The sequence below is a fragment of the Salmo salar genome, chromosome 11 (genome assembly GCF_965601325.2).
Source record: "Salmo salar chromosome 11, fSalSal1, whole genome shotgun sequence".
In the NCBI taxonomy this organism is placed as follows: domain Eukaryota; kingdom Metazoa; phylum Chordata; class Actinopteri; order Salmoniformes; family Salmonidae; genus Salmo; species Salmo salar.
Window position 1 is genome coordinate 89,417,825 of NC_138301.1, and position 72,089 is coordinate 89,489,913.

Here is a 72,089-nt window from a genome sequence, read left to right on the forward strand (position 1 = left end):
TTGACATTTTAAATTATTTTATAAGTTTCTTTGAAATATTTGATGTTGGATGCTACACCCTAGTTGTAACACAAGCTGCCTGACACAATGAGTACATAAGTAAAGCAGAGAAACACTAAATGCTAACTCCCCTGGTCTCTCTCTGTTTGCAGCGGTCAGCAGTTTGCCCAGCAGATCCAGCATCAGAACCCAGAGTTGATCGAACAGCTGAGGCACCACATCCGCAGCCGCTCCTTCAGTGGCAGCGCTGAGGAGCACTCGTGATCCACACAGGTCTGTGTACTACAACACAGAGGTTAGGGCTCGCTCTTAGAGTGCATCTCCATAGTCTAAAGAGGCTTCCTCCCCTTCATGTGCTCTAATGGAATGGTGAGAATTAGCATGGAGATTGTGGTGGATTTGATGCCACCTGTCCAGTTATATCATAGCAGAGACCTCATTGTACATGTGCGCTTTTGTTTTACCGGCAATAGATGGATCAGGATCTGCGTATTCATTACTTAAACTGTTATTACAATGTTGTTACACTAGGTGAAAAGGACATTTGAATGCATGTAAATGTTTCTTACCTTCAGCGTACGTTTCAATAAAGGAAGGGCAACCATATGACGTGATTACAATCTCTACACCCATTCCTTAAACTCACATCACCGGCAGAGCTGGAATGAAGGGACAGATAGAGATGAGGACGATGGCACTTCACTGGGACTGGGTCTTCAGAGAGGAGAGGAAACATTTTACACACCCAATCAGGAGACAGAGTATCTAACACATTCTATGTAGACTGAACAAAAATATGAACACAACATGTAAAGTGTTGGTCCCATGATTTCATGAGGTAAAATAAAAGATCCCTGAAATGTTCCATACGCACAAAAAAGCTTATTTCTCTCAAATGTTGTGTCCAAATTTGTTTACGTCCCTATTAGTGAGCATTTCTCCTTTGCCAAGATGATCCATCCACCTGACAGGTGTGGCATATCAAGAAGCTGATTAAACAGCATGATCATTACACAGGTGCAACTTGTGCTGGGGACCATAAAAGGCCACTCTAAAACGTGCAGTTTTGTCACACAACACAATGCCACATATGTCTCAAGTTTTGAGGGAGCGTGCAATTGGCATGCTGACTGCAGGAATGTCCACCAGAGCTGTTGCCAGTGAAGTTAATGTTAATTTTTCTACCATAAGCCACCTCCAATGTCGTATTAGAGAATTTGGCAGTACGTCCAATCGGCCTAACAACCGCAGACCATGTGTATGGCAACGTGTGGGTGAGCGGTTTGCTGATGTCAACATTGTGAACAGAGGCCTCCATGGTGGCGGTGGGGTTATGGTATTGGCAGACATAAGCTACGGAAAACGAACACAATTGCATTTTTAAGATGCCAATTTGAATGCACAAAAATAATGTGACGAGATCCTGAGGCCCATTGTGAAGCCCATTTTTTTTAAGGTACATGTGACCAACAGATGCATATCTGTATTCCCAGTCATGTGAAATCCATAGATTAGGGCCTAATGAATTTATTTCAATTGACCGATTTCCTCATATGAACTGTAACTCAGTAAAATCAATTAAATTGTCGTATATATTTTTGTTCAGTATAGATGATACCCAATCAGGAAACAGAGTTTCAAACACATTCAAGACACCCAATTAGTTTCAAATACATTTCCACCAATCATCATGCACAGTTCTAGATAAATAAAGTTTATTTGTAGCGTACACAGATTAGCAGATGTTAAAGCAGGTGCAGCGAAATGCTTGGTTTTTAGCTCCAGCAGCGCAGTAAATGTCTAACAGTATAATACTAATACACAAAAAAAGAAGAGAGAGAAACAAGAAATTAAGAAATATCAGAAAAGTATTATTCCAAATGGATTTGTGTTTTACTATTTTTGTATATTGTGCTGTAGTAACAATGTCCTAACCATTGCCCTGTTCCTATACTGAATTACAGATCCTTTGGTCCTCTGAATGATTTCACTGATCCAACAGAATTGTACATAGGAGAATGCAGGGGTGTATTCGGTGAGGGGAAAACAGATAGAAATTAAATGAATAGAGCTGATACAATTCCCTATTCTACATGACAGGCAATTGTACCTGGTCTACACAATACAGTTCTATGTTAACGTTCTGTAACATTGCACCTGCAAGTACTGGCCCCAGGATTTTATTTATTATTATTGCTTGTAGTAATTGCCTCGATGAGGGAAAGGGAGAAAAGAATGAAGGAAGGAGTGAGAGGGAGGAAGGAATTAAGGAAGGGGAGAAATGGAGGAAGGAGTTAAGGAATGAGAGTAAAGGGATGAAGGAATTAAGGAAGGAGTGAAAGGGAGAAAATAATTAAGAAAGGTGCGAAAAGGGATTAGAGAAAGGAGAAAGGAATTAAGGAAGATGTGAAAGGGAGGAAGGAATTAAGGATGTAGTGAAAAGGAGGAAAGGATTATTAAGGAAGGACTGAAAGGGATAAAGGATGCATGTGTGAAGTATTTGAACAGGGAGCACGTATCCTTTTTTTCATGATTACATGACAGTTACACACGACAGAAAGGTTACATTGTTTTCTATTCTACCATGTTCAAACCGTTATTTTTGTACCAAATATTTTGCTATAGTTGCTGTTGGGTCAAACAAAGCCCCTAAGCCTTGACCATGTGGAATTCTAGCATTGCTTTCGATTGCAATTATCTGACTGCTAATTTGAAGATAAATGAAAGTGTCCTTGAAAGTATGTATAGTGTCTGCAGCCCAACACCCCTGTATTTACAACCATAGCAAACACACGTCAATGCCATTTCCCTTTTGATTCAGTTTCATTTGACATAGCTGAAGCAATGTTGATAAGCTAGTATAAGACTCATTCAGTCTTGTTGATTTTGCATGCTATTCCATCTGATATGTGTGAGACAAGCTAATGAATATGCTTGTAAAACAGAGCAGCATAATGTTTTGTCCAAAAATATGTCTCAATAAAATGTATTGCAATTGATAGTTGTTAAGTCTTGTTGTGAAATCATATAATGAAATCGCTTCAGAGGCAGATTTGTACAGTATCTTGAGTGTGTAAAGCTGCCAAGAGTGTATAAAGCTGTCAAGGCAAAGGGTGGCTACTTTAAAGAATATAAAATATATTTTGATTTGTTTAAAACTTTTTTGGTTACTATAGTCGTTGCCAAAAGTTTTGAGAATGACACAAATATTCATTTCCACAAAGTTTGCTGCTTCAGTGTCTTTAGATATTTTTGTCAGATGTTACTATGGAATACTGAAGTATAATTACAAGCATTTCATAAGTGTCAAAGGCTTTTATTGACAATTACATGAAGTTGATGCAAAGAGTCAATATTTGCAGTGTTGACCCTTCTTTTTCAAGACCTCTGCAATCTGCCCTGGCATGCTGTCAATTAACTTCTGGGCCACATCCTGACTGATGGCAGCCCATTCTTGCATAATCAATGCTTGGAGTTTGTCAGAATTTGTGGGGTCCACCCGCCTCTTGAGGATTGACCACAAGTTCTCAATTGGATTAAGGTCTGGGGAGTTTCCTGGCCATGGACCCAAAATATTGATGTTTTGTTCCCCGAGCCACTTAGTTATCACTTTTGCCTTATGGCAAGGTGCTCCATCATGCTGGAAAAGGCATTGTTCGTCACCAAACTGTTCAAGGATTGTTGGGAGAAATTGCTCTCGTAGGATGTGTTGGTACCATTCTTTATTCATGGCTGTGTTCTTAGGCAAAATTGTGAGTGAGCCCACTCCCTTGGCTGAGAAGCAACCCCACACATGAATGGTCTCAGGATGCTTTACTGTTGGCATGACACAGGAATGATGGTAGCGCTCACCTTGTCTTCTCCGGACAAGCTTTTTTCCGGATGCCCCAAACAATCGGAAAGGGGATTCATCAGAGAAAATTACTTTACCCCAGTCCTCAGCAGTCCAATTCCTGTACCTTTTGCAGAATATCAGTCTGTCCCTGATGTTTTTCCTGGAGAGAACTGGCTTCTTTGCTGCCCTTCTTGACACCAAGCCATCCTGCAAAAGCCTTCGCCTCACTGTGCGTGCAGATGCACTCACACCTGCCTGCTGTCATTCCTGAGCAAGCGCTGTACTGGTGGTGCCCCGATCCCGCAGCTGAATCAACTTTAGGAGACGGTCCTGGAGCTTGCTGGACTTTTTTTGGGCGCCCTGAAGCCTTCTTTACAACAATTGAACTGCTCTCCTTGAAGTTCTTGATGATCTAATAAATGGTTGATTTAGGTGCAATCTTACTGGCAATATCCTTGCCTGTGAAGCCCTTTTTGTGCAAAGCTATGATGACGGCACGTGTTTCCTTACAGGTAACCATGATTGACAGAGGAAGAACAATGATTCCCAGAACAATGATCCCCACTCTCCTTTTGAAGCTTCCAGTCTGTTATTCGAACTCAGTCAGCATGACAAAGTGATCTCCAGCTTTGTCCTTGTCAACACTCACACCTGTGTTAATGAGAGAGTCACTGACATGATGTCAGCTGGTCCTTTTGTGGCTTGGCTGAAATGCAGTGGAAATGTTTTTTGGGGATTCAGTTCATTTCCATGGCAAAGAGGGACTTTGCAATTAATTGCAATTCATCTGATCACTCTTCATAACACTGGAGTATATGCAAATTCCCATCATATAAACTGAGGCAGCAGACTTTGTGAAAATTAATATTTGTGTCATTCTCAACTTTTGGCCACGACTGTACATGATTCCATATGTGTTATTTCCTAGTTTTGATGTGTTCACTATTATTCTACAATGTAGGAAATAGTAAAAATTATGAAAAACCCTTGAATGAGTAGTTCTGGGAAAGGGCACCAAAACATTTCTGCACCATTGAAGGTCTCCAAGAACACGGAACACATCTTCTTAAATGGAAGAAATTTGGTACCACCAAGACTCTTCCTAGAGCTGGCTGCCTTGCCAAACTGAGCCATCGGGGGAAGAAGGGCCTTGGTCAGGGAGGTGACCAAGAACCCAATGGTCACTCTGACAGAGCTCTAGAGTTCCTCTATGGAGATGGGAGAACCTTCCAGAAGGACAACCATCTCTGCAGCACTCCACCAATCAGGCCTTTATGGTCGAGTGGCCAGACAGAAGCTACTCCTCTGTAAAAGGCACATAACAACCCGCCTGAAGTTTGCCAGAAGGCACCTAAAGGATTCTCAGACCATGAGAAACAAGATTCTCTGGTCTGATGAAACCAAGATTCAACTCTTCGGCCTGAATGCCAAACATCACGTCTGGAGGAAACCTGGCACCATCCCTACGGTGAAGCATGGTGGTGGCAGCATCAAGCTGTGGGGGTGTTTTTCAGTGGAAGGTACTGGGAGACTAGTAAGGATCGAGGGAAAGATGAACGGAGCAAAGTACAGAGAGATCCTCGATGAAAACCTGCTCCAGAGCACGCAGGACCTCAGACTGGGGCAAAGGTTCGACCCGAAGCACACAGCCAATACAACGCAGGAGTGGCTTCGGGACAAGTCTCTGAATGTCCTTGAGTGGCCCAGCCAGAGCCTGGACTTGAACCTGATTGAACATCTCTGGAGAGAACAGAAAATAGCTGTGCAGCAATGCTCCCCATCCAACCTGACAGAGCTTGAGAGGATCTGCAGAGAAGAATGGGAGAAACTCCCCAAATACAGCTGTACGAAGCTTGTCGCATCATACCCAAGAAGACTCAAGGCTGTAATCACTGCCAAAAGTGCTTAAAAAAAAGTGCTGAGTAAAAGGTCTGAATACTTATGTAAATGTGATATTTGTTTTACATTTTTTAATAAATTAGCAAAAATGTCTAAATATATTTTTTTGCTTTGTCATTATGTGGTATTGTGTGTAGATTGATGAGGGAAAAAAATAAAATTTTTGAATACGGATGTAACCTAATAAAAAGCCAAGGGGTCTGAATACTTGCCGAAGGCACTGTATATAGTGCACAATACATGTTTTTCTAATGAAAGCACAACAAACCATGGATTAAATTAACGCTTTTATTCACATTTAAATGCACATTCATTTAAAATCCAGATTTTTTTGTTGCAAAGAAAACATTAAAAATATAACATCTGTTAAAACATGATAACCTTGGGGTGTGTACTGTAAGGTGATAGTATAGGTGCAGAGTTTGGAAGTTGGTCCATTTGAGATTTATAGTGCTGGGGTCTGGAAGTGTCTTAGCTCTCCCGGCTCATGTATGGACAGACCACACACACCTGTGCAATGTCATCGTATTCATACGTCCTCTTCAGAAATGTGTCGGTTAGTCTCAGGCCGGATATACTCTGAAATACAAGCAAATGGTAATTAGTTATGGTTATTATCAGCAATACATTTTTAACTATTAACAGTCAAAGTGAGACGTAACATAATAATAAGCCTTGGCTATAACAAGACATCATAAAGGGTCATACATGCTTTGTGGGTAACACTAAAAGCATCCAGGTATAATGCATTGTAAAACTTGTCATGAGCATATATGACCCCATTTAGGCCAATTGAATGTTTAACGGATTTATTGTCAAGGCGAGTGAGTAAATAAAACATTGAAAAGTGGACCTTCTTGCTAAAATACTATAGCAAACTTAGTTCAACAGCTAGCGACCTAATCAACAGATTTTAGCCTCTTGGGGAGGATAAAAGGAGGCAAACTTCAGCCATAATCCGTGAGGAAGTTGTGTCTCTCTTTTTACTGGAGGCTTGAGGACATTCTTTTTGCTATAATCTTTGCTATAATATTGCAACTTTTTATTTTCCAGATTCCATTTTTATTTTGGGGGAAAAGTGAAGTGGGGCATTCATTAAACATGTAATTAAAATGGTATGGCCTTATAATATCTTTTAATCATCTCACAATGACCACACACTAAATAAGAGACAGTTTGAGGCAGTTGAAAATGTTATGGATCGAGGGACATAACATATTATAAGCCTTGTTAAAAGACAAAACCAACACTGTATTACATGCTTGTGACAAGTATTAAAGCTTGATACCTCTCTGCTTTAACCTAAGTGTTACCAAGTATTATAACGTGAATAACTTTCGAAATACCTGCAGTCCCTGGACAGAGGAGAGGAGTTTGAGGGGCAAAGCGAGTGAGGCACTGGGGCTGACTTTGCCTAGCTGTCTCCCTGATACACCACACCAATGGATGGAGCAGGTGTTACACATCTCCAGCACCAGGTCCATGGTCCTCTCACTGCAACAACACACACATATCCAGCCTGGTTACACATCGGTATGTTCTTTAACCAAGCCATCTGACTAATCGGTTGTCATTCCTTCTTGTACATGAATGAAATGGCATGACGATGACAGACAGGGGAGTTGACTAAAGCATATAAAGATCAGTACATGCGTATAGCAGAGTTGAGGTCAATTCCATTTCAATTCATTTAAATTGAATTCAGTCAACTGAATTGAAACGCTACATACCCCAACCCTGGTGTACAATAATATTTGAAGAGTCTGTATGACTATACCTGCAGTTGGTGATTTTACAGGTTATGTCGAAAGGTTCCTCTAGGTTGACAGTGTCTGGGATCATCTCCAGTGATAGCCTGACGTCTCCATAACCTGGAGCCTGGCGGCGACAAGAGGGGAAATAAAATACCTTGATGAAGGTCGACAGACCGAAATGTTGGTACATACATTTTTCGGATTTAACTCATACAATTTTGGACCGATTTTCTTCATGTTAGGCTTACAAGAAGGGCATCATCTGGGACCATGGTTTAGGCCACTTTAGATTGCACTGTGTTTTGTATTTTGTTAATTTTTCGCTTTTTGTGTTTTTGGGTGGTCGTTTGGTTGGTACGCAATTTGTGATGCATTTGTAAACCAATTTGGAAACCGTGTAGAATGACTGCATTACTCAACTGAGAATAAATTCAAATCAAATCAAATTTTATTGGTCACATACACATATTTAGCAGATGTTATTGCGGGTGTAGCGACATGCTTGCGTTCCTAGCTCCAACAGAGCAGTAGTATATAACAATTTACCACACACAAATCTAAATTAAAATAATGAAATTAAGAAATATATAAAATATTAGGACGAGCAATGTCAGAGTGGCATTGACTAAAAGATAGTAGGATAGAATACAGTATATACATATGAAATTAGTAAAACAGTATGTAAACATTATTAAAGTGACCAGTGATTCCATGTTTAGGTGTGGCAGGTAGCCCAGTGGTTAGAGCGTTGGGCCAGTAACCGAAAGGTTGCTGGATCGAATCCCCGAGCTGACAAGGTAAAAATCTGTCGTTCTGCCCCTGAACAAGGCAGTTAACCCACTGTTTTCCGGTAGGCCATCATTGTAAATAAGAATTTGTTCTTAACTGACTTGCCTAGTTAAATAAAAGTTAAATGTGTATATAGGGCAGCAGCCTCTAACGTGCAGCGTTGAGTAACCAGGTGGTAGCCGGCTAGTGATGGCTATTTAACAGTCTGAAGGCCTTGAGATAGAAGCTGTTTTTCAGTCTCTCAGTCCCGGCGTTGATGCACCTGTACTGACCTCACCTTCTGGATGGTAGAGGGGTGAACAGGCTGTGGGTCGGGTGGTTGATCTCCTTGATGATCTTTTTGGCCTTACTGTGACATTGGGTGCTGTCGGGCAGGCAATGTGCCCCCGGTGATGCGTTGGGCAGACCGCACCACCCTCTGGAAAGCCCTGAGGGTGCAGTTGCCATACCAGGTGGTAATATAGCCCGACAGGATGCTCTCAATTGTGCAGCTGTAAAAGTTTGTGAGGGTCTTAGAAGCCAAGCCAAATTTCATCTGCCTCCTGAGGTTGAAAAGGCGCTGTTGCGCCTTCTTCACCACACGGTCTGTGTACGCCGAGGAACTTGAAGCTTTTCGCCTTCTCCACTGTGGTCTCGTTGATGTGAATAGGGGCGTGCTCCCTCTCCTGTTTCCTGTAGTCCACGATCAGCTCCTTTGATTTGTTGACGTTGAGGGAGAGGTTATTTTCCTGGCACCACTCCGCCAGGGCCCTCACCTCCTCCCTGTAGCGGTCTCATCATTTTTGGTAATCAGGCCTACTAATGTTGTGTCGTCTGCAAACCTAATGATTGAGTTGGAGGCCTGCGTTGCCACGTAGTCATGGGTGAACAGGGAGTACAGGAGGAGCCTGAGCACACACCCTTGTGGGGCAGGATCAGCAACTGGGCGCGGCCCGTCAGAAAGTCCAGGACCCAGTTGCACAGGGCGGGGTTCAGGCCTAGGGCCCCAAGCTTAATGAGCTTGGAGGGTACTATGGTGTTGAAGGCTGAGCTTTCGTCAATGCTGCGAATACAATCATCATCTTGAGCTATGCTATTTTCATTGTAATTCTCCAATGAGTAACATTTGGCAACAGCCCAGGTATGACTGACAAGAACAATGACAGCATCAACACCCAACATCATCACCACCACCACTCAACAAATGACCACAAAGACAAACACAGCATTGAGACTGAGAATGTCCTGTTATGCAACAACCATACTGTATACTGTGACTAGGAATCATATACTGTAACTGATAATGTACTGGTACCATTCTCTGTAGCTGGCTTGTCTGCAGCCTTCCTCTTTCTCCTAAGTTGGTCTTCCACACAATGTCCAGTTTGCCGATCACCGTCACGCCCTTGATGACGCCTGCCTTCTCTGCAAACTCTGGCTTGGGCTTCAGACAGTAGAGGTACTGGCGCGTGTCCATGGGCTGCAAGTAAGACATCTTCCCAAATGTAGACGTTCTGGAACACAGCAAGGGTGGAGAAGTCTGAGCTGACACTGAAAACCTATTACCTTTGACATATAGTGGGGCGTCTTCAGCTACACTGACAAAACCTGGCCAAGTGAATGCTGTATTTTGTAAGCAGCATAGTTTCGAAATCAGAAGTCATACAGCTTCCACTTTCTAAATGTTTTAACAAAAAAAGCTGTAAAATAACACTAAAAGTATTGACACTAGAAACTCTTGTTGGTTCCCTTTTTCTTCTTTATTTTACTGCCTTTTTACTGTACAATCCAAACAAAGCTAAAGTGTGTGTGTGTGTGTGTGTGTGTGTGTGTGTGTGTGTGTGTGTGTGTGTGTGTGAGTGAGTGAGAGATGTGCGTCTCCCTTACCCTTCGTCCTCAGTCTCCACAGTGTTGAGCTCGGCGACGTTGTACATCATGGAGGACTCCAGGGACACTTTCTCCATGAACATGGACGACGTGGTGATGTTCTGGATCTGGGCCTCCAGGAACACCTCGTCTGTCTGGGGTCAGGGGTCGGCGCTAACGTTAGACGCTAATACTAACTAGAGGAACACCTCAAAGGATCTAACTGGGCAGCACTTCGACTTCAATCCCCTTTCAATGTATTTATATTGGCCACTCAAGGGGATATTGTAGATTTAATTTAGGCCTAGTGTGTGTCACATTTTTCTGCATACATGTCATTTATACAGGTAGAATCTAGAAAACACCAAAGTACCTGTATAATTTAGGCATATACTGTATGAATGTGTCTGAAATGTTACACATTAGAACCCCAGTAAGACAGGGTTTTTGTTTCTTTGTCAGTCCTATGAAAAAAATCAACCAGTGGGGCCCAAATGGAGTACAGAAGTCTGCTCAGTTTACCTTTGAGGAGTGGATTAGTACTGAACTGAACAGAGGAGTGCTCCGAGATTAGTTCATGCCTTTAATCCAAAGGCTAGTGATTAAGTAGGGACCACAGACAGAAACATTCTGCCAGACTGGGGTTATTGTTACAGAGCAGAGCACCTCTACTTCCCATCTCCCATGCCGAGCCTGACCAGTCATCCAGCCAACCCAAACCCTCAGATCTGACACATCTCAAATAGCACCTTATACCCCATGTAGTGCAGCTATTTTTGGCCATAGCTTTACGTGAACAATGTTTCACTTGATCAGATCTATTTGGACTCTTGAAAGAGTTTCTTTCAGTTAAAGAGTGAAATAAACATATACATTTACAAATCAGATTCATAAATCACCAACTCCACAAACATCATTAAAATGTACAGCCCTTTACATCAGAGATATCATTCAAATCTACATTCTGAATCCAATCCTTCAAAAGAACTGTAGAAATGGAAACCCCACTACAATCATTCAGACCTAGGCTTTGTCTGAAATAGCACCATATTCCCTATAGTGCACTACTTTTGACCAGAGCCCTAAGTAGTGAACTATATAGGGAATAGGGTGATATTTCACAGCCCTACACCAATTTTGTCTAGGGCTGAGAAAGTCCTGTGAGAGATGAGTTAGCAAGAGGGAAAAAGCATCGAAGAGGAAAAGTTAGAGCAACGGCAAAACAGTGGAAAAAGCATTTCATGGACCTTTATTAACGCAGCACGATACCTGTGATTTCCTTGCGAAAAGTAATAGCTCTCTAGTCTGGCTGAAACCAAACTTGAAATCTTCCTGACTTCACAGTCTGGAAAGGCTCTTTTGATGTCGGCATGATGCGTTGATATTGAAGGGGCCTGTGCATTTTCTCCATGTCTTTCTCACTCAAACACCCACATGGACAGCCCCACACAGCTCCCGATCGCTGCCCCCTTCCAATACAACTGTTGGATTTTGAAATCCAAACAACTTAAGGTCTCAACTCAATTTTTTTTTTGAGAGAGAGAACCAATCAAAGCTCAAGCCAATTTCTGCGCAAATATTGTACCATCAACGGGCTCTTGTCCAGAGCAGTGTGTCACAGGTCTCCCTCACATCAGCCAGGCTAATGTACCATTGAGATTTCCTACAGACTTTTATTCCCCACAATATCGTTATGGAGTTTTCAGAAATGTTTCCTCAACACATTGAAAGCTAGCGTGTTAACGTCCATGCATGCCTTTTAATTATTTTGCCTTTTCTCTTGCTCATTGGCTACAGAAAAAGACAGACAGACAGACATTGCTGCAACAAAAATGATTAAGAAAGCGAGGGTTAAGAGCAATGAAAACAGAAAAAAAACTATTACCACGGAACTGAGGTCACTCTAATGGAGAAAATAAAAACACAAGAGACAAACAAATGAAGGTTACATGTCAAATGAAAGTGACAATACATCTGATGCTCTAGAGAATGAAACTACTATGAGAGAATATAAGCACATTTTACTATATGCGTCACCAATGGAAAATGCCTGACCATGGAATGAAACATGACATACAGCAAACTATTTTAATGTCAAATTAAAAACCAATTGCTGAATTGATAGTGGAAATTTATGGAAAAGAAGATGTCACTATGTATGAGTGAAGATAGCTAAAGCATGTTGACAAAGGTGGAAGATGGAAAGTTGAATAAGCTGGTAGGATGACTGTATTTGTCATTGTTTTGGTACAGGTAATAAAACAGTGAGGTAAGTGCAGCTGGGAGAAAGAGAAACAAACATACCTCTGCATTGTAGAACTTGGTTTTGACGTCGAGCGGCTTCAGAACCTGATTGAGAATACATTGCAAGCTAAATTATGCAAATATCTCAAATGATTTCTCAAACGATTCCTCCACTCAACAGCCATAAAAATACTCAGCCATCTTCCTTCACAACATTAGAAAACATAGCCATTTATCTCTGGTAACAGAAAATACTTAAATCCAGGAGCCAACAAATTTGATTCAAAACAGTCGGTATATCTTATACAAAAAAGTATTACTGGAGAAGTTGGATTTAGTTTCATTGTGTGACTCAGAGTACATCCCGTCTGAAACTGAGGATAGTAGGTAGTGAGATTGTTCGGTAGTCGAAAGCCAAATCTTGTGTGCTATTGCCTTTTTAGTTATTTAGCAGACGTGGACCAGTGACATTGTTCAGGGTTGAGGTCCGCTCTTCCAATATAACTCAGTGAGGGGGAATGGGAGAGTTCAAATAAAGGTTGCTTTGAAACTCACCTGAAATTTGAAGAACTTCCTGAAGTACAGCTTCTCTCCGGCCTGTGTGGTATAACTGACTGCACAAACCAAGCTGGAGTAGAGACACAAATTCTTTGCATATTAGCACTCAAATGAACTCCTATGCATCTTTGCAGATGTGTTAATGTAGATTTTCCCCATAGCTGTGTCTCGAGTGACACCCTTTTCCCAGAATTATATAGAGCACTGATCAAAAGTTGGGTAGTATATGGCGAATAGGGTGTCATTCCAGATTGACTCCATGTCAGAAAAGAAAACGTACATGTGAGTCCCAATCTCTTTGACTTCATGGTGGATGACATCATCAATGCAGGAATCAGGCTTCAGCTCTGTGACTGCGTTGTTGGACGCTGATAGGTTTAACCTCTGAGAGCTGGTCTGCAGGTCTGCCTGTAAGACATGCCAAAAAAAAAAAAAAAAAGACTGATTTCACTTAAAGGAGTGTGAATAGGACAAGTGGATTCATCAGAGATGAAAGATGTTTCCATTGGATTGATGTAAATCTGTATTGTACCTTTACTAGTATGTCCTTGACCACCTGGCTGCTGTCATTGTGCACACTAATGTAACTCGAGAAGGTCTCGCCAAGGAATATATTTCTGTGCAGAGGAAAGTTATTACACAAGTGTCACACACAAAGACAACAGACTAACATGCCCACTGAAAATGATTAATATATGGTATACATTTCCATATACAGTGCATTCGGAAAGTATTCAGACCCCTTGACTTTTTTCAAATTGTATTATGTTACAGCCTTATTCTAAAATTGATTAAATACATTTGTTTCCTCATCAATCTACACACAATACCCCATAATGACCAAGTGAAAACAGTACATTTTTATTTTTGCAAATGTATTAAAAATATTAAAAAGTATTAAAAATAAATCCTTATTTACATACGTTTTCAGACCCTTTGCTATGAAACTCGAAATTGAGCTCAGGTAAATCCTGTTTCCATTGATCATCCTTGAGATGTTTCTACAACTTGATTACAGCATTGAAGGTCCCCAAGAACACAGTGGCCTCCATCATTCTTAAATGGAAGAAGTTTGGAACCACTAAGACTCTTCGTAGAGCTGGCCGCCCTGCCAAACTAAGCAATTGGGGGAGAAGGGCCTTGGTCAGGGGGTTGACCAAGAACCCGATGGTCACTGACACTGAAGGACAAGCATCTCTGCAGCACTCCACCAATCAGGCATGTCTGGTACAGTGGCTAGATGGAAGCCACTCCTCAGTAAAAAGGCACATGATAGCCCGCTTGGAGTTTGCTAAAAGGCACCTAAAGGACTCAGACCATGAGAAACAAAATTCTCTGGTCTGATGAAACCAAGATTCAACTCTTTGACCTGAATGCCAAGCGTCACGTCTGGAGGAAACCTGGCAACATCCCTACAGTAAAGCATGGTGGTGGCAGCATCCTGCTATGGGGATGTTTAACAGAGGCAGGGACTGGGCGACTAATCAGGTTCGAGGGAAAGATGAACAGAGCGATCCTTGATGAAAACCTGCTCCAGAGTGCTCAGGACCTCAGACTGGGGTGAAGGTTCACCTTCCAACAGGACAACGACCCTAAGCACACAGCCAAGTAAACGCAGGAGTGGCTTTGGGACAAGTCTCTGAATGTCCTTAAGTGGCACAGCCAGAGCCGGGACTTGAACCCGATTGAACATCTCTGGAGAGAAAACGTAAGGCTGTAATCGTTGCCAAAGGTGCTTCAACAAAGTACTGAGTAAAGGGTCTGAATACTTAGGTAAATGTGATATTTCAATTAAAGTTTTTATAAATTAGCAACAAAAAAAAAAAAAAACGTTTTTGCTTTGTCATTATGGGGTATTGTGTGTAGATTGATGCAATTTTTGGGGGGAAATAAAGGCTGTAACGTCTTTTTTTTGTAAAAAGTCAAGGGGTCTAAATACTTTCAAAATGCACTGTATACTTCCACTACCAAAAATGGAGCGCACCACTGTGCTAATGAGAGTCTCAGCATTCAATCGATTGGTTTGTAGGCCAAACCGTTTGGACGCTACCGTTTGGACGCTTTTTGTGAGAAGACCAATTTTTGGGATGTCGCATGATCTGACAAATACCGCTCTGGCTCTGCTACCATTCACCACAGATGCAAAAGGGCGATGTCGGCGGAAAAAGTCAAGGGGTCACGAACTGCAATGCTGTTGGGTTTTTCACACTCAACAGTTTCCCCGTGTGTTTCAAGAATGGTCTACCACCCAAAGGACATCCAGCCAACTTGGCACAACTGTGAGCATTGGAGTCAACATGGGCCAGCATCTCTGTGGAACGCTTCCGACACCTTGTAGAGTCCATTTCCCCAACAAATTGCTGTTCTGAGGGCAATATTAGGAAGGTGTTTAAAAAATGTTGTACATTCAGTGTAAACAATGATAAAAGCTAGTTGTGTGTGCTTCTCTAGATGTTTCACCCTGTTCTATATACGTAAAAGGGTTCAAAGGGCTATTGTTGTAGTGTTTATTACCCAAAGTTCTGAGGTAGTGTGAGCAACTCTCCCAGCATTAAAGCTTCTGCTCCTCTAATAGTGGATGGGTCCTCCTTCATGAGCCGACCGAACAAATCTCCTGCAGAATGCACGCACACACAAGTCAGGTCTCATCATATTTCCCATCATGTTAGTTTTGTAAATGAAATATTGATGATCAACGTCAATATTCTAAATCTATGAGTAAAAGGCTGCCTTCAGAGGAGTAGTGTGGAAGATACGAGAGCTGGGTGGCATAAAAACATTCACAATTTATTTTCTGTCTCTGAAATATAGTGTTCTAGTCGTTCATCTTGATTTACGGCTATGCCTTCATTTCATTTCTCCATCCTGGTATAAATAGCGTCCCTACCCAGAAGTGTCACTGTGATTTATGGGTTCCGTGGCGTTGGGTTACCAGCCCAGTGCTCACATTGCAGTAGGCAGGCCTCCAAAATGAAAAACACTAAATTATCTTCGGGGGACGATGCATATTAATCAACATCAATATCACAACATCCATGTAAATGTGCTGGGGTTAGCCAAAAGCTAATGTGCACCCGTAGTCCCTGGGCAGGTAAGTGCCTTTACACAGCACACTATACCAATACTCACTAAAACAATACAAAATACAAATACATTACATCCAATAATATATCATTCTAACAACAACAACAACACTATCATCAACTGTCGTCTTACATATGAGGAACCACAGATAACTCGTGTACAGGTTTGGATAGATTTGAGCCATGTTTCAATTTAAATTGAAAACTACAATAATCAGTGCAGCTTCTCAAGTCCATGGGCATTGCATTGACCGATTTTACTGAGTCAAAATAGGACAACGCAATCCCCTATGCCGGCATAGGGGTGGAGGGACAAGACCATGCAGGATCTTAAACACAAGGCTGAGGAAGGAAAGGTCTTATAAACCTGAAGTTGGATAATCCAAACTTGACCGTGTTAACCACCTTCACGTTTCTTAAAATTGTCAAGTTGGAGTCCAAAATGACACCAAGATACATGAAGTTAGACACAACTTTCAGATTCTCCCCATGAACAAGAACAGCTCATTGGGAAAAATCAATGGATTACTTAGAGAAGTACATAAACAATCTTGTCGATATTTAAATGCAGGCAATAATTAGTAATCCATTTAGAAACATGTACCATAGCTTCAGTTAACAACTAGTTGTCTATTTTTTGAGTGTACATACAGAAATGTATCGTCTGCATGTTAACTTGTGGGCAAGCAAGTGGAAGATCATTTATATAGATGGTAAAGAGAAGGGGGCCTAATATTGACCCTTGTGGGACCCCAATGTTATAGTAAATTGAGTCCGACTGAGTGTCCCCCAAAGGCAGCCATTGACTTCTGTTTGTCAGATAGGAATACATCCAACTAATAACTATCCATTAAGGGAGGATAGTTGGATAGGAGGACCTCATGATTCACAGTATCAAAGGTCTTTAAAATCCAAAAAGACTGTGCCGACCTCACCACCTATGTTCAGTTTAGATTTAATGCAACCCAGAAAAGAGCAATTGTCTGTTTCGGTAGAATGGTAAGTTCTGTATCCAAATTGCATTTGATGTATGGAGTTGCCCTGAATGAGGTGATCAGTCAGATGATCAGCCACCCAACTTTCAGCTACTTTTGATAGCACTGGAAGAATGCTTGTAGGTCGGTCATTTTCCACCAGTGTTAGGTCACCAGATTTTAAAAACCGGTATCACTGCAGCAGACTTCCAAGCACCGGCGAAGAACCCATATTTGATGGACATCTAGTACAATAGGGGAATAAAGTGTCTAGACCAAATACATATTTTGTTCTAGAGCTCCTAAAGAAGCTAATAATACTGTCCACTGCTGACGCTGAGACTTCAGGAATTCTGAATATTGGTTTATTACTATCTATGAGAGTGAGAACTGTGGTCTTGGTTGAAAATCTTTGAGCCAGTTCTCTGACAGAGTCAACAAAAAAATTGTTAAAGATGGTGGATATGAAATCGGAGTCTTGAATTAGAATCCCATTAACCTTTAATTCAGGATAATTCAGCTCCTCCCCTGTTAGTTTGCCTTTTCCATCATTGATCACTCTTAAAAATAACTCCACTTTTGCTTTTTTTTATTTTTTTTTTAATTCCTTACCGCCTTATTTCTCAGTGCTGTAAATATACGTCCGTCATCATTCAGACCAGACTTCAGTGCTTTTTGCAAGGAAAGATCCTGTTCTGTCATCTGCCTCCAGAGGTTTTCCGTCTTGGCTTACATTGAAATTTCCTAGTATCCACTTTGTCAGTAGCTGACAAGAGTTGCAAAGAAAAAGCCATATCTCAGACTGGCCAATAAAAATAAAAGATTAAGATTGTGTTCTTTTGCCAGACACTGGAAAGTGGAACTCTACCTAGAAGGCCAGCATTCCGGAGTCGCCGCTTCACTGTTGACATTGAGACTGGTGTTTTGCGGGTACTATTTAATGAAGCTGCCAGTCGAGGACTTGTGAGGCGTCCGTTTCTCAAACTAGACACTGTAACGCACTTGTCCTCTTGCTCAGTTGTGCACCGGGGCCTTCCACTCCTCTTTCTATTCTGGTTAGAGCCAGTTTGCGCTGTTCTGTGAAGGGAGTAGTACACAGCATTGTACAAGATCTTCAGTTTCTTGGCAATTTCTCACATGGAATAGCCTTCATTTCTCAGAACAAGAATAGACTGATGAGTTTCAGAAGAAGGTTATTTGTTTCTGGCCATTTTGAGCCTGTTATCAAACCGACAAATGCTGATGCTCCAGATACTCAACTAGTCTAAAGGACAGTTGTATTGCTTCTTTAAAATCAGTACAACCGTTTTCAGCTGTGCTAACATAATTGCAAAAGGGTTTTCTAATGATCAATTAGCCTTTTAAAATGATAAGCTTGGATTAGCTAACAAAATGTGCCATTGGAACACAGGAGTGATGGTTGCTGATAATGGGCCTCTGTATGCCTATATAGATATTCCATTTAAAAAAAATCTGCCGTTTCCAGCTACAATAGTCATTTACAACATTAACAATGTCTACACTGTATTTCTGATCAATTTGATATTATTTTAAATGGACAATTTTTTTTTTGCTTTCTTTCAAAAACAAGGACATTTCGAAGTGACCCCAAACTTTTGAATGGTAGTGTACATCCTCCGTATCAGCCGTTATTTCTGCAGGTGACCGAACTCCAGACTCTGATGGGGAGCTTGGTACCCTGGGCCGCTTGGGTGTTTGTTGATTCCGGATTGTTTGAATGAAGGCCAGCATTGATGTTTGGCTGCCTTCTTTTGTATTCCGTGGAGAGGTGCACCACCTTCGGGGTCCTTTATAACGTCAGAGTTTACTTCTGGATTATGTTTGTCACTGGTCTCAGTAGCCACTTTCCAAGCTTCATGGGAGCCAAGGAATTATCCTCTTCAACCTGTCTCACGTTCTGTCATTTCAGCTGAGATATGCGATACGTCTGCCCTACTCATGGGGACAGGATTGTTGTCCTGTACATAATTTGAAAATTGATTGCCGACTGGATTTTAGAGGTTAATGTACGAATTGTCTCAATTCATTTTACTGTCGTCATGCCTGGAATTTTAACTAGAGGCTTAACCCCAGTAAAGGAAAGCTAGCTGATTTACACGTTCTCTTGGTAGTCCTTTACACTCGTACCCGTTGGAAATGCCCTATTTGGCCAATGCAATGATAAATGTTTAAATTGGAACGCAGTGGCTGTACCGTAATATGCTATACATGATATCAGACTTCATGCTGTATGGTTTGAACATGAGCACTGCTTGCGACAAGAAGATTCCCCCCCCCCCCCGCTATTTGGGCAACTTTCCCTAAACATTTGACTGAGTGAGGGAAATGCTGTAAATTAAAAGGGCTCAATGTATTTTGAAAGATGAGATGTTGAGGATTATAATAAATACTGCTTTGATGTCATACAAGCGAGTCAAACACCCGTGACTCCAAATGTACACTCCACATTTCCATATCATAAAACTCATATCACATAAAGTGCCAATGTTTATGATTACTGTTTGACGTACAGTTACAAGATGACATGGCGTCACACCCTGGGTTATTCTGAAGAGAATGAGCCTGTTTGTCTACTGTGAAGAAAATTAGCTGCAGCACATGCACCTGAATGCACTCTATAGGCACCAAAATGATGCGTTTACCTGAATTGCCTTGTGAAAACCTAACACTATAATAACATTTTCTATAAAACTTAGCTAGTCATGTTGACAATAGAACAAGCTTTGAAATGATGCCCACCTGACCTAGATTGTGATTTATAATGGACCGTTTTTGGATTGTGTAAACAACAGTAATTGTGTGATGGCTGGGTGTTCAAAACAACTACAAGAGTGCTTGCTGTAGTTCCTCAACAGCACAGCTAGGAGAGCTCAAAAAAGCCCCTTATAGTTGAGTCATAAAAGTGCATTGAAATTATTTAAGGAATGTGCACACTTTGGAGAGGTGTGGCCACTTGGAGACATCAGTTAGTCCTTTCACTCAAACCCTTGTCATTTTTGTTGTCTTATGTTGCACCTACAACACATTTTCCAGGAATATTCTTATCATGCTACTGAATGGATCCAGAGTATTTTCAAATTTCATTAACAACAAATGCAGTGAAAAGCACAGTAAATATAAAATGCACAGTCAGTCTTGTGACAGGTGAACGGTTGTGTCGTCAGCTTCAGTCTAATCAATTTTGCATCATCTCCAAACTGTTCCCTTTCAATTGCTACCATGGTTATGCATATGCATTTCTTCTGTAAGAAACAGAAAGTCATATCCATATAGGCCAATTCCCACAAGCGTAAAGGGTTAACATAAATATTTTTATTTTATTTATTTCACCTTTATTTAACCAGGTAGGCAAGAACAAGTTCTCATTTACAACTGCGACCTGGCCAAGATAAAACAAAGCAGTTCGACACATACAACAACACAGAGTTACACATGGAATAAACAAACAGAGTCAATAATACAGTAGGGGGAAAAAAGTATATATACAGTGTGCAAATGAGGTAAGATAAGGGAGGTAAGGCAATAAAATAGGCCATAGTGGCAAGGTAATTACGATATAGCAATTAAACACTGGAGTGATAGATGTGCAGAAGATTAATGTGCAAGTAGAGATACTGGGGTGCAAAGGAGCAAAATAAACAAATAAATAAATACAGTATGGGGATGAGGTAGTTGGATGGGCTATTTACAGATAGGCTATGTGCAGGTGCAATGATCTGTGAGCTGCTCTGACAGCTGGTGCTTGAAGTTAGTGAGGGAGATGAGTCTCCAGCTTCAGTGATTTTTGCAGTTCGTTCCAGTCATTGGCAGCAGAGAACTGGAAGGAAAGGCGGCCAAATGAGGAATTGGCTTTGGGGGTTACAAGTGAAATATACCTGCTGGATCTCGTGCTGCGGGTGGGCGCTGCTATGGTGAGCAGTGAAATGAGATAAGGCGGGGCTTTACCTAGCAAAGACTTGTAGATGACCTGGAGCCAGTGGGTGTGGCGACGAGTATGAAGCGAGGGCCAGCCAACGAGAGCGTAGAGTTCGCAGTGGGTAGTATATGGGGCTTTGGTGACAAAATGGATGGCACTGTGATAGACTGCATCGAATTTGTTGAGTAGAGTGTTAGGGGCTGTTTTGTAAATGACATCGCCGAAGTCAAGTATCAGTAGGATAGTCAGTTTTATGAAGGTATGTTTGGCAGCATGAGTGAAGGATGCTTTGTTGCGAAATAGGAAGCCGGTTCTAGATTTAATTTTGGATTGAAGATGCTTAATCTGGGTCTGGAAGGAGAGTTTACAGTCTAACCAGACACCTAGGTATTTGTAGTTGTCCACATATTCTAGGTCAGAACCGTCCAGAGTAGTGATGCTGGACGGGCGGGCAGGTGTGGGCAGCGATCGGTTGAAGAGCATGCATTTAGTTTTACTTGCATTTAAGAGCAGTTGGAGGCCACGGAAGGAGAGTTGTATGGCATTGAAGCTCATCTGGAGGTTAGTTAGCAGTGTCCAAAGAAGGGCCAGAAGTATACAGAATGGTGTCGTCTGCGTAGAGGTGGATCAGAGAAACATCAGTAGCAAGAGCGACATCATTGATGTATACAGAGAAGAGAGTCGGCATGAGAATTGAACCCTGTGGCACCCCCATAGAGACTGCCAGAGGTCCAGACAACAGGCCCTCCGATTTGACACACTGAACTATCGGAGAAGTAGTTGGTGAACCGGGCGAGGCAGTCATTTGATCAACCAAGGCTGTTGAGTCTGCCGATAAGAATGTGGTGATTGACAAAGTCGAAAGCCTTGGCCAGGTCGATGAATACGGCTACACAGTACTGTCTCTTATCGATGGCAGTTATGATATCGTTTAGGACCTTGAGCGTGGCTGAGGTGCACCCATGACCAGCTCAGAAGCCAGATTGCATAGTGGAGAAGGTACGGTGGGATTCGAAATGGTCGGTGATCCGTTTGTTAACTTGGCTTTCGAAGACCTTAGAAAGGCAGGGCAGGATAGGTCTGTAGCAGTTTGGGTCTAGAGTGTCTCCCCTTTTGAAGAGGGGGATGACCGCGGCAGCTTTCCAATCTTTGGGGATCTCAAACGATACGAAAGAGAGGTTGAACAGGCTAGTAATAGGGGCTGCAACAATTTCGGCAGATCATTTTAGAAAGAGAGGGTCCAGATTGTCTAGCCCGGCTGATTTGTAGGGGTCCAGATTTTGCAGTTCTTTCAGAACATCAGCTATCTGGATTTGGGTGAAGGAGAAATGGGGAGGCTTGGGTGAGTTGCTGTAGGGGGTGCAGGGCAGTTGACCGGGGTAGGGGTAGCCAGGTAGAAAGCATGGCCAGCCGTAGAAAAATGCTTATTGAAATTCTCAATTATCGTGGATTTATCGGTGATGACAGTGTTTCCTAGCCTCAGTACAGTGGGCAGCTGGGAGGAGGTGCTCTTATTCTCCATGGACTTTACAGTGTCCCAGAACTTTTTTGAGTTTGTGCTACAGGATGCAAATTTCTGTTTGAAAAAGCTAGCCTTAATTTTCCTAACTGCTTGTGTATATTGGTTCCTAAGTTCCCTGAAAAGTTGCATATCATAGGGGCATATCACTGAAAAGTTGCATATCAATCCTATGAATATAGGATTGCTGTGCAGTTTTGTCATAAATTATGTAACCATGGTTCGTGAAATGTGGAGTCCGGCATCTGTTTATCTGTCTGAGTAATACTGATTTCAAAGAGAATCATGATATGTGAATGTGTTGGTATGGGCCGTGGATTTAAATAGCACTACATCAATGCTTTTACCATAGGCTCACTGTGAGCTTGATATTATAATATATAATAAATATATATACACACAGTGCCTTCTGACAGTAATAACAACACTTGACTTTTTCCACATTTTGTTGTGTTGCAAAGTGGGATTAAAATGGATTGAATTGTCATATGTCAACGACCTACACAAAATACTCTGTCAGAGTGGGAGAAAACTTCTAACACAGTAAAACACTAATATATGTTGATTAGATAAGTATTCAACCCCGAGTCAATACATGTTAGAATTACCTTGGCAGCGATTACAGCTGCGAGTCCTTTTGGGTTAAGTCTATGAGCTTTGCACACCTGGATTGTACAATATTTGCCCATTATTCTTTTTCAAGCTGTCAAGTTGGTTTTTGATCATTGCTAGACAGCCATTTAAGTATTGCCATAGATTTAAGACAATTTAAAGGTAGACTCAAAGATATTACGTAGGTGCAAAGAGTAAACAGCAACAACTAAGAGCGTTGAAGCACGTGGCTAAACTTCTCAGCCATTTTGGTCCCATGCCTACCACGCAGTAACAGCGTGAAGCGAAGCCTGCACATGCACAGATACTGTGTGAGAGTGAAGCCTTGCATCTTGCTCATCGCAATATCTGCGGTGCTGCTCATGGCAAAGTCATTTAGCGGAGTCTACCTTTCAATCAAAATTGTAACTAGGCCACTCAGGAACATTCAATGTTGTCTTGGTAAGCAACTCCAGTGTATATTTGGCCTTGTGTTTAAAGTTACTATTCCGCTGAAAGGTGAATTTGTCTCCTAGTGTCTGTTGGAAAGCAGACTTGACCGGGTTTTTCCCTCTAGGATTTTGCCTGTGCTTAGCTCTATTCAGTTTATTTTTATCTTAAAAAACTCCCTAGTCCTTGCTGATGACAAGTATACCCATAACATGACGCAGCCAACACCATGCTTGAAAATATGAAGAGTGGTACTCAGTGATGTTTTGGATTTGCCCCAAACATAGCTCTTTGTATTCAGGACAAAAAATGTATTTATTTGTAATGTTTTTTGCAATATTACTTTAGTGCTTTACTGCTAACAGGATGCATGCTTTGGAATATTGTCATTATGTACAGGCTTCCTTCTTTTCACTCTGTCATTTAGGTTAGTACCCAGCTAGCACATAATATTTTGAGAACCATATTTCTTAGAGCTTGGTGAGAGTATGGTTGTACTATGGTTATTTAGCATACATCCTTCCCACAAATTTCTGAGAATGGTGCAGGATAGCTGTTTGGCTTTGGAAAATTCTCAGCACATTTAAGGAATTTGACAAAACAAACATTTTCTTGGTATTCCATTACTTTAACAGAACGGTTCCTAAAAGTTCAAACATGGTGGCATCTCATTTAAATTTGGGTAATGTTCTAGGAACGTTCTCCAACTGGTTTGACATTGGGAATGTTCTCCAATAGTGGAAATTTCCGTACTTCAGCATAACATTTTCTACAGGTTTCCTCATGTTTCCATTTAAAAAGTCCTGTTCTCAGAACATTAAAAAATAAAAATAAAAATCCATAAAAACCACGTTCTTTGAACGTTACTAATGTTATTTAAAAACATATACATTCCGTTCTCAGCATCAACAAAACTTTTTCTATCCTCTATATTGTTGAGTGTGTTAGGTGTGTTGGCCGCGCCACTCATTGGCCACACCTGATTTAATGAGTGCTTGTTTCCTTTGAAATGGGGTCTGTTTGAATAGACTAAACTGAACAGTTTCGCATGAGTAAAAAAAAGAAACATGGCGTACTAGCTCCATCCTCGTGGACTAATTCCAAGGCTAGAGAACAGAAGATCATAGGTTTGAATCTCACTTGACACCGTGCCACATTAAAAAATAAATGTGTTTGCATGATTAATGCCAAAGCAAATACATTGTCATGTGTCATATCTGTGCTTGGAGTTCAAAACAGTTAACCTAAGCTAGCAGTGTTATTAAAAGTCAAAGTGAAACATAATTACCTTCAAATAACCTATAATTTCCTTTTCTCAGAACGTTAATAAAACCTACCTGCAAAGTTTAACATTTTACCGGTCAGGAAACTTATGGCTTCATTCCCAGATCCAATGCGAAACCAAAAACTAAGGTTCCCAAATGTGCTCGGTGGGTATTGTGGAGTAACTAAAATGTTGTTGTCCATCCTCAGTTCTTTCCTATCACAGCCATTAAACTCTGTAACTGTTTTAATTGGCCTCATGGTGAAATCCCTAAGCAATTTTCTTTCTCTCCCCGAAAGGATGCCGGTATCTTTGTAGTGACTGGGTGTATTGATACACCATCAAAAGCTTAATGAATAACTCCACCATGCTCAAAGGGATATCCTTTTTTTTTTTTTTACCCATCTACCAAAAGGTGCCCTTTTTTGCAATGCATTGGACAACCTTACTGGTCTTTGTGATGTGAATTTCAAGCATAGATTCATACTCGACTGAGGGACCTTACAGATAATTGTACGTGTGGGGTACAGAGATGGGGTAGTCACTCAAGGTCCACGCAACTTTTTATGTGACTTGTTAAGCAAATCTTCACTCCTGAAGTTATTTAGGCTTGCCATAACAAAGGGGTTGAATACTTATTGACTCAAGACTTAAGCTTTTCTCTGTTCTATATTGATATGCCCATGTCATTTATTTTGAATTACAGCTGCAAAGAAAATTGGATAGGCCTAATAAAGATTATACAACTCTACATGTTGGCAGTAAAATAAATCAAGATGCTTACCTGGGAGGTCTCGATCTTCACATGTCACTGGCATGTTAGTGAAGAGAGTGGGTTTTGTTAACCGCATCACTGTGAAAGGCAAAGGATTAAAATAAATAAAAATTAAAAATAAAAAAAAAATTGTTCAGTTAGGGTAAGGCTAGTTTACTTGCAATTCTAGATCAAAATTCCATGTTAACATGAAATAACATGCTATTTGACACTTTAAAGAGCAACGAGTGCCTTTGAAAACGACCTGTGGCATCGACATGAGTCAGAAACCGTTATTCTAGTGTCAAAATGTACTACAAAGTGTAAATAGGATAATTTTGGTCATAAAGTCAGTCTCGTCTAAACGGAGTTTGGAACATCCGTGCGTCACAACGGGTAATGCGTTGATCATACTGACAGCGTCATTGCGCAAACGAGTACGCAGCATCATCTGGATGTGTGCAACAAAAGTTCAACATTCACCTTCTGCTACCATTTCTGTCAAACTGTCTACGCATACAGTTTGACGCATACGTTCGATAAATCCAAAGTATGTACCACACAGAACGCACTACAACTGCCTTTGCGATCCGATGCTGCAAGGCATCGGATGAACGTAATTCTGGTGTACAAAAATGCAATGACGCTGTCGGTGTGATCGAAGCATAAACGAAGGTTGGGTTTTGATGATGTCCATTTTCCCACTAACATGGGGTGAACACCTACGGTGATTGCTCTATATCCAATAGCATAGACAGTGAGACAGACCCGCCCAGCAGCTCCGACTTTGTTTACATACTGTAAGACAACACAAAACATTTTTTTTACTTGAAAAATACTGCCCCAAACACCTTAGTTAGATGTAAAATTGTGCAACTAAAACATCCTCAGCAAAAACATCTAAATTCATTACAGATTTAATGAGATATCTTAGATTCATTCTGAGGATTTTGAGGAAGTGAAATAGGCTTCCACATCTACAGTGTCTCATGGTGGACAAACATCATTAACCAAATGCGTAATAGGTCAGGAAACACACCTCCAAGACTTCTATCTTGTTTTTCCTAATCAGCAACAGAAAAACACACGTGCCAATCGACGAATGGCTCTTAAATTTAGTTTAGGTTAAAAATTGCACTTGGTTCATAGAACCGGGGTTACATTAGTAACTTCCGATAGTCGCTAGATGCTCCGTCTTTTTGAACTGTTTAAGCTACAAAATATTATGACCCCATCACTGAAAGACAAGGAACACATATATACAGTACCAGTCAAACGTTTGGACTCATTCAAGGGTTTTTCTTTATTTGTACTATTTTCTACATTGTAGAATAATAGTGAAGACATCAAAACGATGAAATAACTAGCTACAGGGTGGGTGTCATTTCAATCATAGATATATAATTAATAGAATAGACCTATCCAATCAGACCACTGCAATTTAGCTGGTACACCATTGTAATTTTTACTTCTAATTACTACCACAAAGAAGGCCTCCGGTACACCCAATGTCGAATGTCAACTTAAATGGTTATGCCTACTCTATTATCTATATTTCTATGATTTCAATAGTTTTCCTATGGAGGATTGACAGTATCATTTAAAACATCAGATATTCCCATTCAAGTCAACATTCTCTGATGTGGTACCATTTGAAAGTTAAAATGTAAATGTTTTTTCCATTTTAGTACATTTATCAGCCAAAACACGAGACCCACCCTGTATTCAAGCGCATGTTGTGTCTCAACCAATGGCGGGACAACACAAAAACCTCAGATGATGTAAAATGGGGTCTAAGCTACAACATATGTTAATATGAAAAAAATTCTAACGTTTTAGATAATTGACATTTAAGGTTATAAAATTATACATTTTATTAAAACAATTTTTTTCTAGAAAAAAAAAGATCTATAGTTTGACAACCCTGTTTGTAAACTTGGATTTGATCAAATCTCAACCATTTATATTTTCCAGTGATGAAGCCATGGATGTCTCATGGTATTGTTGGGTATGCAAAATATGTCAAATTTGAGCACCTTTATCTCTTGAATGTTTTTGCATTCAGGTCCAAAAAGTACCTTTCTGAGCACTTCTACAAAAGGCAAATATGAATGGAAGTTTTGGTTCAAATCAAAGGAGTGATGTCAAAAAGTTATTTAATTAAAATGGATTTACCCACACAAGGCATGGAACAATGTGTAGAATTGCAGGAAATTAGCTATAACACTGCAGGATTTTCTCTCAGCCAACAAAAGGGGTGTGAACAGTTTGAAGGCGCATGGGTTTAAGAGGTGGGGGTTTGCTACTACCCCGATAAATGACAACATCAATCCAGACCTTTGCCACCTAAGAAATGTGTGACTGGACTTTCTCAAAAAGTAATTGGGTAGCTACCCCAGCTCTATATGAGGCTGCAAATCCTCTTACTTCACAATGATAATACCAAATGATAACTTCACCTTTCATCTGTGATAATATTAGGGTAACCCTAATACCTGTAACACATACCCTAACAAAGATAGCTGCGTACACATTGCAGCAAAAGAATGTATAATTTAATAACTTAGCCTTTTCTAAATTCAAACAAACCACCTGCAACTAGCAATGGAAGTTTAGAAGACACGTGTTGTCTTCCAAGTCGGGAATTGAGGAAGTGTCATAAAGTAAAGGTAGGTGGAAAATTCTCTGTGCTATGCTTTACACTACCTAAGTAACAACGACTATCATCCAGCTAGAACAGTAGTAATGGCAACTAAACTCAGCAAAAAAAGAAATGTCCCTTTTTCAGGACCCTGTCTTCAAAGATAATTCGTAAAAATCCAAATAACTTCACAGATCTTCATTGTAAAGGGTTTAAACACTGTTTCCCATGCTTGTTCAATGAACCATAAACAATTAATGAACATGCACCTGTGGAACAGTCGTTAAGACACTAACAGCTTACAGACGGTAGGCAATTAAGGTCACAGTTATGAAAACTTAGGACACTAAAGAGGCCTTCCTACTGACTCTGAAAAACACCAAACGAAAGATGCCCAGGGTCCTTGTTCATCTGTGTGAATGTGCCTTAGGCATGCTGCAAGGAGGCATGAGGACTGCAGATGTGGCCAGATGAGGACTGCAGCCAGGGAAATAATTTTCAATGTCCGTACTGTGAGACGCCTAAGACAGCGCTACAGGGACGGACAGCTGATCGTCCTCGCAGTGGCAGACCACGTATAACGACACCTGCACAGGATCGGTACATCTGAACATCACACCTGCGGGACAGGTACAGGATGTCAACAACAACTGCCCGAGTTAGACCAGGAACGCACAATCCCTCCATCAGTGCTCAGACTGTCCGCAACAGGCTGAGAGAGGCTGGACTGAGGGCTTGTAGGCCTGTTGTAAGGCAGGTCCTCACCAGACATCACTGGGAACATCGCCTATGGGCACAAACCCAACGTGGCTGGACCAGACAGGACTGGCAAAAAGTGCTCTTCACTGACGAGTAGCGGTTTTGTCTCACCAGGGGTGATGGTCGGATTCACGTTTATCGGCGAAGGCATGAGCGTTACACATTACGATTTGGAGGTGGAGGGTCCGTCGTGGTCTGGGGCGGTGTGTCACAGCATCATCGGACTGAGCTTGTCATTGCAGGCAATCTCAACGCTGTGCGTTACAGGGAAGACATCCTCCTCCCTCATGTGGTACCCTCCTGCAGGCTCATCCTGACATAACCCTCCAGCATGACAATGCCACCAGCCATACTGCTCGTTCTGTGCGTGATTTCCTGCAAGACAGGAATGTCAGTGTTGTGCCATGGCCAGCGAAAAGCCTGGATCTCAATCCCATTGAGCACGTCTGGGACCTGTTGGATCGGAGGGTGAGGGCTAGGGCCATTCCCCCTAGAATTATACAGGAACTTGCAGGTGCCTTGGTGGAAGAGTGGGGTAACATCTCACAGCAAGAACTGGCAAATCTGATGCAGTCCATGAGGAGATGCACTGCAGTACATAATGCAGCTGGTGGCCACACCAGATACTGACTGTTACTTTTGATTTTGACCCCCCCCCCTTTGTTCGGGGACACATTATTCCATTTCTGTTAGTCGCATGTCTGTGGAACTTGTTCAGTTTATGTCTCAGTTGTTGAATCTTGTTATGGTCATACAAATATTTACACGTTAAGTTTGCTGAAAATAAACGCAGTTGACGGTGAAATTCACATTACCATACTATAACTCATTAATTACTTTACATGTATAAGGAATGTATATGTTGGGGTCAATGAAGGGTATATGAGAACTAGGTGTATGGAAAGTTACTAAGAGTAGAAACTTCATCTTCTGTTCCATGTTTCTGATGAGGGAGGCGAAAGGCAATTGTTAGTCTCTGATAAGGCAGGCCGGCTGCAGAACTAGGGAGGAGTGAGGAATGTGTCGAGGTCAAATCAACAGATGAAGTGAGAAGAAACCTCTGAGGGGGGCTAGAGAGGCCCACTACAACGACTCTCCTACTGCAGTACTATCTCACACATACACCTCCACTAAGGTTTTAGTAATAGACAGGGCTGTGACTACACCAGTGAGAGGAACCTATTCAATTCCTGCCTAGCAACAGAGATGTATTGGTTGTCTAGATGTGTAAGGAGTTGTGTAATCATGTCTTGGCTTCGTAGCTGTTTGACCCAGTGGGTGAATAAATTTGGTTTGAGCTTTTTCTAGTTGTCCGTTTGAGGTTTACTCAGTTTGTTCAGAACATAACAGTTGGCGTTGACGGCAGGATTCACCACGATTTAGTGTCGAACTGGAGAGTCCGAATCAGTGGAACAGGAGATGGCACATTTAAACAAGATTTGCAAAGTTCCTACACCTGTTACTACTCATTCTGACATCTTGGGGAGATGGATAGGGATCTAGAAAGCCTGAGATTATTCAGTAGTCCCATTGTGTTCCGATCGGTCGTAGATTTAGGGTCGGTCGTAGATTTTAGTCCCGAACAGACGACGGGTGTGGAACCAATTTTGGGGTTGGATAATCTATGTATAATGCCAGGGGAATGGATTCTAAAAAGGTAACAAGTTCAAACTGGCACGTCCAAACATTCCTTGCAAGCTCAGAAAATTGTTTTATTATTTTTTTAATCACGTGAGAGACTTTATTCCGTCTTATTCTGAAATAGCTTTATAGAATTGACTAAAGGGAGGAGGGGTCCTCACAAGGAATAAGAGTGGAATTAATATCATGAGTAATTGTTTGTAGAGTTAAAGAAACAATTGTCATTAGAGTGTAGTAATATTGTGAGTTATTGTTTGTAGCGTTAAATAAACAATTGTAAAGTTTAAAAAAAGCAGTTGTGTCAAGCGCCAGCATTGGGGTTACCAAACCTAAAATTACCTTTAAAAATGTTGTTAATGAGTAGATCTGTCTCGATTTAGTGCATATTAAATCTTAAAATAGTATACATTAATGAGTGTGAAGCAAATAGTGAATATCCAACGGAGGTTGGTAATTGTACTTACAGTAAACGTTGGGGTTAGGGTTGCAAAGGGTCGGAAACTTTCCGGAAATTTCCATGTGCAACCCTAGTTTGGGTAGATTAAAACACAAACGATTAAAGAGTGGAGGGAGGACAGTGGCCTCTGAACAGAAGTTATGTTTTGTCTGTAATTAAAACAGTTTTGTTACCGATTAAGATTTTGCAAAGTGAAAACTAAAGGAATATACATTTTCACTTTTAGGAGAAGATGTGGTAGCTCTCCCTTTGAAATGTATCCCGAGGCTCTGCAGTTCTATTAAGTATAAAGATACCCAGCTCCTAATCAAGTAAGGCCTGGCCATTTGTTTGTTTTTTGTCCTACGTGTTACCACACACATCAGCACACGCACACACAACCCACCTGTTCTGAATATTTGTTCGTGATTTTACTACTGAATTTGATTTATTGCATGGGGTCTTTTTATTTGGTTTTAGTGGTTTCTTCACAGGTTAGAAAGGATGCACCTTAAAAGGGAACAAAAATGTAATTGTCTGAAGTATCTATTTTATGAATTTTGGTTGCATACATCACTTCTCTTGATAAGAAATGTGCTGAAAAACCCAAAGTAAACTTGGTACACGAAATGTTTGACATGTCCTTAAATAATATCTGAGGTACAAGGTAGAGAAGGGAAAGAAACACTCACTGGGGTTAAATGACCTCTGACGTTTGTTCTGACTTTCTGGTGAGGCCTGATCACCCTCACTTGAGGCATTGGGTGAGATTTAAATGTAATATGTAAACACTGATGATTAGGAAGAGGTTTATAATTTAGCAATAGTCCTATGTGTGATTTGGACCACGAGAAGGACAGAGAGCTGGCTCTGAATGAGGGAAACCTGTCTCTAGTCTATTTTACTATTCCTTGAATTACCTTATGGGATACAATTAAGTAAAAATTGAGTTAATTTAAAGTTCAAATCCCCACAAACACTGTAATTCTAATTTAATTTGTTATTTTGATTTAACAGGCAATGTTGTTGTTTTTTTGGATACGAGTCGTGTCCAAAGGGGGAATTACCAGTCCCTTGGGGCCCATAGGTAAATATGCAAATAGATTTTCTTCACGTCTGCATGTAAAAGGAAAAAAGATGTGAACCTCCAAATGGATTGAAGGTTTCACCACCTCGAGTGATATACAGTGCCTTCAGAAAGTACTCAGACGCCTTGACTTTTTCCACATTGTTACGTTACAGCCTTATTCTAAAATGTATTAAATTGCTTTTTTTAATCATCAATCTACACATAATGACAAAGCAATTTTTTTGCAAATGTATTAAAAATGTAAAAAAATGAAATATCACATGTCCACAAGTATTCAGACCATTTACTCAGTACATTGTTGAAGCACCTTTGGCAGCGATTAAGGCTTTGAGTTTTGTTGGGTATGACGCTATAAGCTTGGCACACCTGTATTTGGGGAGTTTCTCCCATTCTTCTCTGCAGATCCTCTCAAGCTCTGTCAGGTTGGATGGGGAGTGTTGCTGCACAGCTATTTTCAGGTCTCTCCAGAGATGTTCGATCAGGTTCAAGTCCCGGGTCTGGCTGGACCACTCAAGGACATTCAGATTTTTTCCGAAGCCACTCCTGCGTTGTCTTGGCTGTGTGCTTAGGGTCGTTGTCCAGCTGGAAGGTGAACCTTTTCCCCAGTCAGGTCCTGAGCGCCTTGGAGCAGGTTTTCATCAAGGATCTCGCTGTACTCTCGTAGCTCTACAGACAATTCCTTCAACATCATGACTTGCTTTTTTTGTCTGACATGCACTGTCAACAGTGGGACCTTATATAGACAAGTGTGTCCCTTTCCAAATAATGTCCGATCAATTGGATTTACCACAGGTGGACTCCAATGAAGTTGTAGAAACATCAAGGATGATCAATGGAAACAGGATGCACCGGAGCTCAATTTCCAGTCTAATAGCAAAGAGTCTGAATACTTATGTAAATAAGGTAATAACATTTATAAAAACCTGTTTTCGCTTTGTCATTATGGGGTAGTGTGTGTAGATTAGAGGTCGACCGATTAATCGGAATGGCCGATTAATTAGGGCCGATTTCAAGTTTTCATAACAATCGGTAAATTGGCATTTTTGGACACTGATTATGGCCAATTACATTGCACTCCACGAGGAGTCTGCGTGGCAGGCTGACTACCTGTTATGCGAGTGCAGCAAGGAGCCAAGGTAAGGTGCTAGCTAGCATTAAACTTATCTTATAAAAAAAACGTATCTTAACCTAATCAGTAGTTAACTACACATGGTTGATGATATTAGTAGTTTATCTAGCTTGTCCTGCGTTGCATATAATCGATATGTTGCCTGTTAATTTATCATTGAATCACAGCCTACTTCGCCAAATGGATGATTTAACAAGTGCATTCGCGAAAAAAAGCACTGTCGTTGCACCAATGTGTACCTAACCATAAACATCAACGCCTTTCTTAAAATCAATACACAAGTATAGATTTTTAAACCTGCATATTTAGTTAATATTGCCTGCTAACATGATTTTTTTTAACTAGGAAAATTGTGTCACTTCTCTTGCGTTCTGTGGAACAGAGGCAGGGTATATGCAGCAGTTTGGGCCGCCTGGCTCGTTGCGAACTGTGTGAAGTCTATTTCTTCCCAACAAAGACAGCCAACTTCACCAAACGGGGGATGATTGACAAAAGCGCATTTGCGAAAAAAAGCACAATCGTTGCACGACTGTACCTAACCATGAACATCAATGCCTTTCTTAAAATCAATAGACAGAAGTATATATTTTTTGAAACCTGCATATTTAGTTAAAAGAAATTCATGTTAGCAGGCAATATTAACTAGGTTAATTGTGTCACTTCTCTTGTGTTCATTGCATGCAGTCTCAGGGTATATGCAACAGTTTGGGCCATTGCGAACTAATTTGCCAGAATTTTACATAATTATGACATAACATTGAAGGTTGTGCAATGTAATAGCAATATTTAGACTTATGGATGCCACCCGTTAGATAAAATACGTAACGGTTCCGTATTTCACTGAAAGAATAAACGTTTTGTTTTCGAAATGATAGTTTGCGGATTTGACAATATTAATGACCTAAGGATCGTATTTCTGTGTTATTATATTATAATTAAGTCTATGATTTGATAGAGCAGTCTGAGCTGTAGTAGGCAGCAGCAGGCTCGTAAGCATTCATTCAAACAGCACTTTCCTGCATTTGCCAGCAGCTCTTCTCTGTGCTTCAAGCATTGCGCTGTTTATGACTTCAAGCCTATCAACTCCCAAGATTAGGCTGGCAATACTAAACTACCTGTTAGAACATCCAATAGTCAAAGGTATACGAAATACAAATGGTATAGAGAGAGAAATAGTCCTATAATTCCTATAATAACTACAACCTAAAACTTCTTACCTGGGAATATTGAAGACTCATGTTAAAAGGAACCACCAGCTTTCATATGTTCTCATGTTCTGAGCAAGGCACTTAAATGTTAGCTTTTTAACATGGCACATATTGCGCTTTTACTTTCTTCTCCAACACTGTGTTTTTGCATTATTTAAACCAAATTGAACACGTTTCATTATTTATTTGAGACTAAATTGATTTTATTGATGTATTACATTAAGTTAAAATAAAAAAAAAGTGTTCATTGTTCATTCAGTATTGTTGTAATTGTCATTATTACAAATATATAAAAAATAAATAAATATATATATATATAATAAAATCGGCCGATTAATCGGTATCGGCTTGTTTTGGCCCGCCAATAATCGGTATCGGCGTTGAGAAATCATAATCGGTCAACCTCTAGTGTAGATTGATGAGGAAAATGTTTTATTTAATCCATTTTAGAATAAGTCTGTAACATAACAAAATGTGGAAAAAGTCAAGGGGTCTAATACTTCCCGAATGCATATACCAGAAACCCATGAGGTGCCATATTGCTATTATAAACTGATTACCATCGTAATTTGTTTTGTCATACCCATGGTATATGGTCTGATATTCTACAGCTGTCAGCCAAATCAGCACTCAGGACTCGAAAAACCTAGTTTATAATTGATTGTATAAAACATTATATGTTTCTTGCCCATTATGTATTTATCAGAGTTATTGACCTCTCAGTAAGCCAGATTCGAGTAACTTACATTGTGTTGCTGAAACTTGATGCAGCAGCTTGCAAAGCTATCAATCGGAAATTGACGTGGTGCTGAAAGTAGGAAAATTCAAGTAGGCATAATTCATTTCAACTGTCTTCAATGTAATTAGAATTTACTAACAACAAGAGGGCTTTGTGTTGGTGCCTATTTCTTCCTAATTAATAATTAAGAGGTAGGACTACCTGTTTGAAAGACGAAATTAGGCTATAGGTTGCTACATCCATAGATTTGTCGGTCAATTCCTCCACCCACCATGCACCCTTTAACCCGTTGGGGATAGGGGGCAGTATTTACATGGCCGGATAAAAAAACGTACCCAATTTTATCTGGTTACTACTCCTGCCCAGTAACTAGAATATGCATATAATTATTGGCTTTGGATAGAAAACACCCTAAAGTTTCTAAAACTGTTTGAATGGTGTCTGAGTATAACAGAACTCATATGGCAGGCAAAAACCTGAGAAGATTCTGAACAGGAAGTGGCCTGTCTGACAAGTTGTTGTTCATCTTGGCTCTTTTTATTGAAGACTGAGGATCTTTGCTGTAACGTGACACTTCCTACGGCTCCCATAGGCTCTCAGAACCCGGCAAAAAGCTGAATGATATCGAGGCAGCCCCAGGCTGAAACACATTATCGCGTTTGGATAGTGGCCGGTCAGAGTACTCTGAGACTCAGGCTCGTGCACGAGATGTTTTTATTTTCTCTCTCTTTGTACGTATACACTCTTTCCCGGTCGGAATATTATCGCTTTTTTATGAGAAAAATTGATTTTAAACAGCGGTTGACATGCTTCGAAGTACGGTAATGGAATATTTAGAATTTTTTTGTCACGAATTGCGCCGTGCTCGTCACCCTTATTTACCCTTTCGGATAGTGTCTTGAACGCACGAACAAAACGCCGCTATTTGGATATAACTATGGATTATTTGGGACCAAACCAACATTTGTTATTGAAGTAGAAGTCCTGGGAGTGCATTCTGACGAAGACAGCAAAGGTAATAACATTTTTCTTATAGTAAATCTGACTTTGGTGAGTGCTAAACTTGCTGGGTGTCTAAATAGCTAGCCCTGTGATGCCGGGCTATCTACTGAGAATATTGCAAAATGTGCTTTCACCGAAAAGCTATTTTAAAATCGGACATATCGAGTGCATAGAGGAGTTCTGTATCTAGAATTCTTAAAATAATTGTTATGCTTTTTGTGAACGTTTATCGTAATTTAGTAAATTCACCGGCAGTGTTCGGTGGGAATGCTAGTCACATGCTAATGTAAAAAGCTGGTTTTTGATATAAATATGAACTTGATTGAACAAAACATGCATGTATTGTATAACATAATGTCCTAGGGTTGTCATCTGATGAAGATCATCAAAGGTTAGTGCTACATTTAACTGTGGTTTGGGTTTATGTGACATTATATGCTAGCTTGAAAAATGGGTGTCTGATTATTTCTGGCTGGGTACTCTGCTGACATAATCTAATGTTTTGCTTTCGTTGTAAAGCCTTTTTTAAATCGGACAGTGTGGTTAGATTAACGAGAGTCTTGTCTTTAAAATGGTGTAAAATAGTAATATGTTTGAAAAATTTTAGTTTTTGCATTTTTGAGGTTTTTGAATAACGCGCCATGGGATTACACTGGCTGTTGAGTAGGTGGGACGCAAGCGTCCCACCTAGCCCATAGAGGTTAATTAAAGAAAATGGCAAAAAGCACAAGCCTACCCCTTGTTAATTTAAGATTTTGAAGAAAATAACACGGATACCGATTATATAAAGTGGTCCGAGATGCTTTATGCTAGAAACAAGCTGTAAAATACCCGGGACAGACATTACTCCCATACTGCATATGGGAATATCATTGTTTCGTTTCTTTTACATTCAGAAGCTGATGCCTCGATCACAGCATCAGCGTCAATGCATTTTGGTACACCAGAAGTACATTTATTTCCAATGGAACACTGCATTTGCCTTGCAGCATCGCGTTGCAGAGGCAGTTGCACAACGTTCTCTGTGGTGCATTCGTTGGATTTATCGAACGTATGCATCAAATTGTGTAAGTAGACAGCTTGACAGAAATGGTAGAAGGTGAATGTTGAACTGTTGTTGCACACACAAAAGTTAGTGGATTCGGCTATTTCAGCCACACCTGTTGCTGACAGGTGTATAAAATGATCCACACAGCCATGCAATCTCCAGAGACAAACATTGGCAGTAGAATGGCCATACTAAAGAGCTCAGTGACTTTCATAGGATGTCAACTTTCCAAACTCAGTTCATCAAATTTCTGCCCTGCTAGAGCTGCCCCGGTCAACTGTAAGTGTTGTTATTGTGAAGTGAAAACGTCTAGGAGCAACAACAGCTCAGCCGTGACATGGTAGGCCACACAAGCTCACAGAACGGGACTGCCGAGTGCTGAAGCATGTAAAAATCGTCTGTCCTCGGTTGCAATACTCACAGCCGAGTTCTAAACTGCCTCTGGAAGCAACGTTACAACAAGAACTGTTTAATCGGGAGCTTCATGAAATGGGTTTCCATGGCTGAGCAGACACACACATGCCTAAGATCACCACGCGCAATGTCAAGTGTCAGCTGGAGTGGTGTAATGCTGGCCGCCATTGGACTCTGGAGCAGTGGAAACGCATTCTCTGGAGTGATGAATCACGCTTCACCATCTGGCAGTCAGACGGACAAATCTGAGTTTGGCGGATGCCAGGAGAACGCTACCTGCCCAAATGTATAGTGCCAACTGTAAAGATTGGTGGAGGAGGAATAATATCTGGGGCTGTTTTTCATGGTTTGGGCTAGGCCCCTTAGTTGCAGTGAAGGGACATTTTAACACTACAGCATACAATGACATTCTAGATGATTCTGCGCTTCCAACTTTGTGGCAACAGTTTGGGGAAGGCCCTTTCCTGTTTCAGCATGACATTGCCCCCAAGCACAAAGCGAGGTCCATACAGAAATGGTTTGTCGAGATCCATGTGGAAGAACTTGACTGGCCTAATCACCCAACATCAGTGCCCAACCTCACTAATGCTCTGGCTGAATGGAAGTAAGTCCCCGCTGCAATGTTCCAACTAGAGGTCGACCGATTATGATTTTAACGCCGATACCGATTATTGGAGGGCCAAAAAATTGCCGATACAGTTTAATCGGACGATTTTTATTTATTTATTTGTAATAATGACAATTACAACAATACTGAATGAACACTTATTTTAACTTAACTTTTATTACATCAATAAAATCAATTTAGCCTCCAATAAATAATGAAACATGTACAATTTGGTTTAAATAATGCAAAAACAAAGTGTTGGAGAAGAAAGTAAAAGTGCAATATGTGCCATGTAAGAAAGCTAACATTTAAGTTCCTTGCTCAGAACATGAGAACATATGAAAGCTGGTGGTTCCTTTTAACATGAGTCTTCAATATTCCCAGGTAAGAAATTTTAGGTTGTAGTTATTATAGGAATTATAGGACTATTTCTCTCTACACAATTTGTATTTCATATACCTTTGACTATTGGATGTTCTTATAGGCACTTTAGTATTGCCAGTGTAACAGTATAGCTTCCTTCCCTCTCCTCGCTCCTACCTGGGCTCAAACCAGGAACACATCGACAACAGCCACCCTCGAAGCAGCGTTACCCATGCAGAGCAAAGGGAACAACTACTCCAAGTCTCAGAACGAGTGACGTTTGAAACGCTATTAGCGCGCACCCCGCTAACTAGCTAGCCATTTCACATTGGTTACACCAGCCTAATCTCGGGAGTTGATAGGCTTGAAGTCATAAACAGCGCAATGCTTGAAGCATTGCGAAGAGCTGCTGGCAAAACGCACGAAAGTGCTGTTTGAATGAATGCTTACGAGCCTGCTGGTGCCTACCACCGCTCAGTCAGACTGGTCTATCAAATATCAAATCATAGACTTAATTATAATAAACAAACAGAAATACGAGCCTTAGGTCATTAATATGGTCGAATCCGGAAACTATCATCTTGAAAACAAAACGTTTATTCTTTCAGTGAAATATGGAACCGTTCTGTATTTCATCTAACGGGTGGCATCCCTAAGTCTAAATATTCCTGTTACATTGCACAACCTTCAATGTTATGTCATAATTACATAATATTCTGGCAAATTAGTTCGCAACGAGCCAGGCGGCACAAACTGTTGCATATAACCTGACTCTGCGTGCAATGAACGCAAGAGAAGTGACACAATTTCACCTGGTTAATATAGCCTGCTAACCTGGATTTCTTTTAGCTAAATATGCAGGTTTAAAAATATATACTTCTGTGTATTGAGTTTAAGAAAGGCATTGATGTTTATGGTTAGGTACAGTCGTGCAATGATTGTGCTTTCTTCGCAAATGTGCTTTTGTTAAATCATGCCCCGTTTGGTGAAGTTGGCTGTCTTTGTTAGGAAGAAATAGACTTCACACAGTTTGCAATGAGCCAGGCGGCCCAAACTGCTGCATATACCCTGACTCTGTTGCAAGAGAAGTGACACATTTTCCCTAGTTAAAAGATATTCATGTTAGCAGGTAATATTAACTAAATATGCAGGTTTAAAAATATATACTTGTGTATTGATTTTAAGAAAGGCATTGATGTTTATGGTTAGGTACACGTTGGAGCAACGACAGTCCTTTTTGCGAATGCGCACCGCATCGATTATATGCAACCCAGGACAGGCTAGATAAACTAGTAATATCATCAACCATGTGTAGTTAACTAGTGATTGTCATTGTTTTTTTATAAGATAAGTTTAATCAATCAATCAATGCTAGCTAGCAACTTACATTGGCTTCTTACTGCATTCGTGTAACAGGCAGGCTCCTCGTGGAGTGCAATGTAAAGCAGGTGGTTAGAGCGTTGGACTAGTTAACCGTAAAGTTGCAAGATTGAATTCCCGAGCTGACAAGGTAAAAATCTGTCGTTCTGCCCCTGAACAAGGCAGTTAACCCACCGTTCCTAGGCCGTCATTGAAAATAAGAATGTGTTCTTAACTGACTTGCCTAGTTAAATAAAGGCTAATATATATATATATATATATATATATATATATATATATATATATATATATATATATATATATACACACATTTTAAAAATCGGTGTCCAAAAATACAGATTTCCGATTGTTATGAAAACTTGAAATCGGCCCTAATTAAATCAGCCATTCCGATTAATCGGTCGACCTCTAGTTCCAACATCTAGTGGAAAGCCTTCACAGAAAAGTCGGGGCTGTTATAGCAGCAAGGGCGGACCAACTCCATATTAATGCCCATGATTTTGGAATGAAATGTTCAACGAGCAGGGGTCCACATACTTTTGGTAATGTAGTTTATCTAGATGATGCTGCATATCATTTTGCACAATGACTGTCAGTGTGATTGAGGCGTGAGCTACAACCTTCTATAGCCGAGGAGACAAAAAAAATTTACATTACTTGGTAAGCAATGCAATTCTCTCATTATCAATTGATTAAGCTATTCACTTTCTGTACAATAGAAGATGTTTAAACCCAGACAGCCTTTAGGGAAATACTTATGACCTTCTCTCGTTGGGTTAAACTACAGAAGAAGAATAGCCAGCAGTTAAAAAGTTTACATTTTTCTGCATTGGTAGGCCTCTGTCTAGGGTGGAAAGGTAGGCCTAACTTTTGAAAGTATCCTGCCCAGATTCCTAATGATGTCCCAGGTTTAATTATTTGCAAACAGGGAACGTTTTGTTGCAAACAAGACACAATTATTTGGCTTTTGGGAAATATGATAAAATGAACATATGTCCATCTCTATGTCCATTCTAATCCTGTAATTTCGGTAACTTGTGTAGTATTAAAACATTCTGCTAACGTGTAAAATTACATGAAATGTTTATAAAATGCTATTTTATTTTATTGGACCTGCAAATACGATAATAGACTAAGGCAATGCTTTTACTATAAACAAGATCTTTCCACCCCAACTCTTGTCCACGAACCCACAACCTTCTGTCCTGTGCGCTATCAACATTGTGATGTAAGGCTTACAAGACCAAGAACAGCTTCTAAAACTGCATATCTAAGGCTCTAGATATAGTATGCAAATTGTGCATGACATGGAGAATTATGTGACAGAATATTGTTAACGTTTGATAGTAGCTAGCTAATGTTAACAGTCGTTACGCTAATAAGGTTGGCTCTTGGAAAAAAGAAAGGAAAAAAAAGACACCCCTAACCAACAGCAAGTTAATTTAGTTTACTCGATACTAGCTACGCATTTAGCTAGTTTGTTCATCATATGCTTATTTGACGTTTACTTGGCATCTATGTTAGCCACATATTAGCAAGTAAGTTAGTTGTCAGTCTCAGATGTAAACAACCTCTTCTTTTCAGATATCAACATAACGGACAAATCAAACGCGACCCGAATGAGTATATTGCTTAAGTACATTGTTTTAAACAATGTTATCATATATTTAACTCAGTGAAATACCTTTTAATGCAAGTAGATGCTCTTGTTTTGCCTGATTTACTTCCATTACGTCTGGAGTTCGGTTGAACTTTCACCTGGTCGTTCCCACAGCCGCAAATCGCTAAACCCCGCCTATTTCTACAATTGATCTTCTTAAAATCTGATTTTAAACCTAACCACACTGCTAACCTTATGCCTAATCCTAAACTTAAATTAAGACCAAAAATATATTTTTTAGTTTTCATGCATTTTTACGATATAGCCACAAAGTTTCTGTACTGTCTTTGAAATAGCCAGAGAGGAAGAGGCGAAGCGAGAGGGGTAACGGACCAAAATCTGTCTTCTCCAGCTGGTGGCGTTAATTTATTTACTTTGCTCACCAAGTGAGGAGTTTTTGCCAATTTCGACTTTGTGGCTGTTGTAACTAGTGACAAGCCTTTCACCTCGCAATATCAGTCCTCGTGATAGCATTGTGGTACACAGGTGTCACGTAAAATTTCACGTCCCTACCTTAAACTAGTGATGGGTCGTTCGCGAACAAGTCGGCTCTAAGTGCCGGGTCTTGTAGAACAACAGCAAAGGACCTTGGTAAGATGCTGGAGGAAACAGGTACAAAAGTATCTATATCCACAGTAAAATGAGTCCTATATCGACATAACCTGAAAAGTCGCTCAGGAAGGAAGAAGCCACTGCTCCAAAACCGCCATAAAAAAACTCAGACTAAGGTTTGCAACTGCACATGGGGACAAAGATCGTACTTTTTGGAGAAAAGACCTCTGGTCTGATGAAACAAAAATATTACTGTTTGGCCATAATGACCATCGTTATGTTTGGAAGAAAAAGGGGGAGACTTGCAAGCCAAAGAACACCATCCCAACCGTGAAGCATGGGGGTGGCAGCATCATGTCCTTTGCTACAGGAGGGACTGGTGCACTTCACAAAACAGATGGCATCGTGAGGAAGGAAAATTATGTGGATATATTGAAGCAACATCTCAAGACATCAGTCAGGAAGTTAAAGCTTGGTCGCAAATGGGTCTTCCAAATGGACAATGACCCAAAGCATACTTCCAAAGTTGTGGCAAAATGGCTTATCGACAACAAAGTCAAGGTATTGGAGTGGCCATCACAAAGCCCTGACCTCAATCCCAGTTACACCAGCTCTGTCAGGAGGAATGGGCCAAAATTCACCCAAATTATTGTGGGAAGCTTGTGGAAGGCTACCCAAAACGTTTGACCTAAGTTAAACAATTTAAAGGCAATGCAACCAAATACCAAATAGAGTGTATGTAAACTTCTGACCCACTGAAAGAAATAAAAGCTGAAATAAATCATCTCTCCACTATTATTCTGACATTTCATATTCTTAAAATATAGTGGTGATCCTAACTGACCTAAAACAGGGACTTTTTACTAGGATTAAATGTCAGGAATTGTGAAACTGAGTTTAAATGTATTTGGCTAAGGTGTATGTAAACTTCCGACTTCAACTTTAGGTGTCTGGCTACACTGTAAACTCTCCTTCCAGACTCATGTTAAGCATCTCCAATCCAAAATTAAATCTAGAATCGGCTTCCTATTTCGCAACAAAGCATCCTTCACTCACGCTGCCAAACATACCCTAGTAAAACTGACTATCCTATCGATCCTCGACTTTGGCGATGTCATTTACAAAACAGCCTCCAACACTCTACTCAGCAAACTGGACGCAGTCTATCACAGTGCCATCCGTTTTGTCACCAAAGCCCCATATACCACCCACCACTGTATGCTCTCGTCGGCTGGCCCTCGCTACATATTCGTCGCCAGACCCACTGGCTCCAGGTCATCTATAAATCTTTGCTAGGTAAAGCTCCGAACTTATCTCATGCTCAATGGTCACCATAACAACACCCACCCGTTGCACGCGCTCCAGCAGGTATATTTCACTGGTCATCCCCAAAGCCAATTCCTCCTTTGGCCACCTTTCCTTTCAGTTCTCTGCTGCCAATGACTGGAACGAATTGCAAAAATCACTGAAGTTTGAGACATATCACCCACACTAACTGTAAGCATCAGCTGTCAGAGCAGTTTACCGATCGATGTAGCTGTACACAGCCCATCTGTAAATAGCCCATCCAACTACCTACCTCCAACCCATATTGTTTTTATTTACTTTTTTTGCTCTTTTGCACACCAGTATTTCTACTTACACATCATCATCTGCACATTTATCACTCCAGTGTTAATTTGCTAAATTGTAATTACTTCTCTACTATTGGCATTATATTGCCTTACCTCCTTACTCCATTTGTATATAGATTTTTCTATTGTGTTACTGACTGTACATTTGTTTATCCCATGTGTAACTCTGTGTTGTTGTTTTTTGTCGCACTGCTTTGCTTTATCTTGGCCAGGTTGCAGTTGTAAATGAGAACTTGTTCCAAACTGGCCTACTGGTTAAATAAAGGTGAAATAAATCAAAGTAGATGGAAAAGTGGTCTGTTGTGTTAGCGACAATGCAGCTAACATAACCAAAGCCATGAACATTTTAAAATGGACCCATCATTCATGTCTTGCCCACACAATCAACCTGATCGTAAGAGATGCTCTGAAGGTGATGAAGCCCACTGTGGACAAAGTGAAAGCAGCTGTGGAATACTTCCACAGGAGCACAGTAGGTGCTGAAAAACTAAAGTCTACACAACACCAGATGGGGATGCCTGAGCTGAGGCCTAAACAAGACTGCACTACAAGGTGTAATTCAACATTTTACCAGGGCAACAGGAAGAAGAGGGATCAGATGGAGCAGAAGCACCAGCAGTAGTGCCACAAATGTCTGCTGTTTGACGAGAGAGCAACTGGGGATGCAGCACGAAGGAATCCCTCAGCAGATGCCATAATGGAGGTTTGATCCTATTTGGAAGAGCCCCTCATCCAAAGATCTGCAGATCCTCTGAGCTGGTGGAAGAACAAGGCCTCTGTCTACCCACGGCTTACTAAAGTCATGACAGGGAGACTGCATAGTGGCCATATCCGTTCCCTCTGTGAGGGTCTTCTCAAAAACGGGACAAATAATTACTGAGAAGAAATTGCATGAGCCCCTCGAAAGTGAGGCAGCTTGCATTTCTGAATACAAATCTCTCATAAAAGCAAAATATGGTCAGCATTGCTGTGTGCTGCTGGTTATAACATGGCAATAAAGAAGAGAGAGAAAAGCGGGACCAGTTTAATGTTTTAAATTTTTTTTATTTCACCTTTATTTAACCAGGTAGGCTAGTTGAGAACAAGTTCTCGTTTACAACTGCGACCTGGCCACGATAAAGCACAGCAGTTCGACGCATACAACACAGAGTTACACGTGAAATAAACAAACAGTCAATAATACAGTAGAAAAAGAAACATCTATATACAGTGAGTGCAAATGAGTTTAAGATAAGGGAGGTAAGGCAATAAATAGGCCATGGTGGCGAAGTAATTACAATATAGCAATTAAACACTGGAATGGTAGATGTGCAGAAGATTAATGTGCAAGTAGAGATACTGGGGTGCAAAGGAGCAAGATAAATAAATAAATACAGTATGGGGATGAGGTAGTTGGATGGGCTGTTTACAGATGGGCTATGTGCAGGTGCAGTGATCTGTGAGTTGCTCTGACAGCTGGTGCTTAAAGCTAGTGAGGGAGATATGGGTCTCCAGCTTCAGTGATTTTGCAGTTTGTTCCAGTCATTGGCAGCAGAGAACTGGAAGGAAAGGCAGCCAAAGTAGGAATTGGCTTTGGGGGTGACCAGTGAGATATACCTGCTGGAGCGTGTGCTACGGGTGGGTGCTGCTATGGTGATCAGTGAGCTGAGACAAGGTGGGGCTTTACCTAGCAGAGACTTGTAGATGACCTGCAGCCAGTGGGTTTAGCGACAAGTATGAAGCGATGGCCAGCCAACGAGAGCGTACAGGTCACAGTGGTGGGTAATATATGGGGCTTTGGTGACAAAACAGATGGTACTGTGATAGACTGCATCGAATTTGTTGAGTAGAGTGTTGGAGGCTATTATTTAGACGACATCGCCAAAGTCGAGGATTGGTAGGATGGTCAGTTTTACGAGGGTATGTTTGGCAGCATGAGTGAAGGATGCTTTGTTGCGAAATAGGAAACCGATTCTAGATGTAATTTTGGATTGGAGATGCTTAATGTGTTTTAAGTGGGATGCTGCAGTTTTGCACATAATTTATTTTTCTTTGATATGGTGCAATATTTTATTATGCTGTTCAGAATGTATTCGTTTTGAATGGTTCGATTTATGTATTTTGTTTATATACATTAAAAAGTTATACTTTAAATGCAAACGTTTAAAAGCATTCTTTTTCATAACAAACCAATGTATTTTTAAATACATTGTGGTTAAGGTAGAGTATGATTTCATTTAATAATTTAATTGGAATTGTTTTAACACCAATCATAGTCAGACTAACGCAAACTGTTTGACTTAAAGTACAAAACATATATTTTTTTAAAAGAGCCGTTTGGGAGCCAAAAGAGCCGGAATGCCCATCACCACCTTAAACCCCTACCCTTAACTGTTTTACATTTCAACTTCAAGGGGGTGACGTCAGAGTTGTGACATCCCAAGGATCCCATTTCCTTTTCATTATTCAGCAACTATAAGTTCATGTAAAGGGAATGCTTTTCATTTGTCACAATCACTAAGGTATGTCGACAACTTTGGGATGTAAAAAATAAATGCATGAATACTGGTAAGCAGAAAACTACATAGTAGCTTTGTTTAGTAATTTTCTCATACAAGGCAAATTCATAGGCATGAAATGTACAGTTGTAGCAGCATTGATTTGAATGCAATGCACGGTCTACATTTTATGCAAGTTAACAAGCAACATATTGTATAACAACAAACTACAATTGCATAGTGTGACATGACTGTCTCGTCAAGACAGATGATGGTTAGTTAGTTTCCGCCAGTCTGTAAATACAATGTTTAGTAGAACAATTGAACAAACAGTTGAACAAACAGTTGAACAAACAGTTGAACAAACAAGCTTTATGAAAACATTGGAACAGTCAGAACAACAAAAAAAACATGGTTATTTTCTTTGAATAGGTATGTTTAATAAATTCACTGTAGACCTTCATGAAGCTTCTAAAAACAGAGCAGACTGGTAAACAGTCAGTCATTAGGTTTAGCGTTACATGCAAGTACAGCTCACACCCTGCAGGGAGTGAAGGATGCTTCGACTTTCACAGCCACATTAGGGACTGTGGTTTCTCAGTTGTTCTTCCCACACTGCCCGGCTCAGTCTGGACAGCCTTATAGAACACCTCGTGGGAAAGGTACCCTCCCATAAAGAAACTCCCAAGTACTGCCAGGAAAAAAAAGCAAAAAAAGAAAGAAAGAAAAGAAAGAAAGAAAGAAAAGAAAGGAGAGATATAGAGTAATGCGACCTGGCCGTGTGGTGCCAGGACAACAACCTCTCCCGTGACGTGATCAAGACAAAGGAGATGATCGTGAACTACAGGAAAAGGAGGACCGAGCACACCAACAAGCTAACATGGTCCAAGCACACCAAGACAGTCGTGAAGAGGGCACGACAAAACCTATTCCCCCTCAGGAGACTGAAACATTTGGCATGGGTCCTCAGATCCTCAAAAGGCTCTACAGCTGCACCATTGAGTGCATCCTGACGGGTTGAATCACTGCCTGGTATGGCAACTGCTCGGCCTCCGACCGCAAGGCACTACAGAGGATAATGCGTACGGCCCAGTGCATCACTGGGGCCAAGCTTCCTGCCATCCAGGACTTCTATACCAGGCGGAGTCAGAAGAAGGCCCTAAAAATTGTCAAAGTCCCCAGCCACCCTAGTCATAGACTGTTCCCTCTGCTACCGCACGGCAAGCGGTACCGGAGCGCCAAGTCTTGGTCCGAGAGACTTCTAAACCGCTTCTACCCCCAAGCCGTAAGACTCCTGAACATCTAATCAAATGGCTACCCAGACTATTTGCATTGCCCCCCTCTCTCTTTTACGCTGCTGCTACTTTCTGTCTATGCAGTCACTAACAACTCTACCTACATGTACATATTACCTCAATTACCTCGACTAACCGGTGCCCCCGCACACTGACTCTGTACCGGTACCCACTGTATATAGCCTCGCTATTGTTATTTTACTGCTACTCTTTAATTATTTGTTACTTTTATTAATATATTTTAGGTATTTTTCTGTAAACTGCATTGTTGGTTAAGGGCTTCTAAGTAAACATTTCACTGTAAGGTTGTACTCGCCGCATGTGACAAAAACTATTTGATTTGAACAAAGAGCACGGTTTCAACAGATGCACTGCAGTTTGGCTTCGCTCTCTCCCCCTGGTTCCTCTTTGGGTCTGCGTTTCCTTGACAAAGATGGCTCCTCCCCCTCTTTGTCTTCAAGGCCTTCAGTAGAATTCTGGAAGCCCTCTGCCCCAGAGTCAACACTGTACAGCTCAGGAACCGATGATTCCGCCTCCTGCCCAGCCACCAAACATACATCACCCGATATTGATACCAAGTCCCCTGGGTCAGGGCCCATCTGAACAACCACCATGGTCAATGCTCCTCCCTCCCCCTCTACTCTTGTTTCACTTGGTTCCTCCTTCAGGAGAGTCATCTCCCCAGGGCAAGTGGCCTCCTCACCGATGAGGCTGACGGTGAGCTCCGAGTGGCCGTTGATGGATGCTGCGGTTCCTGCCTGGCGCAGTAGCTCTGTCCTCAGGGAGGCTAGCTGGGTGTGGATGAGAGTGCGGTGTTGCTTCTCCAAACTCTTCACCTGAGAGACAGACAGGAAACATCAGCTGTCAAAGACTATCTTAGATCATCCAATGAGCCTCAATGATGTGTGATGTTCAGTGGGTTTACAAAAGGATGGCTCCTTTTAAATGAGAAACCACTTTGCTTCAGTGGGCAATAAAGCCCTTTGACATTCCAGCTCGTGAATACTATTAAAGCTCATGAATTTTAACTAATCATACAGAATGCATAGCTCTAAGGGGCTTTACACATCTGGCATGTGGCCTTGAGAGTATTCAACAAACACTTAGGATCATCACTACAGTAGCAGTTAAAATCTTCCACTCACCAGCTGATCGATTCTCTGCTGGCTGTTTTCTGCAGAGCGGTACAGCTTCAGCTCCTCAAACATCTTGACGTTGGCCTGCACCACACTGGCCAGCTGGGGGGCGCCACGCCACAGCACAGGGGAGGGACACATCAACATGGCCACGTCAGAAGTACACAAAGAAGTTGGAATGGACATTAAATAATCTAGAGAAAATTGTAAAACATCTGAATAGTTTGTCTTTTATTGTCTTATTTTCCACTCACAGCCTTTGATTTCCAGATTTATTTTGCATTTAAGCCCTCTGTCACACACACGTCAGTGCAATGCCAGGAAAGTGGTAGGGTGGAAAAACTCTCACATCAGACAGCGCGACTACTCTGTCTGCAGTGATTGAGGGACCAGAGAAAAGCACCGCACAGGGATGCCTCCTGACATAAGGACAGTGGTCTTTAAGTATCTCAGCCTTCACGTCTCCTGTCAATGTACCTGTTCTTTAAGTCTCTGGATCTCGGCCCTCAGCCTCTTCTCCATGGCGTCCTTCTCCTGCTGCAGGGTCTCGTTCTGCTGGTGGAGCTCCAGCAGATGCTGCTCCATCTGCAGGGCCTGCTCCAGGCCCTCCCTGCCCTGCAATAGACAACCATAGGTACAATCTGGGCTCTAAATTAAACAATGTTCATTGGTAGCACTGGTGCTCCCAACTTAAAAAAAAGTTAGCACATCATATAATTTAGGAGCCCCAGAAAAAGAGACTTTTAGCTTGATTGAGATAAAGCTTATATTGTAGGAATGGGCAGGTTTAGGGTTGTGTTGATGAAGAGCGGGTGGGTGACTGTCAGGTTAAAAAAAGAAAAAATACAGAAATGTATAGTTCTTGTGCAATTTACACTCAGTGGCTACCCCGTCCACAAAATTGTTCGCTCCTCCAGACAGTGCCGTGGCTTGCTATATAAAGCAGGCAGACAGGCATTGAGGCATTCAGTTAATTGACTGAACGTTAGAATGGGAAAAACTAGTGACCTAAGCTACTTTGAGCGTGGTATGATCGTCGGTGCCAGGCGCGCCGGTTCCTGTATCTCAGAAACGGCCGACCTCCTGGGCTTTTCCTGCACAACAGTTTCTAGGGTTTACCGAGAATGGTGCGACAAACAAAAAACATCCAGTCAGCGGCAGTCCTGTGGGTGAAAACAGCTGGTTGATGAGAGGTCGAAGGAAAATGGCAAGAATCGTGCAAGCTAACAGGCGGGCCACAAACAGTCAAATAACGGCATAGTACAACAGCGGTGTGCAGAACGGCATCTCGAAACGCACAACTCGTCGGTCCTGGTCACGAATGGGCTATTGCAGCAGATGACCACACCGGGTTCCACTCCTATCTGCTAAAAACAAGAAGCAGCAGCTCCAGTGGGCACGCGATCATCAACACTGGACAACTGAGGAGTGGAAAAACTTTGCCTGGTCCGATGAATCCCGGTTCCCGTTGAGTCATGCTGACGGCAGAGTCAGAAGCAGCATGGCCCCATTCAGCATGGCCCCATTCTGTCTGGTGTCAACGGTACAGGCTAGTGATGGTGGTATAATGGTGTGGGGAATGTTTTCCTGGCACACGTTAGGTCCCTTGATACCAATTGAATAACTTTTTAATGGCACAAATTATCTGAACAAATGTTGCTGACCAGGTGCATTGCTTCATGGCTACAGGGGGGTCCAACCCGGAACTAGATGAGTGTACCTAATAAACTGGCCACAGTGTATAATCTATAGGCTACATTGAGGTTTTTCGCTCATTATTTTTGGGCCATCTCGCATTAGTGTGTAAGCCTAAGCTTTGGCCAACACGCCAATCACGAAACGCTTTTTGGAACTGGCAGAAAGAGTTAAAGGGATACTTCTGGATTTTGGCAATGAGGCCCTTTTTCTACTGTGTTAGCATGTTAGCAGATACCCATTAACTTTCAGTCATTGCGCTAACGCTAGTTAGCATTGGCTTGCAAAACTACCTCTAACATAGTGGACATAAAAATGGTATCCAGGAGTTCATCTGACTCTGGGGAAGTAGATAAACTCATTGCCAAAATCCCGAAGTATCCCTTTAACATCAATCCACTGAGGCAAAAAGTGCACACCATCCACCGCTTCTGAGTATATTACTCACTAATGTTCAGTGTCTGGATAATAAATTAGACGAGCTGAGGGTGAGAATCTCCTTCCAGAGAGACATCAGGGATTGTAACATACTCTGTTTCAAGGAAACATGGCTCTCTCCAGATATACTGTTGGAGTCGGTCCAGCCATCTGGATTCTCAGTTCATCGCGCCAACCCAGAATAAACATCTCTCCGGGTAGAAGGGCGGGGTGTATATTTCATAATTAACGACTCATGGTGTAATTGTGATAACATACAGAAACTCAAGTCCTTTAGTTCACCCGACCTAGAATACCTCACAATCAAATGCCGACACTATTACCTCCCAAGAGAATTGTCTTCGGTTATAGTCACAGCCGTGTATATTCCCCCTCAAGCAGACTACGACGGCCCTCAAAGAACTTCACTGGACTTTATGCAAACTGGAAACCATATGTCCTGAGGCCACATTTATTGTAGCTGAGGATATTAACAAAGCAAATTTAAGGAAAATTCTACCGAAGTTCTACTAACACATTGACTGTAGCACTCGATATGAGAAAACAGACCACTGCTACTTAGCATTTTTAAATGCTTACAAGGCCGTCACCCGCCGTCCCTTCGGCAAATCTGATCACGACTCAATTTTGCTCCTCCCTTCCTATTGGTAGAAACTCAAACAGGAAGTACCCGTGCTAACGACTATTGAATGCTGGTCTGGCCAATCGGAATCCACACTTTAAGATTGTTTTGATCACGTGGACTGGGATATGTTCCAGGTAGCCTCTGAGAATAACTGACAAATACATGGATACGGTGACTGAGTTTATCAGGAAGTGTATAGGAGGTGTTGTACCCTATGGTCTCTATTAAAACCTATGCTGTGGGCTCTCCTTCTCTATGGCAGACGTGAGTAAGACATTTAAGCTTGTTAACCCTCGCAAGGCTGCCGGCCCAGACGGCATCCCTAGCCGCGTCATCTGAGCATGCACAGACCAGCAGGCTGGAGTGTTTACGGACATATTCAATCTCTCCCTATCCCAGTCTGCTGTACCCACTTGCTTCACGATGTCCACCATTGTTCCTGTACCCAAGAAAGCAAAGGTAACTGAACTAAATGACTATAGCCCTGTAGCACTCACTTCTGTCATCATGAAGTGCTTTGAGAGGCTAGTTAATAAGGATCATATCACCTCTACCTTACCTGACACCCTAGACGCACTTCAATTTGCTTACCATCTCAATAGATCCACAGATGATTCAATCGCATCGCACTGCCCTATCCCATCTGGACAAGAGGAATAGTTATGTAAGAATTCTGTTCATTGACTAAAGCTCAGCATTCAACACCATAGTACCCTCCAAGCTCATCATTAAGCTCGGGGCCCTGGGTCTTGGACTTCCTGACGTTCCGCCCCCAGGTGGAAGGTAGGAAACAACACCAGTTCGCTGATTCTCAACACAGGGGCCCCACAAGGGTGCGTGTTCAGCCCCCTCCAGTACTCCCTGTTCAACTCAATCATCAACACAACAGTAGTAGGCCTGATTACCAACAATGATGAGACAGCCTACAGGGAGGAGGTGAGGGCCCTGGGAGAGTGGTGTCAGGAAAATAACCTCTCACTCAACGTAAACAAAACAAAGGAGCTGATCGTGGACTTCAGGAAACAGCAGAGGGAGCACGCCCTTATCCACATCGACGGGACCGCAGTGGAGCAGGTAGAAAACTCAAAGTTCCTCAGTGTACACATCACTGCCTTCAGGACATCTACAGCACCCGATGTCACAGTAAGGCCAAAAAGATCATCAAGGACAACAACCACCCAAGCCACTGCCTGTTCACCCCGCTATCATCCAGAAGGTGAGGTCAGTACAGATGCATCAAAGCTGGGACCAAGAGACTGAAAAACAGCTTCTATCTCAAGGCCATCAGACTCTTAAATACCCATCACTAGGCGGCTTCCACCCGGTTACATAACCCTGCACCTTAGAGGCTGCTGCTCTATATACATAGACTTGAAATCACTGGCCACTTTAATAAGTGAACACTAGTCACTTTAATAATGTTAACATGCTTTTGCTTTCACACACACATATATATACACACACACACACACACACACACACCACACACACACACCACACATATCTATACATACACACACACATCCACACATCCATACATCCATAGTATTTTAGTCTATGCCACTCCGACATTGCTCATCCTAATATTTATATATTCCTTAACTCCATTCTTTTACTTTTAGGTTTGTGTGTATTGTTAGATATTACTGCACTGTTGGAACTAGAAACAAGCATTTCACTATACCTGCAATAACATCTGCTAAACGTGTATGTGAGCAATAAAATTTGATTTCTATTGCTTTTTAGACTTTCTTTCAATGAGATCTATAACTCACATTTCTGTGAATTTGGTCAGGTTGCCCAACAATGTACATTTTGCAGCTTTAAGCTCTGAATATCAGCCATCCAACTTCATCAGGAGTTATCCTGAGCCTATTGACTCTCATTGCAATGTGTTTAAACAACGGAAAATGCAGTAGGCTATTTTCATTTTCGATGTGATCAGCTCGTAAAAAATATACGTATACAAACTTAACCACTGATCATGACAATTTAGTCGACAGGGTGAAACTCCTGGACAGCAGTTGCGAGTATCCTGATTGTCCATTGCATATTACCCATTTTACTTTGACCCGTCCTGTTTTTAGGATATGGTGTTAACATGTCAGCGCATTTTTTATTTGATTGGGCGCCATTTAGGTTAGGCTATTTGATCGGAGAAAGTGCGTGATGCAAAAAGTGTCCGTCTCATTACACGATCATACATTTTATCGCCACCCTGTAGGCTATAGAAAAGGCCACACACTCGATCTACGGCATGATTTATGTTAGATGATTTTCTGATGGAACGTGGGTGATGAGCCGCAGCGATGAGTCTCCAACAGCACCCTGGAGTGGCGCGCTGGTAATGGACAAGCTAAATATTTGGTGCCCCTGCCTTTGACAAAGTGGGCGCTGTTCATCACAGAGCAGCATCAGAGCTCACCTAAAAAGCCCACATGCCACTGGTTGAGAGAAATTGTCATTGTTTTTGGGCCGACTTGAGGTTTTATGGTGTTGGAGGTGCATCTTGGTCAGTTTAGCTCGGAAAATGCCGCCCTCGTCAATCTACCGCCAAATCGGCGGGCAGGCCCTCATCTCGAATGGCTACACAAAATGGTACACTAACACGCATACACAGACAGGGGCATTCCTGTGTGTTGCCTCTTCAGAAAGTTGAAGGACAATATGAATCACTGATGCATTTTGTTCATGTCTTATGACAATCTTGCACAAATTAATAAGTGTTCTAATAACTTCAATACATTTAGTTGATTTCCTACTAAGTTCAATACATTTTGAAATATTGTTGATGTCTCGATTCCGTCCGCAATCGCCGCAACGCAGATTTTATAGGGCCCTATAATAGATCAGTTGTTGTATTACTTGTGAAGCACAGCTGGGTGAGAATAAATTAAAATTATTAGCTTTTTATTTTACTGGACTGATGGTGCCTGCATCTGATGGTCAGTTTCAGAGGAGGTAGAGAGAGAGCAGCAGAGGGTCCGCCTCTCACCATCACTGAACGTGAACTAAAAGGGAACAGTTTTCCAGCTGATGGTGAGACTTGAGTCGCATTATTTCTGCCTCATGCACAAATTCACTAGAGAGGAAGTGAAAAATTGCTCGATATAAAAATGGACACAAGCCACTAATAACAATTATTCTGGGTGACTATTATTCAACAATTATTCTAGTCACACTGGTGCTGCCAAAATAAAAATCCAGGTCCCACAGCAAAATATTTAGGCACATGTGTGACCACAATGGTCGCACTTTAGACCCCTGGGTACGATATTAGCAAACATACAGCTCAATGCAGACAACCCAGAGCACTCAATCCTTCAAGAAAATGATACTATAGCAGAAACTGCCTACACTAAAAAAGTGAATGCGGTTACCTGTTCGGCGATAATGCTGGCCGCCTCCTCGTAGATAAGGTTGCCCCCTTGTCCATCAGGGTCCATGAGAACAAGTGTCTGGGTCCGGTCCAGGGTATGCTGGGAAGGCCCCACCTCCCCTTCGCCCACCACTAAGATCCTGTTGTTCATGCTACTGTCCTTCAACCAGAGCAGGCACCAATCACCAGACATAAGTTACTTGACACATACACCTCCTGTGCTGGGCTCAAGGTGACCCTTTCTAGCACCGGTGGCACTAGCGCTGTAGAAAATTCAGCGGCACCAATAAGAACTTTGGTAGCACAAGCAACAGGCCATGTAACACACGTTGCATACTACAACATGAACACATCTCCCACCCACACACTAGTACGTACTAAACGGTGCACACGGCACAACTTCAACCCGCCGCACTCTCTCCACATTTTCCCACCATAAATGAGACATACAATGCTTTCAGAAAGTATTCAGACCCCTTCCCTTTTTTTTCACATCACAGCCTTATTCTAAAATGGATTAAATAGATATTTTTCCTCATCAATCTACACACAATACAATGACAGAGCAAAAACAGGTTGAGACATTTTTGTAAACGTATTAAAAAGAACAGATACCTTATTTACATAAGTATTCAGACCCTTTGCTATGAGACTCAATTGAGCTCAAGTGCATCCTGTTTCTATTGATCATCCTTGAGATGTTTCTACAATTTAAATGGAGTCCACCTGTGGTAAATTCAATTGATTGGACATGATTTGGAAAGGCACACACACCTGTCTATATAAAAAGGTCCCAAAGTTGACAGTGCTTGTCAGAGCAAAAACCAAGCCATGAGGTCAAAGGAATTGTTCATAGAGCTCCAAGACAGGATTGTCTCAAGGCACAGATTTGGGGAAGGGTACCAAAAAGATCTCTGCAGCATTGAAGGTCCCCAAGAACAGTGGCCGCCATTGTTCTTAAAATGGAAGAAGTTTGGCGCAACCAAGACTCTTCCTAGGGCTGGCCGCCCGGCCAAACTGAGCAATCGGGGGAGAATGACCTTGGTCAGGGAGGTGACCAAGAACCAGATGGCCACTGTGACAGAGCTCCAGAGATATTCTGTGGAGATGGGAGAACCTTCCAGAAGGACAACACAAGACAATGCCGGAGTGGCTTCGGGACATGTCTCTGAATGTCCTAGAGTGGCCCAGCCAGAGCCCGGACTTGAACCCGATCGAACATCTCGGGATAAACCTGAAAATAGCTGTGCAGCAACGCTCCCCATCCAACCTGACAAACCTTAAGACCTGCAGAGAAGAAATGGTAGAAACTCCCCAAATACAGGTGTGCCAAGCTTGTAGCGTCATACTTAAAAAAAATATTTTACCTTTATTTAACTAGGCAAGTCAGTTAAGAACAAATTCTTATTTTCAATGACAGCCTAGGAACAGTGGGTTAACTGCCTTGTTCAGGGGCAGAAGGACAGATTTTTACCTTGTCAGCTCGGGGATTCAAACTTACAACCTTTCGGTTACTACCCCAATGCTCTAACCACTAGGCTACCCTGCTACCCAAGAAGACTAGTTGTAATTGCTGCCAAAGGTGCTTCAACAAAGTACTGAGTAAAGGGTCTGAATGCTTATGTAAATGTCATTTTATTTATTTATTTCAATTTGCAAAACATTTTTGATCAGGGGGGGGAATTTTTTTTTAATCCATTTTAGAATAAGACTAACGTAACAAAATGTGGAAAAAAGGCAAGGTGTCTGAATACTTTCCGAATGCACTGTATATGAAACCTTGCGTTCGACAGTGAGAAGGGCCTCAGTGTTGAGGACTGGCTGGGCCACGATGGTCCCCACTGTGCCCCCCGCTGCCCCAGAACACACGTCCAGCCCTCCATAGGCTTTAGGGTGGGCCTCCGGATTCTGGTCATAATACTGACGGCTATTCACCTCCTGAAAGCCGAGAAAGGAGATTGTGAATGGACAGAATATAGACTGCCATTGGTAAGTACTTTAAGGTCTCTGCTGAGAGTTTACCTATGGCACAGAGGGTACTGTGCTTGCATATATCATGCTCACAGTGTTCAAATGGAGAACAGTGCCTTCAGAAAGTATTCATGACCCTTGACTTATGCCACATTGTTGTTACAGCCTATACAACTCATCACAATTCTCTCTCAGATCTGTAAGAACGATTTTTCTTCTCAACCATCTGCACACAATACCCCATAATGACAAAGTGAAAACATGTTTTTAGAAAAGGTCACACATTTTTTGAGAATGAAATACAGAAATCTAATTTACATAAGTATTCACTAGCCTGAGTCAATACTTTGTAGAAGCACCTTTGGCGGCTAGTACAGCTTTTAGTCGTCTTGGGTATGTCTGTGTCAGCTTTGCACATCTGGATTTGGGGATTTTCTCCCATTCTTCCTTGCAGATTTTGTCAAGCCCTGTTATGTTAGATGGGGAGAGGCGGTGAACAGCAATCTTCAAGTCTATCCACAGATTTTTAATGGGATTCAAGTCTGGGCTTTGGCTGGGTCATTCATTGACTTTCACATTCTCGTTCTGAAGCCATTCCAGCGTTGCTTTGGGTCATTGTCCTGTTGGTACATAAATTGTCATCCCAGTTTAAGGTCGTTTGCACTCTGAAGCAGGTTCTCATCAAGGATTTGCCTGTATTTGGCTCCATTCATTGTTCCCTCTATCCTTACCAGTCTCCCAGTCCCTGCTGCTGAAAAGCATCCCCATAGCATGATGCTGCCAAGAATAATGCACTAGGGATGGAGGTGTGAGTATGCAGATCTGGGCAGATGAGATGTAGTCATTGTGTGCGTCTCTGTAAGTTGTTGTTTGTATAAGTGTATCTGGAGTAAAAACATGTTTTTTTTTTTTGTTTGTTTTTTTAAAAGTTTCCGCTTTGCGTTCAGGCCAAAGAGTAATTTCTTTTGTCTAATCAGACCACAGAAACTTCTGCCTTATGATCTGAGTCTTTTACATCTTTCCACTCTCCCATAAAGCCCAGATTGGTGAAGTGCTGTAGAGTGTTGTCCTTCTGGCAGGTTCTCCCATTTTGTCAGTGGTCATTGGGTTCTTGGTCACCTCCCTGACCAAGGTCCTTCTTGCTCGGTTGCTCAGTTTGGTCGGACGGCCAGGTTCATATTTCCCAATGATGGAGACCATTGTGCTCTTGGAAACTTTCCAACACTCTAGAAATGTTTTTATACCCTTCTCCTCATATATATACACAACTCATCACAATTCTCTCTCAGAGATCTACATACAGTTCCTTGGACTTCATGGCATAGCTCAATTTGGAATGTCACAGCAAAGGGGTGTGAATACTTAAAGTAAATTAGATAATTCTGTATTTCATTTTCAATATATTTGCAAACATTTCTAAAACCATGTTTTCACTTTGTCATTATGGGTTATTGTGTGTAGATGGGTAAGAAATAATACATATTTAATCCATTTTGAAATCAGGCTGCAACTACAAAATATGGAATAAGTTACGCGGTATGAAGACCACCTGAAGGCACTGTATTATTACAGTGGTTTCGTGCCAGTACCTGTGTGACCTGTATCTGGAAGGTAGTGTGAGGGTTCCGGAAGTGGGTCTTATAGTGTTTAATAGCCTCATCTCTGCGGTTGAAGCCGTTTCGGCAGCGGTAGCAGTGCCAGTGGGCTCCCTTGAACCTCTTCTCTCCTTTGATGGTGCCCACAATCTCACAATGGTTGCAGCATCGAAGCACTATTAGGCCTGAAGGGGAGTAGAGTGGAGGACAAAAACCTTGTTATAATGTTATAGGGTGTTTTTTGTTGTTGTTTTTTTACCAATAAATAAATATACATTTTAAGTGAAAGATCTCACTGAAACATTTTGGCAAAGTCATACTACCACTGAATCTATCATCTTATGTGTACTCCCTTGTTTTGTATAGGTGCCTCTCACCAGCAAAGTCAATGCCCTTGTCAACATGTTTGATACGGTAGTGAGCCAGTAAGATGACAGGGTCCTGATAGGCCTCAGCCACAGTGCAGAAAGGGCAGTGCGTATGTGTGCCCTTGTCCTTGCCTGAGCAGTTGTCATCCTGACATAGCACTGGGTTGTAGGTGTGCTCTGTACCCCTGATCCTTACAGAAGGGTGGGCCTGAAACACAGCAGGGCAAGGAGGTCAATTCGGGCTAGACTGTGTGAGGGTGACTGTCGCTGCAGCAAGTTAATCCTTACGTCATTAACAATATAGGCCATTTACTGTCTGTAGTTAGTATATACTTTTGTCATTAGTAACATACTGAGCTAACTCTAATGTTGACAACAATAATACTCCGTAACTTGCACTAACCATGATTTCGCTAGTATATTATGTTTTCGACTACTGGTAAATATGTGCGTTACACTTATAGTACGGACAAACATGCATGAAATAAACTACCGAGCCTATCCCCTCACATCCAAGTTTCCACACAAGTTCATAGTAGCCATTTGGGCAGAACATAATTAACTTACCTAACTAGTTACAGTGCAGACCACTTAATAGCATTTGTTTGGCCATTAAATAGCTTACTAATGCACAACATTACAGGCGCTGGTTAGCATGCAATCAGCAGTCCCAGTTAGTTAAGTTAGCTAACTGTAAACAAGACTGTCCGTCCATCCATGGCCTTCAGGACTCAGCAGACGCTTAAGAAATGTGACTGATCAAGCAAGAAACTTACAATAAAAGCCGACATGTTATCTGCTGAAACTGGTACGTTTCTTCAAACCAATGGTTCAAACACATGCAGCAAAAAAAATTAAGTTACCGGTTAATTTATTTTATTCAAACAAGCGAACCAAATCGCGTGTGATTCGTCATCCGTGCGCACTATAACTTCTTCATGTTTTATTGGCGAATTGCAACCAACTGAAATGTGGATATAACGCCACCTACTGTACTGGAGTGTAAGGTCGGGCAGGACCTATCTACACCCCTATATTCTCTAAACTAACCCTGAATTTCAAATAAAATAAAACAAATCCCTACAAACCTCACTACTCCCATCACCCCCACCCAAAATACCACCCACTCCCCATTCCCGTGTTGGTGCGCACTTGTACATGTACACGCTTAAGTCAACATAGAGTCGTTTTTTAAAACAATAAAAAGTCATTCGAATTATACTAGCTACATGTTTTATGTTAAAGGGGGTTACCTAGTCAGTTGTACAACTGAATGCCTTCAACTGAAATGTGTCTTCCGCATTTAACCCAACCCCTCTGAATCAGAGAGGTGCGTTAAATCAACATCCACGTCTTCCACGCCTGGGGAACAGTGGGTTAACTGCCTTGCTCAGGGGCAGAAAGACAGATTTTTACCTTGTCAGCTCGGGGATTCAATCCAGCAACCCTTCCGTTATAGGCCCAACCCTCTAACCACTAGGCTACCTAAGATGCATATTAAACACACTAATAATAACTCAAATTCAATAGCAAGAGAAGCCTCCCAGAGGACCAGATCTGCTGTGACTAAAGAAGGCATGGGGAGATTCCCAATTGGTTTTGCTAACTGGGTATTTCCTATCTTATTGTGCCTTTTGGGCCTCATAACATTTGAGGGGGAAAAGTATATCTTCAAAAAAATAAGCATTCTATCAGAAATAGGACATGCTTGACTTTCAGAAGGAATATTGGTCCCTTACCTAAGGGAATTGTTTAAGGTTGTTGCATAGAGCCACTAAAACATTTCCTTAGGTAAGCGCATAATTTAAGGTATTACCTAAGATTTTTATAACTAAGAAAAGATAGACCAGAGCCTGTCATTTCCAATGGGAGCAAATTAGTCATAGTGGGCAGAACAAGCAAGCTAGAGAGATCCTATTGGCACATTCTAGCATTTATTTGCATATTTCTGTTAGGGAACTCCTACGCTGTGAATTGCAGGTGTGCAATAACTCAATTTGCCCTTGCACTCTTTCTAAACAATGTCATTTTTTTACAACTTTGGCAAAGGGTAAAGTCTACAAAACGGAATTGTTTTAAATATTTTGTATGTAAGGGCATATTTAAGGGATTTTATGGTAGTTTGAAGGCACGTATGGTAAAAAGAGTATCTCGTTACCATGGAGACAGCCTGATTCACTGGCTAAGGGTGCGTTTGTAAATTCACTCTGGAGTGTGCTCAGAGTGTCCTCTGGGCATTCATCAGTTCAGAGCGTTGGCAGATAGTCTGTTCTTAAATTGATGCTGCCACCACCATGCTTCACCGAAGGGATGGTGCCAGGATTCCTCCAAACGTGACACTTGGCATTCAGGCCAAAGAGTTCAATCTTGGTTTCATCATACCAGAGAATCGTATTTGTCATGGTCTGAGAGTCTTTAGCATTGAAGGTCCCCAAGAACACAGTGGACTACCTCATCTCTGTACCCCATACATGCAATTATCTGTAAGGTCCCTCAGTTGAGCAGTGAACTTCAAACACAGATTCAACCACAAAGACCATGGAGGTTTTCCAACGCCTCACAAAGAAGGACACCTATTGGTAGATGGATTAATAAATACGAAAGCAGACACTGAATAGCCCTTTGAGCATGATGAAGTTATTAATTACACTTTGGATGGTGTATCAATACACCCAGTCACTACAAAGCTACAGGCATCCTTCCTAACTCAGAGGAAGAAACCTTCCTAACTCAGAGGAAGAAAACTGTTTAGGGATATCACCATGAGGCAAATGGTGACTTTAAAACAGTTATAGAGTTCAATGGCTGAGATAGTAAAAAACTGAGGATGGATCAACAACATTGTAGTTACTCCACAATACTAACCTAACTGACAGAGGTGAAAAGAAGGAATCCAAATATTCCAAAACATGCATCACGTTTGCAACAAGGCACTAAAGTAATACTGGAAAAATGTGGCAAAGAAATTAACTTTTTGTCCTGAATACCAAGTGATATGTTTGGGGCAACTCCAACGCAACATATTACTGAATATCACTCTCCATATTTTCAAGCATAGTGGTGGCTGCATCATGTTATGGGTATTGCAATTGTTAAGGACAGGGGAGTTTTTTAAGGATAAAAAGAAACGGAATGGAGCTAAGCACAGGCAAAATCCTAGAGGAAAACTTGCTCAGTCTGCTTTCCTCCAGACACTGGGAGATTACTTAATCTTTCAGTAGCACAATAACCTAAAACACAAGGCCAAATCTACACTGGAGTTGCTTACCATGAAGACAGTGAATGGTCCTGAGTGGCCGAGTTACTGTTTTGACTTAAACCTACTTGAAAATCTATGGCAAGACCTAAAAATGTGTCTAATCAAATCAAATCAAACCAAGCTTTATTTATACAGCATATTTCAGACATGGAATGCATCGTAATGTGCTGTTGTGACGTGACTACCGTTAATGTGATGACGGCAATTTTATCAAATCAATTAACTATGTTTAATTATTATTATTATAAACACACACAGTTTAGGTTGAATTGATTACTAACATAATGCAATGAAAAGCCCCTAGTGGACTAACCCGATATGACGGCTTGTTACACAATGGAAGGGGTAGGGAAAGAAAGAGTGGAAGGAGAGACAAAGGAATTCAACTATCGTACATACAGTTGAATAATACTGTCATCATAAATATGGATATTTAGCACCCTAACAACCACTCATTTGGATTTAGATATGAAACCCATATTTACGCTTGTATGTCTTTGTCGTCTCTCTGTTGAAATCGCCCGGCCCGTCAATGGGGAGTCAGTTAGACTGAAGTTTCTGGTTTGTCCACCAGAGGTCACAATGTCCTTTGTAGTTGTAGTAGTAGACTTTCTTTATTCTGGAAGTGTTCGTTAGAATGCATACATCAGAAATGTACCCATGGTCATTTGCTGAGATCTTCCTTGTGTCTTTGGTCAAAGTTCTAGACTACTTTACATTAACCAGCTGCAGACTGAGAATGTTTGGTTTAGTCTTTGCCTTCTTCACTCGTCGAGTTTCAGAGGGTCTTACCATTTCGTAACATTCAGCTCATGCTGTCGGTCACGCTGGTCTGTATTTAAATTGCAACCATTTCAATGTATTCAGCTCGCGCTACACGTATACTGGTATTGTAGCTTCAAGCCATTTCAACATGTAGCCACCGCTCCACGCTTTCTGGTCCAATGTAAATTTCGTTAGCAGTCATTTTATACACTGGGAAAAGGGTCGTTCCATCCTTTTGGCATAATGTCTGTGCTTAAGTGGCCGTGGTTACTGACTGGGTAAAACTTTATATGACAACAGTTATCTAATTTAGAAGGCTAAAATCACATTGTTATCTTTTCACAAATAGTTTCATATTTAATCATTTAATCATAATCACCATTTATATGTACATCTGATATCTACATTGTGAAAGCTCTTAACCTGTTATGGCTAGGGGGCAGTATTGACATATCGAGTGCATAGAGGAGGTCTGTATCTATAATTCTTAAAATAATTGTTATGCTTTTTGTGAACGTTTATCGTGAGTAATTTAGTAAAATGTTAGCGAATTCCCCGGAAGTTTGCTAGTTCTGAACGTCACATGCTAATGTAAAAAGCTGGTTTTTGATATAAATATGAACTTGATTGAACAAAACATGCATGTATTGTATAACATAATGTCCTAGGGTTGTCATCTGATGAAGATCATCAAAGGTGAGTGCTGCATTTAGCTGTCTTCTGGGTTTTGGTGACATTATATGCTGGCTTGAAAAATGGGTGTCTGATTATTTCTGGCTTGGTACTCTGCTGACATAATCTAATGTTTTGCTTTCGTTGTAAAGCCTTTTTGAAATCGGACAGTGTGGTTAGATTAACGAGAGTCTTGTCTTTAAATGGCTGTAAAATAGTCATATGTTTGAGAAATTGAAGTAATAGGATTTTTAAGGTTTTGAAAATCGCGCCACAGGATAGCAGTGGCTGTTACGTAGGTGGGACGAATTCGTCCCGCCTAGCCTAGAGAGGTTAAAGATACAATTATCTTGCTCTATCATCCGTAATGACATCACAAAATGCTAAATGATATGATATGATTATTGTTTCGATCCCAACCAACCATTTCCCACATTCTTTATGTTAGGAATATTGTTTCATTATCCACTTTTGGATGTTGGCGTTTTGGCGGCAGATTCTCTCTCTACACACATCAGATTCCTTTGTTCAATACTGCAGGTCCAGAGAGAGAGTTTACGACCGGTCGTTAAAATCATAAGACCGGCCCAATTCTCACCCCCCTTCCTCTCTGTTCCTAACCCAGGAGGGAAAGTCATGATAGTACTTCACAGGAAAAACAAATAAAAACAATGAAAATAAAAACTCCAATATTTACTAAACAACAAACATAAGAAGATAAAAAATAAATTCATAGAAGTTAAAACTGAACAACTCAGAATCAACCTAAGGAAAAGCAATGATAAACCACCAATTTGACAGAGTTAAATAATGGGCAAATGTTGCATGATCCATGTGTGGAAAGCTCTTAGAGACTTACCCAGAAAACACTCACAGCTGTAATCGCTGCCAATGGTGCGAGTCTTCACTCAGGGCTATGAATACTTATGTAAATGAGATTTGCAAAAATATCTCAAATGTCATTATGGGGTATTATGTGTAGATGGGTCAGAGGAACAAATCTATTTAATTCATTTAGATTTTTAGGCTGTAACACAACAAAACATGGAATAAGTCAAGGGGTATGAATACTTTCTGAAGGCACAGTATAATTTTACGAACGATATACTGCTTTCTTGAGAACAGGCCCAGATCCCCATGATTTGCGTGAAGAGGAGGCAGAGAACAAGGGGCCGGAGTGCGGCCTGCCTTCTGAGAATTCGTAGGCAATCGAATAAACCCCCACTTCCTTCCATTCTGCTAGCAAACGTGCAATCTTTGGACAATAAAATAGATGACCTACGCGGAAGATTAAACTACCAACGGGACATTCAAAACTGTAAAACCTTATGCTTCACGGAGTCGTGGCTGAACGACGACATTATCAACATACAGCTGGCTGGTTATTCGCTGCACCGGCAGGATAGAACAGCGGCATCTGGTAAGACAAGGGGCGACGGACTATGTATTTTTGTAAATAACAGCTGGTGCACAATATCTAAGGAAGTCTCAAGCTATTGCTCGCCAGAGGTAGAGTATCTCATGATAAGATGTAGACCACACTATCTATTAATAGAGTTTTCATCTGTATTTTTCGTAGCTGTTTACATACCACCACAGTCAGAGGCTGGCACTAAGACAGCATTGAATGAGCTGTATTTCGCCATAAGCAAACAAGAAAATGCTCACCCAGAGGCGATGCTCCTAGTATCCAGGGACTTCAATGCAGGGAAACTTAAATCCGTTTTACCAAATTTCTATCAGCATGTTAAATGTGCAACCAGAGAAAAAAAACTCTGGATCACCTTTACTCCTCACAAAGAGACGCATACAAAGCTCTCCCTCGCCCTCCATTTGGCAAATCTGACTATAATTCTATCCTCCTGATTCCTGCTTACAAGCAAAAATTAAAGCAGGAAGCACCAGTGACTAGATCAATAAAAAAGTGGTCAGATGAAGCAGATGCTAAGCTACAGGACTGGAATATGTTCCGGGATTCCTCCGATGGCTTTGAGAAGTACACCATATCAGTCATTGGCTTCATCAATAAGTGCATTGATGCATTGATGTCCCCAGAGTGACCGTACGTGCATACCCAAACCAGAAGCCATGGATAACAGGCAAAATCCGCACTGAGCTAAAGGCTAGAGCTGCCGCTTTCAAGGAGCGGGACTCTAACCCGGAAGCTTATAAGAAATCCCGCTATGCCCCCCGACAAACCCTCAAACAGGCAAAGCTTCAATACAGGACTAAGATCAAATCGTACTACACCGGTTCTGATGCTCGTCGGATGTGGCAGGGCTTGCAAACTACTACAGACTACAAAGGGAAGCTCAGCCAAGAGCTACCCAGTGACACGAGCCTACCAGATGAGCTAAACTACTTCCATGTTTGCTTCAAGGCAAATAACACTGAAACATGCATGAGAGCACCAGCTGTTCCGGAAGACTATGTGATCATGCTCTCCGCAGCCGATGTGAGTAAGACCTTTAAACAGGTCAACATTCACAAGGCCACAACGCCGCAGGGCCAGATGGATTACCAGGATGTGTACTGCAAGCATGCGCTGATCAACTGGCAAGTGTCTTCACTGACATTTTCAACCTCTCCCTGTCCGGGTCTGTAAATACCAACATGTTCAACATCAATGCCATAGTAAAACGCTGTTTTTGTATATAAATATGAACTTGATAGAACTAAAAATGCATGCATTGTCTAACATAATGTCCTAGGAGTGTCATCTGATGGAGATTGTAAAAGGTTAGTGTATCATTTTAGCTGGTTTTATGGTTTTGGTGACCCTGTCTTTGACTTGACAAAACATTACACACAACTCTTGTAAATGTACTGTCCTAACATACTCTAAATTTATGCTTTCGCCGTAAAACCTTTTTGAAATCGTAAAACGTGGTTAGATTAAGGAGATGTTTATCTTTCAAATGGTGTAACATAGTTGTATTTTTGAAAAATTTGAATTTTGACATTTATTTGGATTCAAATTTGCCGCTCTTGAAATGCACCTGCTGTTGATGGAGTGCACCACAGGTGGCACGCTAGCGTCCCACCTAGCCCCAAGAGGTTAAGCAGACCAGCATAGTGCTTGTGCCCAAGAACTCTAAGGTAAACTGCCTAAATGACTATTGACCCGTAGCACTCACGTCTGTAGCCATGAAGTGCTTTGAAAGGCTGGTCATGGCTCACATCAACACCATTATCCCAGAAACCCTAGACCCACTCTAATTTGCATACCGTCCCAACAGATCCACAGATGATGCAATCTCTATTGCACTCCACACTGCCCTTTCCCACCAGGACAAAAGGAACACCTATGTGAGAATGCTATTCATTGACAACAGCTCCGCCATACTGATCCTCAAGACAGGGGCCCCTCAGGGGTGCGTGCTCAGTCCCCTCCTGTACTCCCTTTCCACTCATGACTGCACGGCCAGGTATGACTCCAACACCATCATTAAGTTTGCTGATGACACAACAGTGGTAGGCCTGATCACCGACAACAACGAGACAGCCTATACGGAGGAGGTCAGAGATCTGGCTGTGTGGCGCCAGGACAACAACCTCTCCCTCAATATGATCAAGACAAAGGAGGTGATTGTGGACTACAGGAAAAAGAGGACCGAGCACGCCCCCATTCTCATCGACGGGGCTGCAGTGGAGTAGGTTGAGAGCTTCAAGTTCCTTGGTGTCCACATCACCAACAAACTAACATGGTCCAAGCACACTAAGACAGCCGTGAAGAGGGCAGGACAAAATCAATTCACCCTCAGGAGTCTGAAAAGATTTGGCATGGGTCCTCAGATCCTCAAAAGTTTCTATAGCTGCATCGTCGAGAGCATCTTGACTGGTTGCATCACTGCCTGGTATGGCAATTGCTCGGCCTCCGACCGCAAGGCACTACAGATAGTAGCGCAAACGGCCCACTACATCACTGGGGCCAAGCTTCCTGCCATCCAGGACCTCTATACCAGCCAGAGTCAGAGGAAGGCCCTAAGAATTGTCAAAGACACCAGCCACCCTAGTCATAGACAGTTCTCTCTGCTACCGCATGGCAAGCGGTACCAGATCGCCAAGTCTAGATCCAAGAGGCTTCTAAACAGCTTCTACCCCCAAGCAATAAGACTCCTGAACACCTAATCAAATGGCTACCCAGACTATTTGCATTGCCCCCTTTTACCCCACTGCTACTCTCTGTTGTTATCATCTGTGCATTGTCACTTTAATAACTCTACCTACATGTACATATTATCTCAACTAACCAGTGCCCCCGCACATTGACTCTGTACCGGTACCCCCATGTATATAGTCTTGCTATTGTCATTTTACTGCTGCTTTTTAGTTACTTGTTACTTTTGTTTCTTATTCTTATCCGCATTTTTTTAAACTGCATTGTTGGTTAGGGGCTCGTAAGTTAGCATTTCACTGTTGTATTCAGCGCATGTGACTAATAAAATTGGATTTGATTTGATTCATCCAACCTTCAAGTGTCTGTCATATTTCCACTTCTCTCTGTTATGATCCTGTTTCAGAGCCTGAGAAATAAAGGTTTAAAGGTCAGTGACTGACACACACACACACACACACACACACACACACACACACACACACACACACACACACACACACACACACACACACACACACACACACACACACACACACACACACACACACACACACACACATGCACTGACCTGCAGGTCCATCTCTCCCTGTGCGATGAGAGACGACAGCTGGCAGTTGGGGTTGGCTGTTGGCTGGTCTCTGCTACCCTGGCCAGCACCACTGTTCCTCAGCTGGTCTATTAGAGCCTCCTGGGACTTTACAGATGCCTGCAGCTGCTCTATAAGCCTGTGAGAGAGAAAAGGAGGTGGAGAAAGAGAGAGAGAGAGAATTAAAGAGTGAGAGAGAGGTAGTCCCTTGGTGTAACATGTAAGGTCAAACTTTGTTTGGTGTGTGATTCTCATGGAGGAGACAAAATAAACCAGGAGGTCTCTAGTCTCTCCTACCGGTCTCTCTCTTCCAGCAGGCTGAGCAGGTCCTGGGGTCCGACTGGGAGTGACCCTCCCCCTGAAACTTGGGCTTCATCTCCAGGAAACACATCCTCTCCTGCTCCAACATGGCCGTCACCTTTTCCCCCCTCCACTGGAAGAATCCAGATCCTGGAAATAAATGGAAACAATATTCAGCCAATATTGGAGGACACTGGAGAACACTTAGTTATGGAATACGGCGTGTATTGACGGATGCCGAGTGAAGCCAGACTTCACCCTCAAAAAAATAGAAAATAAATAATGCATATAAAATAATTGATCTTTCATCTCTCTGTGTTATATTCCCTGTTGCTCAGTTGGTAGAGCATGGTGTTTGCAACGCCAGGGTTCTGGGTTCAATTCCCACGGGGGGGGCCCCAAAAAAAAATGCATGAAATGAAATGTATGCATTCACTACTGTAAGTCGCTCTGGATAAGAGTGTCTGCTAAATGTCAAAAATGTAAATGTTTCATAATTTTCCTTCAATTCGCAAAAGGCTGAATGTATCCCACCATAGAAAGCATCCGAGCAAGCGAAGCAGCGCCCCTCTCTGCATGTGTAGCCCATTTATCTGATGCTGTCCGGTCAAAAAGAGTAAGATATTGTTGCCACCTATAGCATTGAATGCAAGGGAAGCCAGCGAGCATTTGGCCTCCCTTGATACAAAAAATACAATAATAGCCAATCAACGTTGAGGTAAACTAAGTGAACTGAACTGTAAATGGTCCTGGTGCACCAAAAAAAGGTGTCAAGGGAAGCCAGTTTGGACTTGGCTTCACACCAAACGTCACTGACAGAAACAAACTTGAATTGTTGCATCTCGTTGTGGTGCTCCGGTGGCTAGTTAGCTAGCTAAAATTGTCCCTTTCCTAAATTAGCCATGGATAGAGATAGGTATTTGGACTTGTGGTTTTACTTAAGGAAGTTAGGCTAGCGAGAAAGCATTTTAGCCAGGTAGCCTAAGACAACAAAAACGAAAAGTGTGTACTGTATAACAGAGTCATAGACTGGGAGAGGACGGCATTGGCGTTTCTCTACAAGTAGGGTTAATCAACATGTTGTTTCTACTTATGCACACACACACACACACACATGGACACACACACACACACACACACACACACACACACACACACACACACACACACACACACACACACACACACACACACACACACACACACACACACACACACACACACACACAAATAAGTACCATGGCCAGCCACATGATATCGAGCTTACGTTGATCGGACTAAATTGTTTTGGGAATCGTTTTGTTACTGTATTAGACTAAGCATAGGTTTGATGATGTTGAAATGCTGAAGTTGTAATGGTGCTTGAATAGTGTTTTCTTTGCAACTTGCGGAAACTCTCCGGTGTTTGTTTAGTAGTCCAAAAATGTCGGAAACATTAACTTGATTGACCATGCTGTAGGTCATTTAACTGTTTGCTACATGCAATATGCTTTGTGGACTCCACCGGACAGATGTTGCTCTTCGGTTTGTGATGAAACAAAGGCTTGGCTAAATTTATTCTGCCATTGTGTCTTCTTATTATCTCTGCCTTTCGGCCTATATATCACGATGGCAAGGCATATGAACTAACAGGTTATAGAGCAAACAACGCAATTATCACAACACATACAAGTTGTACTATGGCTTTTTTTCCCTGTTTGGTCTTTCCCAGTGATTTTTATCACACACAGCTACTGGGAATATGAATTAAGTCTAAATGCTAAGATTTAACCGTTTTTTTTTCAGATACCTTCTCCAGCAGCTGGATCTTGGTGTTGCCGTACTCTCTGAGCTGCTTTGGGTCATTTTTACTAGATCATACAAAACGCAGGCGGATTAGTTACAATACCAATCAATTGTATTTCTATTCAGTCAAAATGAAATATCCTTGACCAAACTTACAGTGCAAGGGTAGAGACACTGCAGCTCCCTCATTTCCTGTTTCAGTGTTTCAACTTCTACCTTTAGGTCAATGTTCTGTGTTGACACAAAAATACATGGAGTTATACAGTAGGACTACCAGTACAGTATTTACTTCAAAGTACTTAGATGACTTTGTTAAGATATGTCTCTGATCCCCATCACTCACTGTTTTGTAAATTTCCTCAACAGAGTCATCCCACCTCTGCTGCAGCAGCTCCTCATAGAAGAATATGCGGAGCCTGAGGTTGAAGTTGTCCTTCTTTAGGTCAGAGATGATCTGAGAACAAGTGTGAAGGGGACCAGTAGCGTTAGCAGCAGAGCTACACTATATATACAAAAGTATGTGGACACCGCCTCAAATAAGTGGATTCGGCCATTTCAGCCACACCTGTTGCTGACAGGTGTATAAAATAGAGCACACAGCCATGCAATCTCCATAGACAAACAATGGCGTAGAATGGCCTTACTGAAGAGCTCAGTGACTTTCAACGTGGCACCGTCATAGGATGTCACCTTTCCAACATGTCAGTTCGTCAAATTTCTGCCCTGCTAGAGCTGCCCTGGTCAACTGTAAGTGCTGTTCTTGTGAAGTGGAAACGTCTAGGAGAAACAATGGCTCAGTCGCGAAGCTGTAGATCACTCAACTGGCACAGAATGGGTCTGTTGAGTGCTAAAACTCACTACTGAGTTCCAAACTGCCTCTGGAAGCAAGGTCAGCACACAAACTGTTCGTCGGGAGCTTCATGAAATGGGTTTCCATGGCTGAGCAGCCGCACACAAGCCTAAGATTACCATGCGCAATGCCAAGCGTCAGCTGGAGTGGTGTAAAGCTCTCCGCCATTGGACTCTGCAGCACTGAAAATGCGTTCTCTGGAATGATGAATCATATCCCACTTCTAACACCATGTTTCAGTTTGATATGTTGAATAAAATAATAAAGACAGACACCAATGTCAAGTTCAATAGCCTTGTTCAAGCATTGTACAAATCCCTACACACGGAGTCCGGGGAACAGCCCAGCTAGTCGATTACCTATCAACTAGACTCCATAACAGCCTGCACAGAACCCTGACCTTAACCCCATCAAATACCTTTAGGATGAATAGGAACGCCAACTGCAAGCCAGGCCTAATTGCTCAACATCAGTGCCCTACCTCACTAATGCTCTTGTGGCTGAATGGAAGCAAGCAGGTGTCCACATACTTTTGGTCATGTAGTGTACATGTACTGCCAATATAACGCTCTGGTGAGAGAAGTGTAGGTTTTATGATTGGAAAGAAATCCTTTGAATTCATGATCCTATTTTAAACTACAGTAACTAAACTTAATGAAGCCTTCATAAATCCTTTATAACACCCATATAAAAATCATTGATCAGCAAATGTCTATATGGGGTGCATTGTTGGGTTTTGAGTTTGCAAGAAAGACATTTCACTGTACTTGTGCACGTGACATTAAAACCTGAAACGGCAAATAGGTGTTCATAAGTGCTTTGGCTGCTTTGTGTGATGTATTGTTGTTTCTACCTTCTTGCCCTTTGTGCTGTTGTATGTGCCCAATAATGTTTGTACCATGTTTTGTGCTGCTGCCATGTTGTGTTGCTACCATGCTGTGTTGTCCTGTGTTGCTGCCTTGCTATGTTGTTGT

General features: G+C 41.6%; 3 protein-coding genes across 8 annotated transcripts in view; 1 reads left to right on the plus strand and 2 right to left on the minus strand.

Annotated features, from left to right (window-relative positions):
* The window catches only part of LOC106563142 (small glutamine-rich tetratricopeptide repeat-containing protein beta), a 21,846-nt gene extending 18,842 nt beyond the window's left edge, over positions 1–3,004 (plus strand). The window contains exon 11 of the mRNA XM_014128405.3: positions 153–3,004. Within this exon, the coding sequence (XP_013983880.1) occupies positions 153–264 (112 nt within the window). The 3' untranslated portion in view covers positions 265–3,004. The remainder of the gene's footprint in view (positions 1–152) is intronic.
* Positions 3,005–6,008: 3,004 nt separating this feature from the next.
* LOC106563141 (trafficking protein particle complex subunit 13) lies at positions 6,009–41,760 on the minus strand. Of its 4 annotated transcripts, XM_014128399.3 has the most exons (14): positions 41,638–41,715; positions 31,002–31,064; positions 25,527–25,595; positions 15,439–15,538; positions 13,457–13,541; positions 13,205–13,332; positions 12,922–12,994; positions 12,427–12,471; positions 12,008–12,025; positions 10,144–10,277; positions 9,572–9,770; positions 7,512–7,612; positions 7,081–7,228; positions 6,009–6,313 (listed from the first exon to the last, which is right to left on the minus strand). In XM_014128399.3, exons 1-14 carry the CDS (start codon positions 41,681–41,683, stop codon positions 6,206–6,208), a joined length of 1,317 nt encoding a protein of 438 aa, XP_013983874.1. In that variant the 5' UTR covers positions 41,684–41,715; the 3' UTR covers positions 6,009–6,205. The 4 variants fall into 4 exon arrangements, with proteins under 4 accessions (XP_013983874.1, XP_013983876.1, XP_013983875.1 ...); XM_014128401.3 differs by lacking the exon at positions 31,002–31,064 and having other exon boundaries at positions 41,638–41,760; XM_014128400.3 differs by lacking the exon at positions 12,008–12,025 and having other exon boundaries at positions 41,638–41,716.
* Positions 41,761–46,341: 4,581 nt separating this feature from the next.
* On the minus strand, positions 46,342–59,727 carry LOC106563140 (uncharacterized). 3 transcript variants are annotated; one of them, XM_014128397.3, is made up of 8 exons: positions 59,555–59,727; positions 58,911–58,986; positions 58,405–58,595; positions 56,624–56,782; positions 54,846–55,004; positions 49,185–49,322; positions 48,717–48,809; positions 46,342–48,407 (listed from the first exon to the last, which is right to left on the minus strand). In XM_014128397.3, exons 1-8 carry the CDS (start codon positions 59,567–59,569, stop codon positions 47,931–47,933), a joined length of 1,308 nt encoding a protein of 435 aa, XP_013983872.1. In that variant the 5' UTR covers positions 59,570–59,727; the 3' UTR covers positions 46,342–47,930. The 3 variants fall into 3 exon arrangements, with proteins under 3 accessions (XP_013983872.1, XP_013983871.1, XP_013983873.1); XM_014128396.3 differs by having other exon boundaries at positions 58,788–58,986; XM_014128398.3 differs by lacking the exon at positions 56,624–56,782 and having other exon boundaries at positions 58,788–58,986.
* Between the last annotated feature and the right edge of the window lie 12,362 nt (positions 59,728–72,089).

Bases quoted from the DNA above. Each gene is read 5' to 3' on its own strand.
- LOC106563140 (XM_014128396.3), bottom strand. The intron at 56,783-58,404 runs GTACTGGCACGA...CTCGGCTTTCAG, and splicing joins TCCAGATACAGGTCACACAG to GAGGTGAATAGCCGTCAGTA. The intron at 48,810-49,184 runs GTACATTGACAG...GGCGCCCCCCAG, and splicing joins TCCAGAGACTTAAAGAACAG to CTGGCCAGTGTGGTGCAGGC.
- LOC106563141 (XM_014128399.3), bottom strand. From the start codon at position 41,683: ATGGAAGTAAATCAGGCAAAACAAGAGCATCTACTTGCATTAAAAG. The intron at 31,065-41,637 runs GTATTTCACTGA...TACCCAAACTAG, and splicing joins GCATCTACTTGCATTAAAAG to GGTTGCACATGGAAATTTCC. The intron at 25,596-31,001 runs GTAAGTACAATT...TGCCTTTCACAG, and splicing joins CCCTAACCCCAACGTTTACT to TGATGCGGTTAACAAAACCC.